Source organism: Amborella trichopoda, chromosome 8 (assembly GCF_054954075.1).
Source record: "Amborella trichopoda isolate Santa Cruz 75 chromosome 8, AtrichopodaSantaCruz75HAP2 v2.0, whole genome shotgun sequence".
NCBI lineage: Eukaryota > Viridiplantae > Streptophyta > Magnoliopsida > Amborellales > Amborellaceae > Amborella > Amborella trichopoda.
Genome location: NC_142343.1, coordinates 43,018,953 through 43,081,403, shown reverse-complemented (window position 1 = coordinate 43,081,403; position 62,451 = coordinate 43,018,953). Strand labels below are relative to the sequence as shown.

Here is a 62,451-nt window from a genome sequence, read left to right as displayed (position 1 = left end):
TTTACTATGATTTAATGTACATCATGTGTGATTTAACATCACTCACATATCTACTGTTGATCATTATTAATTATCGATCATTTGCTTGTAACATTTAAAAGATTTTAATAATTTTAAGGGAAAAAGAGAAATCCCCCCAACTCTCTCTAAAATTACAATCCCAAATAACCCTAATGCACATTGCAAGCTCATGGACCTCTTTTTAGTTAAAAGAAAAAGACATTTAACCTTCTTTATACTATTTTTGTCTAAATTATATATTTATCTCTTTTATTTTTTTAATAACCTTTTCATCTCTCTCTTTCTAACCTATGAACCTATTCCTCTCTTTCTTTCTAGCAACCTCTCATGAATCTTCATATATCGCTCATCTCGTGAACTTCATAAGTAGGCTAAGAGAGGCATCTCAAGTTCAATTTATATTATTTGAGTTTTTTTTTTAAAAAAAAACATAAAATATTGTAATCTGGACAATAAACAAAAAAAAAAAAAAGGGTATTAAGTGTCATTTTCTTCTTAACTTAAAAGGTGTTTTTTGATAATGATTTTGAAAATGGGGTATACATTTTTTAACTTAATTTTAAGAGGGGATTGACTACCATGCTATGTTACTTTTTGGTACAAACAAGTGTCAATTCAAAAGCCATTCTAAGCCTCTAAATGTGAAATTTGATAAGTTGAGTATGTACAAAGCCAAGAAATGTTTTTCAAACTTTGGATGCAGTCAATGACAAACAGGTTTATCCGGCAGCTTAGAATGTCAACTCCTTTCAAACTCAAAAGATTTCATGATCTCAAGGGAGCATAGTATCTATTTACTCCCTTGGACAAAACTCGATCTAGGAGAATTTTTAGGACCCCAAATTTTGGGGTTGTAACCTCTACAACCCATATGCTATATACAAAAAATATAAAATTTCCAAATTGGAATATCTATAGGCTTGAAAAAAATAACGCCTCAAAATTGAATAGCCTCAAGGAACGCTCTCTTGTGCAATACTGACTTCTCCTCTTCTAATACCCATTGGTCTGCTGTGTCTGTGACAAATATTGTATCTAAGTCTATCGGCCCATAGTCTTCAAGCTTCATTCTTATTTGTCGCTCTCGGAAGTTTAAGTTATAATGAACGTAGACTAGTTTATGAAGCTTCTCCGAAGCGAGTCGATTCCTCCTAGTAGTGTTCAACCATTGAAATGTACTCCAGTTGCGCTCACAGCCAGTAGCAGAACATGTATGGGAGAGCACCTTGATTGCTATCCTCTTTAGGTGAGGTGCATCAGTACCATATATCTCCCACCATTCAGCTGGATTAAAATGCAAAAAGCATTGTAAGGGCAAGAACAATTCATAAGATTAAATATATGAATGAACAAAATATTAGCGAGGGGATAACCTGGATCCATTTTAGTTCGAGAATTCCTGGCAAGTCTAGTTTCGAAAGATCCTATAGCATCCCTATACATAGCAAGCTAAAACAAATATATTTCGTTTTTCACAAATATAACAACTCAATGAAGTTTTTACCCAAACATTAAATAATACCTCTTGTGTTGCTGCGACTGGGTTTTGATGGCTTCTCTCCAACCTTGCAATAATGTATCTGACCCCTTCCATAATCTTGTGGGGATGTTCAGGTGTCAAATAGAAAAATTTTGGGTTGAAATAGTAACCTAGAAAATATATAGATCGAAAAATGTCATTTACAATTTCATAAAAAAATGATTTAAAATGAAACATTCTATTGTTATAAATATATATTTACCAGCATAATGAATTGGACGTCCAAATTTAGTGTTCCACCTCCTTTCTATAATCTCGATCACTTTGCTAGCAAAACTACACTTCTCCCCAATAGCTGATTTCGCCCTCTTGATACCTTCATAAAGGATGCCCATGGTAGCTTTCTTGTCAGCATCAACCATTCTTAACACCGTGACCAAAGGGGCAGTGGCCTCTACAACACTGGAACATCGAGACTAGAACCTCCTATTTGAGACTTTGCCGTCTACTTTTCTACCGGTACTGGACTTCGAGAGGCGGTCATTTAACCACTCTTCACAGGTAAACAATATCTTTAATGCACCTTTAGATTCTCGAATGGAGTCCACAGCTAAGTAATCGGTTGCAAAGCGGGTTATGGCAGGCTTGATTATCTCTTTTTTCTTAGAGTTTTCTCTAAACAGAAATAAAATTTTAGAGTGGTTGTATATAAATCTCGACACCAACCTTGCTTCCTCTAGAGTCTCCTTCATAATTTTGATCTCACCGATCTCCTCTAACATAAGATCGATGCTGTGTGCAGCACACGGGGTCCATACTAGATGCTTCCTCTTATCCATCAACTTGCTGCCTGCAGAAACACATGCACGTGCATTGTCCGTAATAAACAGGGCTTTATGCTTATCTCCCACCTCCTTCACTATCTGATCATATAGTTGTACGTAGAAGTTTTCATCCTTTTTCGTCTTTGATACGTCTTTGCTAGACAAAAAAGCTATACCTTTTGGGGAATAGGCCAAGAAGTTTAAAAACTTTTTTTTACTAACTTTATTCAACCAACCTTCACTCATGAGAGTAATGCCTCTCCTTGGCCAACTCTGTTTATATTCTTCAATCCACTTTGTAACTTCCTCCACCTCTTCATCTAATATTGGCCCACTGAGCTCATATGCCGTCGGGGGTTTTAACTTGAGCCCGGCTCTCTGGATTGCACTGACCATAGGTGGAAAATATGGGCTATTGGCTGCATCAAAGGGAATCCCTTTATCGTAGAACCATTTACCAACATATCTCCCCAACATGTATCTTGTACCTTTAACCATGCCTTTTAGGGTCATCTGTTGTGACTTAGGCTTTGAGAGAAATGGGTCTATACGACCATGATCTGCAATACTGACACTCCTAGGTAACTTAGAATCAATTTCTTCAACATCTGATTCTTCTTGATACATATTGCCACCAACCATTCCATATATATTTGAGCTGGGCCCGCCATGCATGTCTGAGCTAGGCCCACCATGCATGCCCATGTCAGAACCACCAGGAATTCTAAACCCGCGTTCCCTCTGATATGTTTCATGTAAACTCATTCTTGTGGCCATCTCTAAGTCATTATTATATTGCTCTTCTAGATCATTCCCACTTGATGACGTATATAAACTTGCTATCTCCTCATCAATTATCTGCCTTGCAATTTTTTTTTCCTTTGGTAGCCTTGAGAAATGCCGTCATCTGCTTTCTTACATTATTAGGAACACTATTGGACGCAGAAACATCTCCCTTAACCTCTGCCAAGTGTTGCTTGAACCTATGTACCCTACTACTTATCACTCTTTGGCAGTAATTACAAATAATTTTGTCTTTTTTGTTGGGATGAAGTCTGACCCCATGTTGCCATGCAGGGTCTTCTGCAGATCTTGCCATGGTTCAACTTTAAAATGTAAAAGATTAAACATTAACCTGACAGTTGAACATGAAAAATAATCACCATGTGTAGTGATAATATGTAAGGGTAGTTCATGAAGTTATATTTGTTAATTAATGCAAAATACTTCTATTGACAAAAACATTTTAATTCTTATTGGGAAAAATAATTTATTTATGCAACATTATAGATAAAAATAGCCTATATCAGCCACTACATAAAGAACAATAAATTTACATTGATATAGTATCAATAAAAAATATATTTACAATGGTATAGTAATTCACAATGCCAATACATATGGACTTGTCACAAATCTTCATTTCGACAAATATGAATTAGTTCTTACTGAGAAAAAAACTATATTTATGCAACATTATAGATAAGAAAAAGTCTGTATAAGTCACACATGCCAAATATTCATACATCTCAATTACAAATATGCAAGATAATATAATAAAAAATGCAAGCTCCAAACATGCCTACAACTCAATTATCAAGAACATATATTTTTTGTATTAAAAATGTAATAATAAACTTGATAATTGCAAGCTAATATAATTATCATACATGATATTTTACAATGATATTCACTTTAATTCCTCATGATAATACAGTTTAAGAACATGTATTTTTTGCATTAAAAATTTAAAAATACTTTTTTAATGCAAAACTGCATTAAAAATATAATACAGTTAAACAACATGTATTTGTTAATTTATTTTTTTGCATTAACAACAAATTAAAAATACAGTTTTGCATTAAAAATATAATAACATGCCACGATTTTTTTACAATGATATTCACTTTAATTCCTCATGATAATACCGTTTAACAACATGTATTTTTTGTATTAAAAAATTAAAAATACTTTTTTAATGCAAAACTGCATTAAAAATATAATACAGTTTAACAACATGTATTTGGTAATATATTTTTTTGCATTAAAAACAAATTAAAAAATATAGTTTTGCATTAAAAATATAATGACATGTATTTTTTTGCATAAATAATCTATCAACATGCAATTTTTTGAACTAGAAATTTAACAATAAAAATTAAAACTATTGTTTAATTCCTCATGATAATAAGAATCGATTTTTCAAAAAATCACGATTTTTGAAAAAAATTGATCATGAATAAAAAAAAAGAAAAACCCAGTTCTTTACAGACTAACGTAACATCAGTCATTCCAACTCAAAACTCCACCTCAAATCGAATAAATTACATCAAATTTAATATATGTTTTGATAAATAACACTATAAGGAATCAAAGCCCTATAATATTAACACATTATTATCAAAATATTAAATAAAATCTATTGAATTGAGGAAAAAAAAAAAAAAACGCAGTTCTTCACAGACATCAATCATTCAATCTCAAAAATCAATCTCAAATTGAATAAATCAGATAAAATTGAATACATGAGATGATAAACAACACTATAACGAATCAAAACCCTATAAATTTAACACATTCTTTGCAAAATATTTACTAAAATTGTGAAAATGGCGGGAAAAAAAAAAAAAAAAACAGTCCACTTTTTTTTTTTAACAGACATCACTCTTATTTTTTATAAAATCCAACTCAAATTGAATAAATATAATCAAATTGAATAAATATAATCAAATTGAATATATCTAATGATAAACAATACTACAAAGAATCAAAACCCTATAAATTTAATACATGATTTGTAAAATATTGATTGGATTTGATCCCATGGGGAAAAAAAAAAAGAAAATGAGTTTTTACCTGCTCTTTGTGCATCCGTGCCTTCAAACTCAAAATTGATATATATTCCTCCAAGATAATCACAAATTATGAACATAAAATTCTGACCAACACTCTTACAATCACTCAGCCTGAAATTTTACAAAAAATGAAGCTTTATTTCGATTGAAATCGTGAAAATGGCGGAAAAAAAAAAAAAAAAACAGTCCACTTTATTTTTAACAGACATCACTCTTATTTCTATAAAATCCAACTTAAATTGAATAAATATAATCAAATTGAATATATCTAATGATAAACAACACTACAAAGAATCAAAACCCTATAAATTTAATACATGATTTGTAAAATATTGACTGGATTTGATCGCATGGAGGAAAAAAATAAAAATAAAAATGAGTTTTTACTTGTTCTTTGTGCATCCGTGCCTTCAAACTCAAAATTGATATGTATTCCTCCAAGATAATCACAAATTATGAACACAAAATTCTGACCAACACTCTTACAATCACTCAACCTGAAATTTTACAAAAAATGAAGCTTTATTTCGATTGAAATAATGAAAATGGTGGGAAAAAAAAAAAAAAACAGTCCACTTTTTTTTAACAGATATCACTCTTATTTTCTATAAAATCCAACTCAGATTGAATAAATATAATCAAATTGAATATATCTAATGATAAACAACACTACAAAGAATCAAAACCCTATAAATTTAATACATGATTTGCAAAATATTGACTGGATTTGATCGCATGGCGGAAAAAAAAAAAAAAACTGAGTTTTTACCTGTTCTTCGTGCATCCGTGCCTTCAAACTCAAAATTGATATGTATTCCTCCAAGATAATCACAAATTATGAACACAAAATTCTGACCAACACTCTTACAATCACTCAGCTTGAAATTTTACAAAAAATGAAGCTTTATTTCGATTGAAATAATTGAAATGGCGGAAACCCTAAAACTCACTATGCGAACCAAATTTGTTGATTAAAAACGGTGGTTTTTAATTCGTTTTATTGAGTGAAAATGATTCGAAATTTGAATTAAAGCTTGTAATATTCATTCATAAGGCTGAAAATGTTGAAAATCGATAAAAAAACGACAAAAAAAATCAAAAACCCGTGAAGAACACTGTGCAGCCCGTGTTCTTCTGGGTGACTCGCGATTCTACTATTGGGACTCGGACAGAATCGCGAGTCTATTATTGGGAATCGCCTGGTTCTCTCAGGCGATTCCCGTTTTTTGTGTGGAATTGGTGCGTCTTGTAGCGATTCCCGAGTCGAACCGGGCGAGTCCGGCTTGACTCGGCGATTTTTTAAACCCTGATCTTAACACATTATTTGTTTTATTTTTTCAAACACATATAAAATGTATGCAAATTTTTCTCTCTTTTCCTCAGGTTGGTCCCTAAGTTGAGGAAGTTACAGCCCTAAAACTTTGCTTCATACCATACGGGTTTCATCTGAGGGAAAAGAATAGAAGATATGCTCCCGCAGGAGTATATATTGGCATATTTTGTATCTTTTATTATATTTGTTAAAGAATGAGTTTGTACTTAAAAAATTCACAAACTAACGTTTGAACGAAGGTGACAAGGCACTAGGCATCAGACAACATTGTTTTTGCCGTCCATTAGAATCTGAATCTTTGGTGGCTTCATACTTTGGATATTACCAAGCATATAAAACGATGAGATATATTTTATAAGGTATGATAGAGTTTTTACAATATTTTTTTGAATGTTATTTTTTTCTTGTTTATTCATACTTTTTATATTAACCTTGCATATCAAAGGATGAGATATATTTTATAAGGTAGGATAGAGCTTTTACAACGTTTTCTTGAAAGAAAAGTTTTATATAAGGGTGAGGCCTTGAACAATCAAATTAAGGCGCACCCCAAAAATTCACTAGAAGAAGTTATTTTGATGCCCAAAAATCGTCAAATGGATCAACTCGATCTCAAGATGTGTGGACATGAGAAAAAATGGATTTCAATTATTGAAAATAGTGCATTTTGTAATACATTTTGTAGACCGTCAATTTTCAAGATTATCAAGTATTTATAGATTTATTCGATCTACACTATTTTTGAAGCTTTAGATTTTATAATTAGATATGAAAATAAATGTTGAGACTATCACAAAAATTTTCAGTACTGAATTAACATCTTTCGACACTATTTGAAGCTGTGCCTTAGATTGTTTAGGGCCTCAGCCTTACAAATCACATCCTTTTTTGAATGTTTTACTTTTCCTTTTTTTTTTTTAATTTTTTATTTTAATTTGTGTTGTTTTATACATGTTTTTCTCTATTGTCTATTTTTGACAATGCATGAGCTGAGCTTCCTGGCAATTGATGTGCACTATAGAAGCAGCCTCAGGAAGGCGTCCTTAATTGCCACGTGACAATTACAGAATTTCTTGAGAAATTGGGGCCACGTTTGACAAGTGCACACGATGTTAAGAATGAAATTCATGATTTGAAGATGCTAAAATGGATACAGATTTTTACGAGTCCTAGGACACATATGCAGATATACATCCCCTTTTAGTGATCCATTTTTTAGATAGATTTTGTATTTAATTTTTTAGGCGTATATACTCTCTAACATAGAGATCGTGAATGTGTAAAAATAAATAAATTTTAAAAACTAAAAATGATAATTTTACAATTTTTTTTTAAATTGTTGATTTTACCCTTTTCTTTTGTTTTTAAGAGATACTATAATTCCATGATGTGTGAAGCCTCAGGAGATGCAAATGTAGTTATGCGTCTCTCCCAACAAATAAATCACTTTTCCTTCTAAAAATTACTTGATGACACGTGCAATGCATGTAAATACGAGTGAAAACTTTCTCGGGGGAGAGAAGAAAACATGAGAATGACATCTTCAAAAAATTAATGAGGTGGGTACATGGACGATTTATAAACAAAGGGGGTACCTTTCAAAATTTATTTCATCTTGATACTTCCTCAAGGGTGTTGAAAACTATCTTAATTAACTTTGTTCTAAGTTTTTTACCGTAAAAAAATTACGATTTGATAATTTGACTGATTTAAATCGCTTAAGTCAATGACCTAAATACCCTTGCTTATTTTGGGTTATAAACTCCGAACATATTTTTAAAATAAAATATTATCCCTAATTACGAATCTAGAACAATTTAAGATAATTTAGAAATTAGCCCATCTCAATCACTCGAGCCAAAAGATTTAAGAATCATTGTTCCAAGTTCCACACTTGAATCATGATTTTTTTAATAAAAAAATAGGTATGAATCTCTGAACCCGAAAACATAAAGGAATTTAGGTCATTTGCCTTGAATAAATTGAATCATCAAATTATCCAAATACCCTCAATTATTTAAGATTCATTTTCTAAAAAAAAGAAATTAAGAGATATCTAAGCGAAAGCCTGAGTTTTTTTTTTTTGTGAGAATGTACTTGAAGACATTTCTTATTTTTTTGAAACTTAACATTTCCTTTTCATTAATATTGTCAAAAGTGATGTATATTGTACAAATGGGAAAATGTGGAATGAGACTATTTATCCTTGACACAAGGTGATCACAATTAATATTTACCATTGGATGTGAAATTAGATGGTTACATTTATTTTATTGATCATGCACAAACTTCAAATTTTTTTTTTTTGAACTTTGTAATGCACCCAAACTATCATATTTCAGATCCGATGGTCTCATTGTATACAATCGGACGGTCTCATGTATACAATTCATTTAAGAATTAAGTGCTATAGTTATCTTTTGTCAATAATTTTGTCTCTTGCCTTTGCCTTCATCGTCCAAAGAATTTACCATTGTTTCTCCCCAAGAAGATAGGACTCATGTGACAACATTTCACTCTTGTTTCTCCCATTAAGATAGGACTCATTTTAATAATATAGTATTTTAAAATTCATAATTTAACGCATCATTGATTTCTATAAATCATTTCCTTTCCTCAAAAACTTTAGTGAACCGGATCTCCTAAATTTGCTTTAGCATCTAAGCTTAAAGCAATGGAGGTTTTTTTCACACTCCTTGCCATGGTCTTTGTGGCCATGGCTATGTTTTTCGGAGGTAATTTCAGTCAAACATTTCGAAAGAAGAAGCTCCCTCCAGGAAATCTAGGGTTACCATTGATCGGTGAGTCCATCGGTTTCCTGAAAGCCCACAAGGGCGACAAGGCGGCTGCTTGGATCGAGCAAAGGATTGCGAAGTTTGGGCCCGTCTTCAAGACATCTCTAATGGGCTCAAAAACGATCGTCTTGATTGGCCCCTCTGCAAACCGTTTCATGTTCAATGATGCAGCAATAGGGAGCCATCAACCGGTAGGGGTAACCCAAATACTGGGACCTAACAATATCTTTGAGCTCAATGGAGAGAGACATAAGATTGTCAAGTCTTCTTTTATGGGCCTACTGAAGCCCGATGGGCTCCGAACCCATGTCCCGACGATGAGTAGCATCATTTGCAGCCAGATTGAACGCGAGTTCGAAGGCAAGGACTCGGTGCATGCCGTGCCAATAATGAAACGACTCGCCCTTCGCCTAACGTGTGCGTTGCTCTTTGGGATTGCTGATGAGGAGTGGGATGAGGATGCAATGGTTCAAGAATTTACGGACGCCATTAGAGCAGCATGGACGGTCCCGATCGATTTTCCTGGGACGACATTTAGGCGCGGGCTAAAAGCGAGGGCTAAGATTGGAGAGTTCTTCTCAGGCTTGTTGCAGAGGAGGAGGGAGAAGATGGAGGGTGGGGAGGTGGGAGAAGACGTGGTTTGCTCTATGTTAGGAGTTAGAGATGGAGAGGGGAAGGGTTTGAGTGAGAGTGAGATTATAGATAATCTTGTAACGCTCATGTTTGCTAGTCATGATACTACTGCTGTTGTCTTGATTTTGACGCTCAGGCAAATGGCAAGGGATGAAAAAGTACATGACAAAATCCTTCAAGGTCAATACCCTACCCTACCCTACCCTAGAGAGAGAGAGAGAGAGAGTACCCTACCCTATAGAGTGAGAGAGAGATGGATATCTAATGTCTTGTGTTTTGACAGAGCAAAAGAAGATTGGTAGGGAAATGGACGGGTCAGATGGGAGGCTCACTTGGAATGAGTTGCAAAAGATGAAGTATACATGGACGGTCGTCCAGGAGTTGATGAGGATGACACCACCCGTTTTTGGCAACTTCAAAAAGGCACTTAAGGACACCACTTTTGGTGGCTTTGATATCCCTAAAGGATGGCAGGTATACCGATGCATATCTCTCTCTCTCCCTCTCTCTCGGGCGGTAAATGAGTCAGGTTGGGTTCGGGTCGACCCGGATCCAGACTTGATCACGCTCGTTAAGCTCTATATTAGGCCTGGACCTGACCTAGATCTCGTCCAAGTCAATTGGATTTAGACATAACGCACTAGTTCGAGTCGGGTCTAAGTCTAGAAATAAAAAACTATGAAGGTTTCTTATATATATTGTTATAATACATAGTTAATATATGATTACATATATTGCGTCAGGTCAGCTTGACCCAAATCCCACTCGACCTAGGTCAGGTCAAGGTCAAGGTCATGTGAAGTTCAATATCTATTGGACCTGGGTCTGACCTGTTGTTGTGCATAGGAGCTCTACACCTTACGAGGATTTTTGTCAAATACATAGCGATAAAAAGCACCATAAGTAACATGTAAGAAAAATAAAGTAGAAAAGAAAAAATACAAAATGACCACCAAATTTTTATATGGTTCACACTAAAGGGTTACATCCACATGCATGGTAAAGTAAAATCCACTATATAGATGCTAATACGTCATAAATTTTGGGATAGAACTAACCATTGACAATACCCAATCGAACAACTCTTGAAACCACTTCCCCCTTTCCCCCACAGACATCACCTATCATTCTTTATTCTCTTTACTTCTGACAACTATTACCATCAAATGAGATAGAGATACGAGAACAATGCTAAACTGACTCTTTACAAAGGGTAAACAACCTAAAATCTACATGAAAACTGTTTCTCTTCAAGAAACAAACATCTCTCTCCCTACAAGGCTCGTGCAAATTGTATTTCATACTAGAAGTTCACTTTTCTCTTTAGAGGCTCCTTCAAATGCTGCTCCTTTATCTGTAGGAGGCCCTTGCCTCTCTAGAGGGAAGTCCGCCTTTCTTATGAGGTAGCCCAAATAGGGCACAAAGATTCATTTCTCCCTCACTATATATACAAATAGAAACCCTTATCTCTTTAGGAAATATATTTATTAATTATATGGAAGATACTACGAAACGCCTATAGGCGAAAATGAACAGTGATTTCGTCTACTTTCATCACCATCCAAACAATTTTTATTTTTATTTACTAATTCGAATGAACTAAAATTTGCAGCGTGTGTACATTTCAGTAAAACGCTCTAATAAAAATATAAAAAAAAATAATTCGTAAAATACAAATTGATCAAAATACCCCGATAAAGTTTCAGCGGTATTTTGATCAATTTCTATTTTTTGAAATATTTTTTCATATTTTTATTAGGTGTACCTCACGAAGATGTACACATGCTCCAAATTTCAAGTAATTTTGATTTGTATAAAAAAAATGAAAAATAAAATTATACATAACAATTGTGACCATGCGATGAAGTTTGGATGGTGATGAGGGTAGACAAAATCACTGTTCATTTTCACCTATAGACGTCGAATAGTTTTCCTTTATATATATATTGTTTCTAAAACCGAGATTTCACATCCTAAATAAAAGACAACCAATAAATACGGAAACTCTTCAATATCAATATCAATATCACTCCCAATAAAATAAGATTTCCTTATGGAGGTAATTTTGGTTATCATCATATCCATCAATCTTTACCTTGACATCAAAATTACGTGCTCACCATGCCAATATTCGCCGAGACAGCTTTATGGACTATTCCTTTTGTGAAATAAATTCCTATAGTATTCTTGCTAAAAAAAATTGTGCTTGCCATCAATCTCTCCATCTCGAATTTTGCATTTGAAGCATTTACTGCTACACCTACAACCCTAAACGAGGCTCTATTACTACTTGTTATGCATGAAAATGCTCTAAAAGCTAACAAGTTGATTTTTGAGAAATAAAAAAAGCGAGAAAAAACACAACTGACAATAAATAAAAAAATAAAGCAAGAAAGAAATAATTTAAAAAGTGTTTACGTTTCGATCTCTAGGATGAGATCTGTTCAAATTTTAGCAAAAATTGAGTTATGTTTTGAAAAAGCTAGAGAAATTAAATTATAGGCTCAAAAAAATCCCAAATCTATACAGATCTGGTCTTTTTCTGAGTCTACTGGTAATGCCAAATCCAAATCCATATTTTGACTAAATAAAATACTTCTAAATTTAATTAAATATAATAATAAATTAATTTCTAGAAAAAATATAATAAGGCAAAGAATTAAATGAAAAAGAAAAAACTAAATTAAGCAAAAAAAAGAAAAGATACGTACCTGTAAAGACCCCAAACCCGGAGTTTTGAGCTTGAATCAAGCCGCTCTTTTGATTTGCGTCACTGTTTCTTTTTTTTGAATGCCTTTCCTTGCTGGAATTGGTAGGAATTGGTAGATATATGGTTCTTAGACCTAGATCTAAACCCATTATCTCTTTAAAAACCGAATCTCTCATTCTCTCTAGAAACCCATTCTCTCTCTAAAAACCCAATCTCTCTTTCTCTATCTAAAAACCCTCTCTCTCAAAAAACCCAATTTCTCTTTCTCTATGTATAAATCCAAGCTCTCTTTATCTCTCTAGAAATCCAAGCTCATTTTCTCTCTAGAAATCAATCTCTTTCTCTCACTAAAAACTCAATCTCCCATCTCTTTAAAAACTCATTATCTCTCTAGAAACGAATATTTCTTTTTCTCTAAAATCCCAATCTCTCTTTTTCTCTCTAAGAACTCAATATCTCTTTCTCTCTCTAGAAACCCGACAGTTTTTTAAATTTTTAAAAACTATTTTTGGCTTATTACAAACAAAATAAATTTGAAGAGTGAAATAAAAAACTAAATAAAAGGGGGGGACTTCTTAATGGGCCGGGCTGGTCCCATGCCCAATATATTATTTTCGGGTTGGGCTGGGTCGGGCTTTGATAGTACATATTCGGGGGTGGGGTGGGATTTTCGATACACTTTTGGGGCTGGGCCATGCGGGGCTTGGCCAAATTATATTTGGGCTTTGTCAAGCCTCAGACTTGCCTGGCTCGATGGCAGCCTTACTTACACCCCTGCTCCCAATTATTTTGAAAGAAATTGGAATCATACATACATATGTATGATTTCAATTTCTAGATTTTGGACACTTTTTATGGAAATTAATTTCATAGGTAAAAAGATTTCTTACTCTTGTGAAAAACCAAACGTGAGAAATTAGTTATGTTGTAAGAAATTATTTTCATATCAACCAAACGTGCCCTTAAAGTTTTTTCTTATCTAATTAAAGAAAAAGTATTTACTGCACCAACAGGCTGTGCTTGGGCCTTTTAGACCATATCACGGCCGTCCCCATAGCCCGATACTTAGGTCTTACACGGATTAAATTGTCATTTATTGAATCTTTTTATCCGTAGGTCGGATTTAGGTGATTCTTAGACCGTTAGAAAGCTCTCGGGGTATACTTTAAGCTAGGATAGTTTTGGATAGTTTTGAGGCAATTATATTGGGTTTATATTACTTATGGTCTACTAGATTTTTGTGATCATTTAGGCTCAGAATCGAAATTTTTAAGAGTTCCCTTAACCAGAATTTCGAGTGGGTATCTACAAAAAGAATACCAAGATAGTATATGGTTCCCCCCAAACGGTTATATCCATGGGTATGGTTAACTAAAATCCACTATATAGATGAGAGTACATCAAGATTGTGGGATACAAAAGATATCTTACTAACTATCAACAATGCCCAATCGAACAACCCTTGAAACAACTCATCCAATCGATTGTATCTGTTGCTCTTCATTCTTTTTACTTTTGAAAACTATTACTAAAAACACCAAATAAACATGCGAGAACAACAAAAAACCTACTATCTAAAAAAAGAATACCATCCAAAATCTCTATAAAAACCACTTGTCTACAAGAAACATGACTATTTCACCACGTGAGGATTTGCAAACCGTTTCTCTTACTAGAAGCTACTTATCTCTCTAGATGCTCATCTTTCTATGTACATGAGGTCCTTGCCTCTCTCCATAGAGATATCTATCTTTCTTATGAGATGACCAAAATAGGGCACACAAATTCCTTTTTTCCTCATTCAATGTATATGACATTGTGAATCTTATACCAAATAGAAACCACTAATCCCACTAGAAAATATATTTATTTATTAGGAAAAATTATATAAACATTCGTTATATTTCCCGTTATTATGAAAATACTTGAAATTTTCTATTATTACCTAGATGTCCGTTTTTCAACTTCATAACATTTTTTTTATTTTAAAAAAGACGAAACTACCTATATATATATATATATATATATATATATATATATATATATATATATATATATATATATATATATATACATACCTAATATTATTATTATTAACATTTTGAGATACAAGCAGTAAAATTGGTTTTTCAAAACTGAAATTTTTTAAAATAAGATTTTTGAAAAAACCAAAAATTTTTTAAAAAATGGGCACATTCATCTTTTTTTTTAGAAAAAGTGTTATGAAATTGAAAAAACTGATATCTGGATAATAATGAAAAGTTTTAGGTATTTTTATTCAACAGAAAAAATAATAGATATTTACGTAATTTTTCCTATTTATGATATAATTCAGTTTTTAAAACATAAGAGATTTCACATCTTATAATATAGGACTCACAATAAGCATGAAAACTCATTAACATTAATATCAATCCCAAGAATTTAATTATGAAAATGATTTTAGATATCACCATATCCAACCCCCATTTCCCTTCCCTACTCTGTCTCTCTAACTCATCTTTGTTATCTCTATATACCACTCTTCCATCTTTCTTATTTCTCTCACAGTCTCTCTCTCTCTCTCTCGCTCTCCCCCCTCTCACTGTTTGTCTCTCTCTCTCCCCCCTTTTGTGTCTCTCTCATCTTTATTATCTCAACTCTTCTTGCTTATTTCTCTCTTATCTCCTTCTCATCTCTCTATAACTCTTTTTCTTTTCTCTCTCATTTTTCTTATCTCTGTTTCTCAACTTTTTAAGTATTCATTCTTGATTTCTTATATTATATTTGTAGGTATTTTGGGTGTCAAGTGGCACACACTTGAACGAGAAGATCTTCCAGGAACCCCAAAAGTTCGAGCCCTCAAGATTTGAGGCCTCTTCAAAATCATTCCCCTCGTATACATACATCCCCTTTGGAGCTGGACCTCGTTCTTGCCCAGGCAATGAGTTTGCTAGAGTTGAGATTCTCTCAACCATCCATCACTTGGTCACCAAATATCGATGGTCAGAAATGGTCCCTAATGAGCCCTTGACCCACCAACCCCTCCCTTATCCAGCCTTCGGTCTCCCCATCAAGATTGAGACCATAAAAAATTCCCTACAATAAAAATTTCTACAATAAATGGAAAGTTTGGTTCCTTTGTTTTCTTCTTTACGTTGGTGCTACTTGGGGAAAAAAAGATATATAAATTCGTGCTTAAACATATAAATTCCACTTGTTTGATTGTATAAATAGTGTATATCGAAGAATGTGTGATTTGAGATATGTGGGTTTGTAAGGGGTGGTTCTTATTATATTAATCCTCAAAATTTGATCGAAACATCGATATGCATTTTCTCATTCAATTTTGGTAGTTGCAAAGTTATGGACAAAATAATCATGGAGTTTGGAAAGATGCATTATTGCATGATATTTTTTTCGTAAGTAATTCATCAATACTTGGTTGTTAATTTAAGGGCGCATTGGGTGCTATCTCAAACCAGGATTTGGGGGCATTTTGGTAATTAATTTATTTGTAGGAACTAATTAAAAATTAAAGAAAATTATCAGAAATATATTTTAATTTTGGCCTAATTAGAAAAAACCCTCAAAGTTTCATAAAGCTCGTCCATATTCTTTTTTCTCAATTTTAGTTTTTCTTTTTTTTTACAAAACTAACCTTTATGGTAGTTGTATTGCCGTGAAGCCTATACATCACGGTAAAACTTATATTTTAAGGAAGGTAATGTCTTGAGAAAATTACGATACTTTAAATACCATTATTCATAAGACATCTTATACAACACTTAAAATGCTGCGAGGAAACAAGACCAACATTATGAAGGGCCTGTGGGATTGACGGAGGCACCTCCCATGACATCCCCCAGCAATGTGAAAATAAAAAAAAAGATGATGAATAGAAATTTCTCTATAATTTTTTCATTTATTTTCACTTTCATGTCTATCTTACAAATTAGAAAGATATCTTTTTTTTTAATAAATAATTTTGAAATATATTCTTTATATATTTTATCTCTCATTGTACAACTCTTTTCTTTCTACCTCTTTTTGGATCATAGGGGGATATATCTTTATACTAATTTTCGTTTATCTTCTTTTTATCTTTTTCAATTTTAGAAGATATCTTATTAAATCTTTATTTCTCAAGATTTTAGGAGATTTTAAAAAAATGGAAACTCCATCTCGCTCACATAACTCTCTCCCTCACACCCTTACATATCTCTCACTATGTCTTAGGCATTATTTTTAAGAATCGTTCTCAATCCAATTTAAAAGGCACAAAATTTTTTAGGTGTTTTTTAAAAAGAAAGTCACTCTCCTTCTCTCTCATGTAACGCTCTTATATACCTTTACATATCTCTCCCTATCTCTGAGGCTTTTATGTTTAAGAATCTCCTCTTATCTTATTTAAACGGCAACAAAGAATTTATCTCCACCTCCAACGGAACTCTATCTTTATCTCCCTCACTCAATAAAAGAAATAAATATATAGAAAAGGAAAAATATCATGTACGTCTATGTGCGTATTGCTACAGTAAACCCCCGATGGTTTAGATTGAATTTGGGCCGATCTGACGGTCACAAACTCATTTTGTTTAAATTTTAATTTGTTTTCTACAAATCCAAATCACTTGAAATTTTAGGTGTGCATTATTCAAAAATAGTTAAATCTAATAAAAATATAAAAAAATATTTTACATGAAATATATTGACCAAAATACCTTCGAGGGTATTTTGGTTAATTTATTTTTTATGAATTTTTTTTGTAATATTTTTATTAGGTGTGCCTTGATGAGAAGAACACACGATTGAAATTTCAAGTGATTTGAATTTGTAGAAAAAAAATTAAAATTTAAACACAAAATGAGATCGTGGTCGTCAGATTGACCTAGATTCAATCTGGGCTGTTGGGCATATTCTTACAGGTACACCCGTCGGCATACCGTAGCATCTTCCAATAAAAAAAATCCACTAGCGGTTCTTTTTCTCTAGGTGTAGAGATGAAGATGAGGAAGGGATGTTGTGATTCTAAATAGGGAAATTTACGTGCGAACACATTTTTAATAGTGCTATAATGAAATGACCAAAAAATGTGCCGTTATTTCTCAGAAGGATGGGAATCCCAAATTTTTTAATTTTTGCCAAGTTTACCCCTAGTCTGATTTTTGAAACGTTGGGCTTGGTAACATTTCAAAGTGGTTGGATGTTTCAAAATCAGAAGGTATTTTCAATAAGAAAAAGAAGAAAAGAGTTAATGACCAAAAAATGTGCCGTTATTACTCGGAAGGACGGGAATCTCAAATTTTTTAATTTTTGCCAAGTTTGCTCCTAGTCCGATTTTTGAAACCTCGGAGCGCTTGGTAATATTACAAAGCGGTCCGATGTTTTCAAAATCGGATGGTATTTTCAATAAGAAAAAGAAGAAAAGAGTTAGTGGTCGAATGTTTTTAACATCAAATTGTATTTTTAATATTAAAAAAAAAAATAGTTAGCGGTCTAATGCTTTTTAACATGGGACCATATTTTAAAATAAACCTTATGGTAGTTGGAAACTATTAAAGGGAAATAACTATTGAGAGGAAATGGCAGGAGACATGGCTAAAGATCATACCTAAGTTGCCTTCTAATTTGGCAGCCTGCTCCTACTGCAAAAGATTGTTGAGAGAGAGTTAGCTCGATGCGTCCTCTCTCTCTCTCTCTCGATTGTAGAGAGAAAAAGAGATTCAGTGACCTTTCCTCAATCTACTGGTCTCGTACCTCACACATTCCCATGTGATTGGTCCAACGCCTGATCACAGGACAAACATCAATATACTCCAAGGTATAAACAACAAACATCAATATACTCCAAGGTATAAACACTTACGCAACGCATTAATGGAAATCTTTAGCCATGGCTCCTGCCAGTTCTCCTCAATAGTTGGAGGCAACAAAAGTTTTGTTTAAAAATACGGTTCGGCTATTTTTTAAAAAAATTTTACCAAGTGGTCCGAGGTTTTAAAAATCGGACCGGCTCAAACTTGTTAAAAAAAGAAAAATTTAAGGATAAAAGCGGTCCGAGATTTAAAAATCAAACCGGGACAAAACTTGGCAAAAAATAAAAAATTGGGGGTTCCCGTCCTTCTGGATAATAATGGCCTACTTTTGGGGTTTCACCACGTATCGACGCTCAAAAAAATTCATGATCACTACGATCCATGTTACATGGTCATGTAACCATCATCACCTACATTTGTTCTAGCAACCACCAAGCAATTACCGAGGCGACCACTAAACAACATCATATTTACTGTGTGAGCGTCGATACATCAAAGACACAATACTCATTTTTGACACTTAATTAATTTTTGAAAGTTTTTGCTCTTTTACCATAGTTGCCATTGGATTTTATGCTACGGCATGGACTTTTGGTCTAACCGCAGTTAGGAGGGGTAAACATTAACATGTCACTTGGCAATTAGAAAATTCCGCGCCATAAAATGAAATTTCTTGAATAGTGAATCTAGAATTAGCTACGGCCAACATTTCCCAAAAATGAGAAATGTGATCTTCCACACCACCCTAGTGCAGAAATTTCTCAAATAATGAGATATTTTTGGTCATTTTGAATATGTTTGATCAATTTTCATCTATTTTTAGTTTTTTCAAAATCATATCGAGATGAAATTTGAAGCTTACATGCACCTCACTGGGCCATGTGTATAAAAATAGAGAAAAATTAATTCAAATAAAATAAAGTAACCAAAACACCCCTCAAAATTTAATGGTATTTTGGTTATTTTACTCTTTACAAAATATTTTTGTGTAATTTTGAAGGTATGGATTCTCAAAGTTTAAGCTCAATTTGATGTATATGAAAGTAAATAAAATTGAAATATTAAGGTATATCTCAACCATATGATCATGTTCAACATCGTTTTAGGTGAGAACTAATTTGGAGTTTTAGTGGCATTTTATTTATTTTATTTTAAAATGCTTTATGTATCTTTTATAGATGCATGAGGGTGAGAAATATAGACGTCCAAAATTTTAACTAAATCAAAAGTATTGAAAAAAATAAAATTGAAATACTCAGACATCTTTGATCAAAAATCGTTTTAAGTGAATTGTGATGCAGTGAACCATAACCTCACTATTTGATCTTTTCTATGATTTAGTCCATCCCAGTAGATCTACCAAGGATGTGCTATGATTTTGAAACCTTATTCATTTAACAAACGTTACCATCTCATAAGTGAATACTTCGATGAACGGTAGAAATTGAATAATTTATAGATCACCAATTTTACAAAATTCTAGGTTAAACAAACCACAATTTCTCAGAATCCCCGTATAATATATTAACCAAACACAATTATTTTCCATTACATGATACTCATTTTAAGTTCCACCTTCCATATCCTAGAATTGGAAATTCCTAACTTTGCATTTTGGCTTCCAATTGATTAGAGTATATGGAAAGAGCACGTATACTATGTTCCCTTAGGAGAATAGTTGAAATAAACTTTGTCAGTCCGATGACCTACTTGAGAGAATTTTTCAATCTGAAATTTTGGAAACCACCTTAGAAGCACTAGATAATTATTCTCAAAAAAAAAAAAAAAAAATTGAAATTTGAGTTTTCTAACACTTAGATCTCTCCCTCTAAAAGTTGGAAGGTTTTATTCAATCTTGAGATGTTATGTTTTCCAAGTTTTTATAGAATGCAATTAGGAAAATTTTTTATTAAAATTAATCTATGTGTTAAAGAGATTGTCTCCCCAAAATTTGGGGTTCTAAAACTAATCCTAGGTGGGGTTTTATCTGAGGTAATAAATGGACAATATACTCCCTAGCGAGTAGAACATCTTTTAGCATAGGGAAAAGATGGCATATGAGAGTAGATCCTACATCGTAAGGCGTCTTCGATGCAGATCAAGGTATGAATTGAAGGTTTCTTTTCTCAAGTTGGTGGTAAAGGTTGAGCAAAATCACATCTCCAAAACTTAGTCCTAAAAATACTCTCATGGCTTCACTTGATGGAGCAAATATACATTTTGCTTCCATGGGTGCATGTAGTCTTTGGAGTTTTCTCATTGAAAGTAAGGGAAAATCAAAGATAAGTTATTGGGGAAAAGTTCATAGAGAGGTGAAGCTCTAAACAATGAAATTTGAGCCTCTCTCAAAAATTTCACTATATGAGGTTTTTTCGATTTTCAAATATATTCAAATCGATCATCTCGACATCAAGATGCATAGACAGGAGAAAAAAATAGATTACAAGTTTTGGAAATAATGTATTTTGTAACGCATTTTTGGACCATCAAGTTTCAAAATTTTCAAGTTTTCATAGATATGTCAATCTACACTATTTTTGAAGCTTTAAACTTTATAAATAAATATAAAAATATATTTTAAGGCTATCACAAAGATTTTCAATATTAAAACTGCATTTCTCAACACTTTTTGAAAGTAGGCTCTAATTTGATTGTTTAGAGCCTAGGCTCTATGCAAACTGCACCCTTTTTATTATAATAGAAAAAATTCTAAAAAGAAAATAAAAAAAGGGGACATAATTCTCCTAGTTGGAAGTATAATTATCAAGATCGGACCAAACAGGTAGTCCAATTTGGTTGGAACACTGGCCAAAGCCTTAATCATTCTGGTTGAAGGTAAAAATCGAGTTTGTTGGAAAAGTAATCAAAACAAATGTTCGACGGGTTTTGGTTGATCAGACCTATTGGTTTTATTGATTCGTCCAATGAAATGAACTTTGATATATTTTTAATATGTATTATATTTTTAAACTATCATATCGATTTTTTTTTTTTTTTTTTAAAGATTTGGTCTAATCGTTTTATGAGTGGTTGGATCAGTTTTGATTAGACGAAACCCCTCATCATGATATCACTAGTTGCAAGAGAGAGAACTACAATTCCAATTATAATGAATTAAGAAAATGATTGTAATAACAAAATAATTTGAGTTTGTGTGACTTCTTGGTTTGGAATTATTGAAAACGTCGAAGGGATAAACATTAATGGCCAAGAATTAAGAATATGATTGTAATAACAAAATAATTTGAGTTTGTGAGTTCTTGGTTTGGAATTATTGAAAGCATCGAAGGGATAAACACTAATGGCCAAGCAAGATTTCAAATATGAGCTTATCACATTCGACAAACAACTAAAATAAAATAAAATATAATATTATTGAACATTTAAAGAAAATGTAACAGCCAGTGTACATAGGATGCAACGAGTTTAGGAGGACAGACAAGAGGATAGGGAGAAAATGTCCTCAGGTCTATTTTTTAATCTACTAAGAAAAAGGGCTACAGATGTCACATAGAAAGAGAAACATGATATAATACATGTTGCATGGAAAGAGAAACATGATATAATATATGGTGGATCTGCGGGACCAAAATTAAGCTTTTGTCCTAAGCAAAGGATCGCGTAGGGGTATTTCTTTTCTCCTTTGCCATAATTTATTTGAATAATCTTTTAGTTAACTTGCGATCGCTTTCAAAATAAAAATAAAACGAATTTTGAGCTCTCATAGATCTGATGATTGAATTGGTCCAAGTCCATCCCTGAGGTGGAATTAATTTTGAGTATTTCCTGAGCTCCTTATCAAATTATGGATCTTAGACATGGATTAAGATAAACATGAAATTAATTTAAGTACACTTATTAGATCTACAATGAAATATTTTCCTTATTTTTTGATTTAATATTAAAAATATATCGAAATACCCATGATCATCAATTGAAATGTTTAAAATAAGTAAAATAGTAGATAGACTAGGTGTATTTCAACAAATGTTCCAAAGGAAAAAGAAGAAGAAGAGAGTTTTGAGATTGGAAAAGCGCCCCTAATATTGCGTCCCTAACATTGTGTTTCAGACATGGAACTATATGTACTATTTGGTCGCATGGGACTCCAAAGATATTGTGTTTTGGATATGGTATTGAATGTACAGTTTGGTCCCATGGGGTCAACAAACTTTCTTTAAAGCGGATTAGGTCAACTTGAGGATATAAAAACAAGCGTGGGTTTTCGTAAAAAGATTAGTATCCTCTTTCTTTCTCTCTACAGACTGGTGTCCCCTCTCTCTCTCTCTCTCTAAAGAATGGTGTCCTCTCTCTCTCTTCTCTCTAGTGTTTGCCGGCCCTTTTGGACACTTCCAACTACTTAGGACTCCTTGTAACTAACTAACTCCCTCTCCCCCTAATCAAACCCTAACACTCTTGAAATTCACTACATATTTGATCCTTCAAATCTCTCTCCCCCTAAACCATGTCACTCCTCATCTCCTTCCCTCTCTCTCTACCCAACCCCCTGACCTCTCCAACCTTCACCACCACCTTGTTATGTTCCATATTCCTCTTCTACTTTTTTTTTCCGGTATAAAAAATGCCCAAAAAATCTCCCTCCGGGTAATCTCGGCCTCCCATTCATTGACGAGACATTGAGCTTCTTAACCACTCTAAAAAAATTGCTCATCTGAGCGATGGCTAGTAGAAAGAAAAGAAAAATTTGGTCCAATTTTTAAGACCTCTCTCTTAGGCGCACCCACCATAGTCATGACCGGACCGGCATCAAACAAACTGATGTTTTCGTCCGATGATGAAACCGTATCGACCACCCAACCGGAGAGTGTCCGTAGAATCGTAGGAAAACATACGATTTTTGAACTTGTTGGACTGAAATCCAAGCAAATGCGGTTGGTCTACATGGGCTTCTTGAAGGCAGACAGAGTGAGGGCCTGCATAAAAGACATGGATAGGATCGTGAAACTTCGGCTAGCCAAGGGATTTTCTGATAAGGGCAATGAATTTTCAGGCAAGCAATTTTCTGACAGCAACAAAGAATTCTCCGGTGATGGCAAAATCTATGTGGTCCCAGCTATGAAACACATAACTTTTGATGTAGCTTTTAAACTAATCTTCGGATTACCGGAGGGGGAAGTTGAGGAAGAGTTGTTTAGGGACTTCACAACGGTATTTAAGCCTATACTGTCTGTTCCAGTCAATTTTCTGGCGACCAATTTCCGGCGAGGCTTAAGGGCAAGAGAGAGAATAATCAAGGCATTAGTGCCTATGATTAGAGAGGCTAAGGCTAAGATGGGAGATGAATTAGTGAGAAATAAGATTGATTTTATCACTTCTCTTTTGAGATTTAAAGATGAAGAGGGGAAAGGAAATAATTGACCATATAATTGCTCTTATGATAGCTAGCCATGACACGTCTCCCATTCTCTTGAGCTTGATGGTCTGGAAAATGGGGATGTACAAGGAGGTGTGTGACAAAATCCTACAAGGTAATATGGCTCACCAAAATGTCTTCTTATTGTTTTCAGAGTGATTTACATACAGACCCTAAATGTTTTTTCTAAAACACGAAAAACTCCAATTTAAAAGGTCTTCTTCTATATAACTTTATTGAAAATTTTATTCTCTTCATCGATTTAATATATTTGAATTTTGGTTTAGAGACTTTCATAAAAAAAAAATCTTTAAAATATGTACTAAACAAGCATGAGCAATATATTCCTAAAAAAGTAATCGATCAACAATATATCTTAAATATAGATAGGCAACTAAGAATTCATGGTGAGATTTGAATATTTAGATTTGTTTAAGCATTTTGTTGTTTTCTTTCTACATATAGATGTTTGATTAATTTCACCTTTTGAAACTTTTTTATTATTTCATTAGTTATAAACAAAGCATTTTGAATGGATCACTATTTTACATTTTTGGGTTTTTATATTTTAGTTAACTGCAATCCTATACTAAAGATCTTTTCTGATTTTTTATTCAAACAATAATCCTATACATTAAGTTATAGTTCTTGTTGTTTGTTGATGCAGTTATTTTGTTTAGTATTGTTGTGTTGCGCATTAATGTATCCACAACGCAACTACAAATCATAGTATTAACCTGTGTCATCTTTGTTCATTTTCTCGACTCAAATCCAAACCAATTTATTACCTCCGTCTTTTTGCAACCATTGACCTAAGTTTTTACCTCCGTCTTTTTGCAACAAAACCCATTTATTACCGTTATTTTGGTTTGGCGCTGAAGACCATGTATTTTCATGACTGTGTATGTTTGGGTAGACCCACGTGTGCAAACCTTAGTCCTTTTGTTCATATGCACATACATGCGCCACACATCTCTCTCTCTCTCTCTATTTAATTTTTCCGTAAATTTCTCTCTTTTCGATCCACAGGTTGGATTTCTAAAATATTAATTGCAGTTATGTGATTAGTTAAATAAATAATATTTGACAAGAAAAGATTTGGCAAATAAATAACATAAGCGCTACGATCTCAATCATCAGTCCCAACATATTTGATCCCTTGGGAGCACAGTTTATATTTACTTCCTCAGTCAGTTAGAAAACCTACTTGGGAAGATTTTTTCAATTTGAAAATTTGTGAACCACTTCAGAATCACTAGATGATTATTCTCAAAAGAAAAAAAATTGAAATTTAATTTTTCTAATGCTTCATCTAAAAATTAGTTGGTCTATATTCAATCTTGAGATACATATTTTGTTAAGTGTATAGAGGGTGCAATTACTATAATTTTTTATTATTTATTTATTGTGGTTAATCTATGGGTTGAAGAGGTTATATCCCTAAAATTTGAGATCCTACATTTAATCTTAGGTGAGGTTTTACCCGAAGGAGTAAATGGACAATATGTTCCCAAGATAGCATAATATATTTTGGCTATAAACATTAACATTAATATTTTTAGTTATAGGACTTTCAGCAATCACTTCTTTAATTTTGCTGGCAGAGCAAATAGGCATCTTAAAGGAAAGGGAAGAGATGGATTCTCATGTGACATTGGATGAAGTACAAAAAATGAAGTACACAGGAGAGTTGCCCAAGAGCTAATGAGGATTATCCCTCTAGTTTTTTGGCAACTTCAAGAAAGCAGCTAAAGATATCAGTTTTGGAGGTTACAATATCCCCAAGGAATGGCAGGTATGTAGAACAACCACTTCTCTTTCTATTTAGAAAATAATATAAAGAAAGGAAAACAAAAAGGAGAATATAATAATTTTAGGGGTTGGGGGAACCTTTTTTCAAGATTGATTTATTTAAACACGATATATCCATACATTACTTAAGTATATGGGAAGGCGGGATTCTGAGTCACATTCAAGAACTTTTATAATGAAATTTCAACGAGTAGTTTATTAAGAAGTGTCTAAATTTTTAAAACATCAACTATAGGGTTTATATTTTTGATGTGTGAGCCAAAAGTCTTAAACATGTTGTCCATATTACATAGCTTACACCTCCGACTTTCATTCTCAACCGAATATTCACAATTGATATAAATTTGCATGAATGGTGATGCGATCATTATGTTGAAACGAACGGAGAGAACCGAAAATTCCACTTCTCAAAACCTTCACATGAAAAAGAAAAACACAAAACCAGAAAAAGAAGAAAAAGAAAAGAAAGAGACCACGATCTACAATCAAAATTTTCATCTTTCAAACATTTCCGTGCCATATTTCTACATAATTGAAAAAACAGCTATTCTTAATATATAATTCTCTTGAAATGTTTTGCTTGCTCTTTAGTCAGGTAATTGATATCATTGTTAATATTACACAATGTTTACAAAAGTAGGCGGTTCTACTCCGGACCACCCGACTCGAACTTGGGCTGGCAAGTAACCGGTTTAATTTTCTCCCCAACTCGGCTCGGCCTAGTACACCTAGAAATTAAATTAAAAAAGCCTTTTTACTGTAAAACTACTGTTTAAAATTTATAAGAAGTTTTTAAAAAAACCATTTTGTATATTTCAACACCAAACAACCATGTTGTCCGGTGTTTCTATTACAAGACAATTAAACTTGTCCCATATTTGAAACATTGAACAACCTATTGTTCTGTGTTTCTGATGTCGGATAGCTCAACTTCTTAACTTGTATGGTATTTCAAAATATCAGACTCAATTATAATTTTTCTTTAAATTCTTACTATAAAATTAGTACAGTAGAATTTACGTAAATGTAATTAATTTTATTTATTTCTTATACTATTTATTGTTATTTTTATTTGAATGTATTATATGTTACACTAATCAAATAATAAGAATTTGAAGAACAACAACAACAACAATAACAACAACAACAATAAAGAAGAAAAGTTTGAAGAATGAAGATTTTTTAAAAAATAAAATAATAATAATAATAATAATAAAAGCATTCTAAATGGGCCGGGGTGGGCTTTTATTTGGGCTAGGGCTTATTGGGCTGGGCCACAATATTTTTTGGACTTTCTGGGCTAGCCCTACCCGTTGGGCACATTTTCAGGCTTTTTCGGCCCGGCTCGGCAAAGGCCCCACCCGTTAAAGAGTAATGTGCATGGTGGCCCGACCCGAAGCCTGAAATCAAGCACAACATAGAGGGAAGGCCCTGCTTGGCCCGGACCATTAACAGCCCTACGCAACATACTTTCCCTTCCTAAGAAGAGAAATGTCAAGGGCTCATCCATTTTATTAAAAAACAAGGGATTGTATACAATGGGACCTTTTACTTTAGATATAAAGAGGTCACAATTACTTATAACCATCCGATGTGAAATCTAATAGCTTAGATGTATCACAAAGTTCAAAAAAAAAATTCTTTTGAAATTTAAGCTTAGCCAATAAAATTAATGGTGCCACACAATTTCACATGCTCAACATTAATTGCAACCATCTTTGTACCGCAGGTAAATCTCATTGTATACTATGCGTAAAAACAATAAGAGGACATTTTGGTGAGCCATAGTACCATGTAGAATTTTGTCATACACCTCCTTGTCCATCCCCATTTTCCAGACCATCAGGCTCAAGAGAATGGCAGATGCGTCACGGCTAGCTATCATAAGAGCAATTATATGGTCAATTATTTCCTCCTCTCTAAGTTCCTTCCCCTCTTCATCTCTAAAACTCAAAAGAGAAGTGATATAATCAGTCTTACTTCTCACTAATTCATCTCCCATCTTAGCCTTAGCCTCTAATCATAGGCACTAATGCCTTGATTATTCTCTCTCTTGCTCTTAGGCCTCGCCGGAAAATTGACCGGAACAGACATTATAGCCTTAAATGCCATTGTGAAGTCCCTAAACTACTCTTCCTTAACTTTCCCGTCTGGTAACCCCTCTGGTAATACAAAGATTAGTAGAAAAGCTACATCAAAAGTCATGTGTTTCATAGGTGGGACGCCGGCGGAAAATTGCTTGCCTGAACATTCATTACCCTTATCAAAAAATTCCTTGGCTAGCTGAAGTTTCACGATCCTATCCATGTCTTCTATGCAGGCTCTCACTCTGTCTGGCTTTAAGAAGCCCATGTAGACCAACCGCATTTGCTTGAGTTTCAGTACATTAAGTTCAAAAATGGTGTATTTTCCTGCAATTTTCCGTGCACTCTCCAGTTGACTGGCCATTACAGTTTTATCATCGGACGTAAACAACAGTTTGTTTGATGCTGGTCCGGTCATGACTATGGAGGATGAACCTAAGAGAACCATCTTGAAAATTGGGCCAAATTTGGTTGCTTTTTTCGCTACCCATTGCTCGGATGTGCCATTTCTTAGGGTGGTTAAGAAGCCCAATGTCTCGCCGATGATTGGAAGACCGATATTGTCCGGAGGGAGATTATTTGGGCGATTTTTATGCAGAAAGAGAAAGTAGAAAAGGAATATGGAGCATGGCAAGGTGGTGGTGAGGTCAGGGGGTCGGGTAGAGAGAGGAAAGGAGATGAGGAGTAGGGGAAAGAAGAGTATAAGGATCGAGAAGATGAAACATGTAGTGGCTTTTAATTGTGTTATGGTTTTGTTAGCGGAGAGGGAGTTAGTTCCAAGGAGGCCGGGGTTGTTGGATGTGTCCAATAGGGCCAGCAAATAAGAGGCAGAAAGAGGACGGCATTCTTTTTAGAGTAATTTAATACAAAATAAATAATTAAAATATAAAATGGGTTGATGAGAAAGGTAGTTTATTATAGAGTTTTTTTAAATTTTTCCATAATGCCCCATGTCTTATGTTTTTTTTATTTTTTGGGCCATGTCTTATGTTTAGGATAGTTAGTGATCGATTCAAGGTCCCCCATCCTCGAATCACCCAAATTATGTTGTTATACCACTTTATAGGTAATTCGGGAATGAAGATATCGAACTGCTTCAATTTAGTTAACAATCCGAGGCCCCCATCCTCGTACCGCCGATACTGTGGTGTTTGGCCACTTTATAGGCTGTCCAAGATCTCGGACCGACTGTAATGTGGTGTAACATGACAATCTGGGCAGTCCAATGATAGGGCCTCAAACTGCCTATAATGTGTTATAACACTACAATTTGGGTGGTCTGAGGATGGGAACCTTGAACTAGTCGCTATCAGTCCCAAAACATAGCATACGGTCTAGACAATTGAAAAAAATTAAAAAATAAATAAATTAAGCCGCTCCACGAATACATCCCTAGACCAAGGGCCATTATGGAAAAATTAAAAAACTCTACACGTGACAACCTTTCTTGTAATTTTTGGCCAAAATTGACCTATAGTGATGACCTTTCTTGTAATTTTTGGCCAAAATTGACCTCAGTTTAACCTCATTCGTTTTAAGGAAAGTTCGTTGACCCCATGAGATCTAATTGTACATTGAATACCATATCCAAATTACCGTATCTTTGTAATCCCATGCGTCCAGATAGTGTATATGTGATTGTCTATAAAGAGACAATTTATCTTTTATACATGGAGATCGCAGACATTCCTACTCGTTAGATTTCAAATTGGATGGCTTGGAGTGAGCCACGAAGTCTGAGAATTTTTTTTTTTGGAAGTTTGAGTTAATTGCATGATATTCTTACAACCACCCATTTTGAAATTTAAAGGACAAGAGTGATTGTGACCTCCACATACAAAAAGTAAATGATTTTTTTGTTGACAATCCCATAACATATTTAGTTTCATCTCTAAGACACAATGTTAGGGGCACTTTTCCAATCTCAAAACTCCCATTTTTATCTTTGGAACATTTATGGAAATACACCTAGTTTATCGACTATTTAACATTATACCTATTTTTAAACACTTTAATTAATTATCATGGGCATTTTTATAGTTTTTTAAAAGTAAATAAAAGAATAAGTAAAATATTTTATAGCAGATCTCATAAGTGCAGTTTAATTAATTTCGTGTTTATCTCTATTCATGTCTAAGACACATTTAACAGATAATTTGATGAAGAGATCCGAAAATTCTCGAAATTAATTCCACCACAAAGATGGATTTGGACCAATCCGACCATAAGGTCTATAAGAGCTTAAAATTCTTTTTCTTTAAATAATAATAAAAAAAAAACAAAAGGTAACCAAAATATTAATAAAAAAAAATTATGGCAAAAGAAAATAAAAATCCCCCAACTTGATCCTTTGCGTAGGACAAAATCTGAATTTTGGTCCCGCAGAACGACCATAATATTATGTTTCTCTTTCACTGTAACGTGTATTATATCATGATTCTCTTTCAATGTGACATCTGATTCCTTTTTCATGTAGATTTAAAAATAGACCTCATGCCATTTTCTCCCTTTCCTCCTAATCTCGATGCATTCTATGTACACTGGCCTTTAGTGATGTTACATTTTCTTTAAATGTTTAAAGGGTATTTTCTCCCTTTCCTCCTAATCTCGATGCATTCTATGTACACTGGCCTTTAGTGATGTTACATTTTCTTTAAATGTTTAAAGGGTGTGGTTTCAATTTTAAACAATTCAATTAGGACACACCTCCAAATTTTATCATAACATGTAATTTTGTTGTAAAAAATCTTATTAGTATCTTAAAATCTATTTTCATACTTAATTAGAAAATTTTAAATTTCAAAAATGGTAAAAATCAAGTAGATCTATAAATATATGAAAATCTTGAAAATAGACGGTCTAAATAATGTGTTGCAACATGCACTATTTCCGATACTCAAAAACCTTTTTCTTTTTCATATTCATAGATCTCGATGTTGAGATGATTGATTAGAGGGCTTTTTCAATATTAAAACAATATTTCCAATAGATTTTTGAGGTGCATTTGTGATTCTACATTTTAAGGTTGCAACCTTATATAAACTTTTCCATGTTTAAAGGTGTTATATTTTATTTTAGTTTTTCTTGAATGTGGTAAGATGATATTTGAGATGTTGGCCTTTCAATAATTCCAAACCAAGAAGTCACATAAACTCAAATTATTTTGTTATTACAATCATATTCTTAATTTATTATAATTGGAATTGTAGCTCTCTTTCTTTCAATGAGTGATATCAAGATCTATCATATCACTAAAACAGTGAGGCGTTTGATCTAGTTACCATTGGTCCAACTATTCGTAGAACGGTTGGAATGGATTTTAGAGAAAAAGAAAAAAAATTGATATGATGATTTAAAAATATAAAACAAACTTAAAAAAATGCCAAAGTGCATTTCACTGGTCGAACCAATGAAGCTATAGGGTATGATCAGCTGAAACACATCAAATATTGATTTTGATTAGTTTTTCACGAAAGTTGATTTGTACCTTAGAGCAGATCAAATAAGGCACGTGTCAGTGGTCCGACTAAATTAGACTACCGATTTGGTCCGGTCTTGATAACTATGATTTCAATTAGGAGAATTATGTCCCTTCTTAATATTTTTTTCTTAGAATTTCTTGTAATTACAATAAAGTATACAACATGTGCTTATATGTGATTTTTCGTTAAAGAGAAAACTCCAGAGACTGCATACACTCCTGGGAGCGAAATGTACATTTGCTCCATCAAGTGAAACCATGGGAGGATTTTTAGGACTGAGTTTTGGAGATGTGACTTTGCCCAACCTTTGCCATCAACCTGAGAAAAGAAAACTTCAATTCATACCTTGATCAGCATCAAAGACAATCACGCCTTACGATAACATATCGTCCATCCATCCTATTCTTTGATGGTAGGATCTACATCTGTAGGCATTAAAAATTCTTCTCTTATTCGAATACTCATCTACTGATCACAAAGTGGACCCCAAAGTTTAAGATGAAAAAATCCCCCTAGGCCTGAGGAACTAGATAGATTGTTTGCTCGAGCTGGACAATGGTACTTTAATATGTATCTTTTCATATGCTAAAAGATATTCTACTCCCTAGGGAGTATATTATCCATTTACTCCCTCGGATGAAGCCCCACCCAAGATTAGTTTTGGGACCCTAAATTTTTAGGGAGATAACCCCTTTATCACGTAGACTAACCTCAATAAAAAAAAGGGGAAAATATCGTATAAACTTTTAATTCCCCATTTTATTTCACGGTATACCCTTCTATTTTTCTTTCAAGCTGCATAAAAAAACCTTAAGTATTTCACCGTCTGCTTGAAAAAAAAAAAGGAGGGTCTACCGTAAAATACGATGGGGAATTAGGGATCTGTACGAAATTTCCCAAAAAAAATTCCACTTGCACCCTCTAAGCACTTCAAAAAAGTAATGTCTCAAAATTGAATAGAAACCGTCAAATTTTTAGAAAGTGAGGTGTATAAAAACTAAAATTTTAATTTATATATATATATATATATATATATATATATATATATATATATATATATATATATATATAGATATATATATATACTTTATTTATTTATTCGAAAAATATTTATCAAGTACTTCTTAAGTGGTTACCAAAATTTTAGATTGAAAAAATCCTCCCAAATAGGCTTAATCTAGAATTTTGTAAAATTGGTTATCTATAAATTATCCAGTTTTGACCGTTCATCGAAGTATTGAAGGTGATGTTTGTTAAATGAATAAGATTTCAAAATCATAGCATATCAGCAGTAGATCTAATTGGATGGACTAAATCACAAAAAGAAAAAATAATGAGGTTATGGTTCACCGCATCATAGTGTACTTAAAGGATGACGTTTCTATAAGGTCTAGGCTTTATGAAGGCAAAATAAAGCATCACCTAAAATCCTCATCCCGAAAGCACTTTCTATAGCGAAAAACTCCATGATGGTTTTAAAATCACTTTCTGTAATGAAAAAATTCATGATGATTCTAAAATCAATTTCCAACATTCATAATGAAATTTGAAACTAAAAAAATAGTATAGATTTTGTGGGTCTATGAACAACTTTTTTAGGACAAAATAAACAGTCTAGATAACTTGTTACAATGTAACACTAGTTTTAGAGCTTGAAATCGTAATTGTTTTCAAAATCATAATGTTTAAGCTGAGACGATTGATGTAAAGTTTTTTCAATATTTGAATTGCAATTTTTGATGATTTATGAGGTAAGGCTTTGCTTATATTGATAGAGCTCTGGCCCTATCAAACCATTTCCCTTTACTGGATCCCATTAGATGAATTTTTTTTTTTAACCCACCGTAAGTTGCATAAAGATGGCCCTTGTGATCATCTTTCTAAAAGTATGAGCGCACTGGATATCCACATCCGTGTTATAAGAACTAGATTGGCATTGAATCAATGAAGGGTTTGGTCCACTCGAAATTAATTCAACTACCAGTTGAATTGATTGAACTAGATTTTTGAAAAATAAGAATCACACCATTAATGTCAGCAAGTCACCGAATAATAATATATTAGCAAACCAAAAGGCCTGTGATAAATTGGTTTTGTTTTAAAACTTCGGAGGCAAAAAAGTCAGTTGAAAACTACTAATTTCCAAATTTTAGATAGGTTAGAGATTTGTGAATATTTCATATTTTGCTAAAAAATATGGAGTGAAAAAATCAGATATGTAAAGAAGACAAAAGATAAAAATTTACTTTACAATTATTATACGTATATATAATGTTATTAAACAATTAACTTATGTCCATAACAAGTATCATTAGGATAGTTATTGACAAATTTTTATTTAACGTTTTTTCTTAAATACATCAATGATGCTTACTCTATTGTCTTGACACAAAACATAACATATATAGAGTTACTGAGAACATACAATGAAATAAGAACGACATTACCAAACATAAAGCTAACTTCGGTAAATAACAAGAACTACAACCCAAGATATGGGATTGCGGGGCCCGGGGCCCACTATAGGATTGAAAATAACTACACCACAGAAACCCAAAAAAGTTAAACACTAGTCCATCTAAAATATTGTGTAGTCTAAACCAATAAAAAGTAAAAACTTTGAAATGAAGAAATTCAAAAACTTTGAAATGAAGAAATTCATCAAACTTCTATATGAATAAAGAAAGTAATTAAATGTTTAAACAAATCCAAATATTCGAACCTCACCCTAAAATTTTAGCTGCCAAAATCTTTAGTTGTGACTAAAGATTTCTCTTGCTCTTTATAATTATGCTTTGGAATTAGAGAAAAAGAAGATTTTACATTGGGGTATTCGTCCTCCAACTTTACCTATTATTTTAAAATATACGATTATTTTGATAGATTATTTCTCTTAGGAAATATTGCTTTTGTTCTTTTAAGGGAATATCTAGGTAAACGTTTTTTAAGAAATTTTTTGTTAAATCGTGCTTTCGTCCTACTTTTAATGTGGTTATCTCTAAACCAATATGAAAGATATCAAATCAATGAAGAGAATGAAAGTCTCAATAAAGATACAAGAAAAAAGTTCTTTTAAAAAGATATTATTAAAAAATGATAAAATAAAGATTTATATCTATTCCAAAAAAAAGAAGCGATTTGTTGAAAATCTTTTGAAAAACTCGAAGTTTTTAGCAGAATTGGGAAAATAATAGAATTTTTTAAGAAAAATGTGTTTTAATCAGAGTATTGTTATGTACTATCCTAAGTTGTTGGTAAATGGAAGGATCTTATCAATGTCCATGAATGATAAATCATGGATTGTACTGACAAATTGGAAAAATATAATAATAATTTAGATATATGAAATATATTTAAGAGGCTGCTCAACATTGTGTAACCAGCCTAATGAGTCAAAGCTTGACTAGCCAAAATCAATCAAATATTTGTTTTTGACTCATTCTCAATCAAATTTTATATTTTGCTTTGAACTAGATCGATCAAAGCACTAGTTAATAGCCTGATCAGACCGGTTGGTTCAGTCTGATCTTGATAATTATGATCCTAATCCCATCAAGAATTGAAGTTAGATAGGGAAGCCTATGTGATCCCCTCAACTTGGGGAAAAAAATTTCATTTTTTTTACTTTCTCTTTCTGAACACCCTGCTGTAAGTTGAAGCCTTGTAACACTTAGCTGACCCCCACCTCATTGGTTATACATTATAGGAGCCTTAGTGGTTCCACAAATCTTCCTAAGTGGTCCTTGATCGTTTCTACCTGTTGGACTACGGATTTTTTATGAGCTATTATAAAAATTAAATTTGGAGATTGTATGTTATGAGATTACAATTAGATGTGAAATCCCATAGTTTAGAGTGCAATGTAAGGTTCAAAACTATTTTTTTTAATATATTTGAATTTTGAGTATAGTCAATAACACACATCTAGCATAACAGTTTCACATCCAATGAATAAAGTTAACTGGCATCTTTTTTTCTTTTTTCTTTTTTCTTTTTTTTTTTTCCTTTTGAGTAATTCATCGAGAAAGACAAGCCCTTACTTGGTTTTTCATATATATTGCACCATTTTTTAAAGTGTCAGTGATGTCAGCAGGATTGAAAACTACAATGTGGTAATTAGGTATAATGGTGGTAACACCATTGCCCAAACCCTTTCCTAACTGTGACATGTTTTACCAAAGGTAAATGCTTTTGCCTAAGACAAGTGTTTTAAAACTTGAGATATGGTTTTGAATTGCCTAACTGCTTTACCAATCCAGCGTATTTCGATCGACAATCCACATCAGCTGAATTGTTAAAAAATTGATGAAATTATATTAAAGGTAATTCCAAAGCACAAAGGAAATTCAAATCAGTCACCTACCAAGTCTAAACCGAATTATCTGATCCGGATCATCAGGTTTCAGAAACGTGCCTCATACAGTCAAGATCTTTCTCGCCGGCACATGCACACATGAGCGTCAACGACTTGCAAACTATTCTTGAAATATTGATGCCATCGACAATTCTCCTAACTCCGTTTCTATTCTCACATTCACTTCGACTACAATTTGTCTAGAAACATTTCAAACAAAATTTTTTAAAAATTTTAAAAATTTTTACGTATACGGGCTTGGCCGCATAAAAACCGGGTTTTTCAATAATAGAAAGAGGTAATACCTTTCTCCAATACCTTTCTCTCTAGGAGATGAATTTTGTGGCAATACTTGGGAACCTTGTATTCCCCTTAACACTCTGTCTGACTCAATCCCATAATGCGAATTATGAGCCGTTCATTTTCATGTTCCTTGGCATCTTCTTTTGTCGCATGTTCACGTACTTTAGGACCCCTTAAACGTGGTTCGTGGAATATCCGGCTGATGTCACCTACAGTGCAATCTAGTCAATGGACGGTGCCGATTATCTGTGCTGTGGTAGTGGCTTTTGGTCGGGAATCACAATTGTTCCACAATGCTTGTTAGGATGAGAATGAATGTCTATTGTTTGATTTTTATTTCTATTTTTTTTTTAACGGTCCAGTGATTGCTAATCAGTATTAGTAAAATCAAATCGAAATGGTTAACCTGACGTGGGCCCCGAAGCGATTTAACCGGCCTAATAAGTAAACAAGCCGATTCAACCGTTCTAACTGAACAAGTCCCGGGCAGTAAAAAATGCGTTGAAAAAATAAAAAAGATACAAAAATAAAGAAACTACTATAGTATGAAAAGCACATCATGAATGGTTGAAACAAAACACATTCAAATGAAATTGAAAATTAATGAAAAAATGAATTTTCACGGATTGATTTTTGATATTAAGTGAGTATTATTGACCAAAACAATTTTCAATCTTTACAATAATATAAAGAATATTAAAAAAAAGAAGGCTTTTAAAAATCAAATTCATTATTTTTTAGAATTTTTATACATTTTTTTATTTTTATTTTTTATTTACCGATCGATCACCAAAACCATGCCGGTTTCGATCTTATCGAGTGTTAGTGGTTAGATCGCCCGGTTATTCCAACAATGTTGCTAATACATTACTTGACCGGTAAACTTTCAATGAGAATGGGGTTGGTCGTGTTGGGAGCACTACTTGTGTCCTAGCTAATGTCTAGCTTCCAATCTCACCTAACGCTTTTAAAAAACCATTAACGATTTAGAAAATGGATAGGGACTCATCATCCACATTGAATTACCCAAAAAAAAAAAAAATTCACTATACTACGTAATATTGGCCATACGTTTCGGGATCGCAATCTGAGCATCGACCTGATCATGGCCAAGGTCGACCCGTCCATAACCAACCCAAACATATGCACACACACACACATATATGTAAATACGCATTTCAGGACAGACATATCCATCGAGGATCCTCAAGAACCCCTATCTTGCATAATTAAGAATCTCAAATACCAGGATCCCATCCAAAATCGTATACGAGATTGACTAAATATGAAATAGATAAATACAACTATAAATCAAGTACAAGATAAAGTAAAAATAAAATTACAATGCAAAGACATGAGATTTACATGGTTCATTTCCTAAAAGCTACGTCCATGACCTTGGCAATAAAAAATCAACTATCTTAATGAATATTAGAATTTTGAGTTACAAAAGATAATACTTTTCGAAACATCGGTAAACACCGACCATCCATTCTAAGCCCGCTCTCCTGACCAAACAACTCCATCGATCAACATCTTCTTTCTAACTACTATACCGCTATCGAAAAGAGCACATTGCGTGCATATGAGAGACGTTCTCTATCTAGAAGTGGAAACTTGACCAACCTAAAATCCCATGAGTATATCACCTCTCTCTACAAGGTCATCTCTATCTCTTAGAGACCCATTGCATTCTTGGAGATCATTTTCCATGAACCTTAAAAACGTGGCCTTCAAAAGATGAGTATTATGTCTTCATTGACTCTCTTATATAAATATCACATTTTTGCTTCTAAAAAAACAACTCTTTTTAACTATAATACCTTCAATGTAGTTGTGATGATTTTAACTATCACCAAAACCTAACAATTCAGACACAGTGAGCCCCCAAAGCAAGTTCGACTTAACATCATCTCTCTCTCTCAAGTTTTGAGTGAGTATCACATGGCTCTTTGGAGCTATATCCCTCTCTCTCTAAGTTCAAGTGAGCTTCAAATGACTGATTGGAATAACTCTCTCTCTACCTACCCCCAATCCCCAAAATAAATCGACTTTGGACCCTGTTTTTATGCAGCCAAGCCCGCTTATGTAGAAATGCGGGCCTATTAATAAATTTATTTTTGAGATGAATTTTTGGACTTAATTTTTAAAGGCATGCAATCTCTAACGTGGAGATCATGAATATAAAAAAATAAATAAATTTTAAAAATTAAAAATAACAATTCTAATAAAAAAACATTTGAACTATTAATTTCCATTATTTTTAGACAGAACAGTTGCTTGTATCCATCTTTAAGATGGGTGCTCACTTTTTGGACCACATATGTAGTGATGCAGCCAGCCCTCATGAAAACGTTTTTGAACTATACTATTCGGTGTTTCTCTCTGTCTCTCTCTCCATCCATCAAATGACTATTTGCCTTTATAACTACATTAGTCCCCTCTGTCTCTCTCCATCAAATGACTCTTTGGAACTATACTTCTCTCTTTCTCTCTCTCTGCATCAAATGGCTCTTTTTAACTCTCTTGAGTGCGCTCTGTGTCTCTCGCAGATTACCATGTCCCATCATATGGCCTCGTGTTTTGATTCTATGACAGCCTCCTAATATGTATATTCTTTTATTTTCATTTAAAACGGTAGAACACTTGAGTAAACTTTAATCTAAAGAAATGGATATTGCGCATGACTTTGGGAAATTGACCTTTCACCGTAAAATTAGTCTAGCACATCTTGCATTTGCTCCCTTGGGTAAAAGAGTTACTCGGAAGACTTTTTTTTTTTTATTTACAATTTTGAAATCCTTTTTAGAATCCCGATACAACTAAATATAATGGAAAAACATCACGAGAGCATTTACTTTGTTATAATGAGGTTACCATCTTTTTGTTGTGTCAAATTTCAAATCGAGTTGTTGTAAGAGAATCATTGACTAAACTCAAAGTTCAAAAATAATTTCTCGAACTTCATAACGCATCTCAAGTTCTCCAATTTGACATCTAATAATTAGAAATAATTGTGATCTCCTTATAACAAATATAAATGGTATCGTAGTATATAGGGCGTGGTTTGGATAGAGCCGACGCTCTAAATAATCAAATTAGTGCCTACGTTCAAATAGTGTTGAGAAGTATAGTTTGAATACTGGATAGTTTGTGATAGCCTTAAATTAGAATTTTATCTTTAGTTATAAAATTTAAAGCTTTAAAAATAGTGTAGAACGACCAGATCTATGAAAATCTTGAAATTGACGGTCCAAAAATGCATTACAAGATGCACTATTTCCAAAACTTGATATCTATTTTTTTTCATGTCCATGTATCTTGATGTCGAGATGATCAATTTGATGATATTTGGGCATCAAAACAATCTCTTTTAATAAAAGTTTTGATGTAGGCTCTAATTTGATTGGTTTTGAGCTTAGGCTCTGTATAAACTTTTCCCAGTATATAATCCCATTTTCAATAGCTAAAAATTAGATTTTTGGAGTTCCTAAATACATGGAATTGACATCTTTTTAATATTGAGATGTTAGTTGCACACAATCTTTTAACTTTAGGAGGTTCCATCCAAAGAATATGGAAATGTATACCATGTGGGGTCATTTATCTTTGTTACTCTGAGGTTATATATAAGGAGGTACACCATGTGGGGTCATTTATCTTTGTTACTATAAGGTCATTTATAAGGAGGTGGCAATTATTTCTAGCTATTAGATTGCAAATTAAAAAGTTGGGGTGTCATATCGTCTTGTCAAAATTAAATAGTTGTGGATGTGTCATAAAGTTTGATGAATATTTTTTGAACTTTAGGTCTAGTCAACGACAATCTTACAATCATTTCATCAAGAATTACAATTCAAGCATTGGAAAACCTTTACATCCATCATCTTGGTTTGAACATTACGGTTGTAAAAAAAAAGTAGGATATCAAGTTATAAAAACAATGTATATTGTTAAAAATTATCTAGACCGTATATTTCGCCTTAAAAATAAATGTTCATAGATCTATATCATTTATATTGTTTGGGTTTCAAATTTCATAGTCGGTGTTGGAAATTGATTTTAGAGCAACCATAAAGATTTCTATGACCAAAAGTGCTTTCAAGACGAGGATTTCAAGTGAGGCTCTATTTTGTTTTCATTAAGTCTAGGTCTTATAAACACCTCATCCAATCAAATATGCGAAGATAAGCCTCGTTTCAAATCAATTGGTGCACGGTGATGAAGAGAGAGTGGGGCTGTGAAACATGACTAATAAGGATGGGAAGGATCCAAATCACCATGTGTTTGATTTGATAATATGGATCATAATATACGTTCATAGTAGGGCTGGTTACGGGCTTCACTTGGGTTGGACCAGCCTAGCGCTAGCCCAACTAGGGTCCTATTGGGTCACGCAAACACTAGCTCTAGCTCTAACCTAGGTCCACGTAGGCCTGGTTCAAGCAAGATAGGCTTAATAGATTCGAAGAAAAGAAATGGAAAATAAGAGAAACGTATGGCAGGTTGAACTGACTCGGCAGGCCTTGGCCAAGCCCGGTACAGTCCTACCCTTAGACTGTGGTGGCCCGAATTTTTTTGTGGTCCAAATCCTAATTTTTTAGGATTGGCTACCCAACCCATTCCCGACCCTATTGCCATTGAATATTATTTTTTTAGGCACCAAAATGAAAGCCTTTCTCAAACAATACAACGGTATTTTTGGAATTTAAAATTTGTGGGCCAATATTGTCCTTTCTTACTAAATAAGGTTGATTTCGTTAGTTTTGTGGAGTTGATTATTGAAGAGGAGCACATGGAGGAGCATCTTAAGGATCCGACCGTGCATGTGCCTCCCCATAAATGAACTTGTATCATGACCGTAGATCACGGGCAGTGACATAAGGTGTAAGCTGCCCATTTGTTTTATCTTTCCTCTTTCATTTTCCATTTCCCATTGTTTAGGGCTTTTTGCCCTTTTCTAGACCAAAATATTTGGAGAAAGCAAAAAGATTTTGTGCTCGCGCATGTGTATACTCCTCAACCTAGTGACCAACCAATATTTAAAAAATAAAAATAAAATTAATGCATGTTCTGTATCTAACTAAAAGAAATAGTGCCCTACAACTGAATGAAGACCATCCAATTTTTGGATAGTTACATCTAAGGGCTTAGAAATTCACAATCTACTTTCCTTATGGTCGTCCAGTGATAAAGTGGATCCCAAAGTAGGTCTTTCACCTGAGGGAGTAAGTATACCTTGTGCTCCGTGGGGAGCATGCCGTGCTCTTCAAGAAAATACTCCAAAATTAGATTTTCCCGCATTCATCATTTTTTTTTTGTAATTTTGGATAGTGATTTTATTGAAAATATTGAATCGATTGTTAATTGTGATAATTTTCTTAGACAAACTTCGAGGCCAACTAAGCTTGTCTTTCATTTTTTCACTATCTAATGACATCTTACTAGAAGACAAACAATATACAATGAATTTCTTGTTGATTAAATCATTTTAAATTAATTCAACTTTAGCAATTATTTGCAATAATATTTGAAAACTAATCTAATCAACTCAAAAGGACTTAATCCCTTCATTATGGAAGCTCTTGGCCTACGTTTCCATACAAAATCTGTGGTTTCCCTTGGGTTTAGTGTTAATAAACAAAGAAAAATGGTACGGAACAAATGTCAAAAGGTTGTGAAGAGGAGGTGGATTGTGCAGTCGTGTGTTGCATCCGTACAAGATTTACGTGAAGTGATTAGTAGACAAAAAGCACCTCCCATGAGACTAATCATCCATGTTTATTGCTAATTACCAATATGAGCTCTGTCCGATTCCTGTAATATGTCGATGTCGTAAGTTTAGTGATTTATTCATTTCTCTCTCATACACACATTATTATTTTCTCTCTCTCAAACGCGCATCATTGTTCCCTTTCGTTTTGTTTCGATTTATTTCTCTCACACATACATACACACATTATTTTTCCATTTCTTTCTCATGTATCCAGCATTGTCCCATTTGAAATGGTATATAAGTTGTTTATGTCCTTTAACACTGTGAAAGTCATGTTCAAAAAAAAAAAAAAACTCTGTAAAAGTCTTCTTGTACATGGAGGGAGCCATGTAGAATTCTTTTGTACATGGATTGTCGGTAAAGAAACCATTTATTTTTTATACAAGGAGGTCACAATCATTTTTATTCATTATATATCAAATTGGATGACTTGGGATGAGTCACGAAATCTGAGAATTATTTTATTTAGAACTTTATATCTATTCAATGTCACTCTCACAACCACTCATTTTGAAATTTAAGGGACAAGAATGATTGTGGTTTACATGTCAAAAGATAAATAGTCTCTTTATAGACAATCTCATTTCAAATTCTAACTTAACTTCAAAAAAAAAAAAACAAAAAATCCATGTGCTAAAAACAGCCCATAAGACTGGAGCAAGAGGGCCCAAAGTCGAAACTTGATAGATAATAAGTTATATATTAAAATTTAGGGAAATTTATCAAAATACTTGCGAGAAATGAAATATTTAACGTCACACCCATTTAGTTCGATTTAATTTCAAAATACCAAACAAAAGACATATAATCATGAGTTGGAATAGCGCCAAATGTGTAAAATATTAAATAGTTTCCTCTCTCACATAAACTTAGAAAAACAAAAGTTTATATAAGGTTGCAACATTAAAATGTCGAATTAAGGTGCACTTCAAAAATCCTTCATAAAAAGGTTATTTTGATGTTGGAAACCATCTAATAGATCATCTCGATATTGAGATATATGAATATGAAAAAAAAAAAAAAAGATTTTGGGTCCTAAAAATAATGTATCTTGCAATAAATTATCTGAACCGTCAATTTTCTAGATTTTCAAGTGTTTATAGATTTACTTGATATGAACTATTTTTGTCATAGTATATTTTATAATTAGAGATGAAAATTAGTTCTCAAGCCATCCTATAAATTTTTTTATATTAAAATTATATTTATGATAAAATTAGGAGGTAAACCTTAATTTGATTGTTTAAGGTTGCAACCTTATACAAACCACACCATTTAGACAAATTTCACAAAAAATTAAGTCATAGTGATTTAGGGAGAAAAGTAATAATCCAGAAAAATAAAATAAAATTAAAATAAGGATTTGAGAGATCTTTTCACAAGATCAAACTTTTTCAATGTTTTCTAATCCTCCTCTTTCAAATAACGGACATCTTCCATTTAAATACAACTTGGAAGAAATAATAAATAATAAAAAACCCAACAAAAAAAAAATCTCTCCCTTTGTCTCTCTCTATCGATCTTGCCCTTCATATGATTTTCTCTCTCCATCTACCACTCTAAACCTCATGTCAAACCTTACAATATTAGGAAGCCCCCACCCATCTCAATGCACTTCGTAATCCCGTTCGCTTCTCTTTTTTTCTTTTCATAAGAGCCCACTCCCAGATCTTTTCATAAGATAAAACTCTTTCTTTGCTCTCAAATTCATATCTTTCAAATAAAGAACGTCCTCCCTTTAAATACAACTTAAAAGAAATAATAAATAAATAAAAAACCAACAAAAAAATAAACTCTCCCTACAATTTTCTCTCTCTATCTACCACTTTAAACCTCATGTGAAACCCCATAATATTAAAAAGCCCCCACATATCTCATCGCACTTCTTAATTTCTTTCACATCTTTTTTTTTTGTTTCATGATCCTTATTAACTCGAGAAAACAACCTCAACTCCCACAAAAATAAAAACTATATCATACATAAAAATCTATCCTAATTAACTTCCATAGAGAATTTCTATTCTACCTCTTCAATCTCTATAATTAAAAAATACAACAATAACCTTAAAAAAAACTAGAAAACTCAAATAATACTCTTTTTTATAATTTAAAATTATAAAATAAAAAAAAATAAAAATCCCAATTTTTATTTACATCACATAACTACTTACAACAGTACTAGTGAATAGAACTGTGGTTCAAATCCCATGAGAGAGAGTATTTAAATGAGAAACACTTCGAGCCAAGTGTTGTGTAAGTCAAAAGATGATCTACTCTTGAGGGGTTTTATCACTCCTTGCAGGTGAAACCCAATTCCGAAGTATTTTAACACCTTAAATTTTGGGATGTAACCTCTTCAATCAAGCGATGAGCTTTTCAAAAAAAAAAAAAAGTTTTCAATAAAAATTAACATCCTAAGAAAAACTGCAGACAACCTAATTTTTGGACAATCATACGTAAGTGTTTGAGAACTCAAAAGTCCAATTTTTTATTTTTTCAACGTAATCATCCGCTCCTTCTAAGAAGGATCCTAAAAGGTCCCCAGAGGCCTAGCCCTAGCAGGTTCATATTGGGTCAAACCCAATGAAACGAAAAATAGGGACTCAACCCTGGCACTCGGACAGTGGTGGCTTGACAAATTTGCCCCACATATTTTATATAAAGCTAAAAGGATGACCCATGCGCCGCAACCTATTGTCAACTAGGGGTGGCAATAGACCTAGAACCGACATTGGATACGGGTTGGGGGTCTAGGTATGGGTTCGAAAAGTGGACTTGGCCGGTCGGATCCGGATCTAAATGTTAGACCCGATTATTATTTGGATCATGAGTCTGGATCTTGGTCCAGATCGTGTATCATATTCTCGAGCTTTACTGAGAGTATGACATTTAATAGAGCACACTGACGGACTGTGATTCGTATAGCCCACTTCAAATAATTACGAAAATACTATGATGATGATGCTATTTTTATTTTTAAATCCAATCCAAATCAGGGTCCTATATTATATTTTCGGGTCCGAGTTTGGATATGATGACTTCGGGTTCCAAGTCCCATAATATTTTTTAGGAACGGCTCCGACCCGTTGCCACCGCCGCAGACAGGCAAAGTCTACTCAAGACTCGCCTATGGAGTCGGTTTTACTCGTCCGGGTTTCCTAGAAATTGTCCGTACCTGTTCAGCAGATTACGGGTTCCGCTGTTTACTTTGTGCTTCTCCCAGCTTAAACAGTCACCCACAAATCTCGGATCTCATAGACCTCTTTATTCCTTCTTTCTTTTTCGTTTTTTTTTAACCAGAAAAACTATTTTTATTCCTTTTATAAAAGACTCAATCTATTATTATATTATTTTTCTATTTTAATGTTTTCTTGTGGAAAACAGGATCTTCGGTGTCAAAATGTTACACGCGGTTTCAACCGAAGGCGGTTTTCCTCATTTGTTAGAGAAAGGAGCACCATAAACTAGTGGTGTATGGTAGGTGGTGCTCCGGATTCTTCCACTGTTAAAGATAGACATTGATTGCGGGAAAAATGTTTGGTGCGTTGAGTCACATATCCAAATAGAGTTTTAAAACTTTGTATTCCGATTATCGGTAGACTAAAAATCGGTCCGGACCGAACCAGTTCCAAGAAATTATCGTAAACACGACCCCTGGGGCATCCCTACCGAGAATATAAAAAAACAGCAAGTTACAAACATAAGATAATAATCATAAACCACGTCCACCACCCATGCCATTTCAGTAATAAAAAAAAAAAAAACTCTCCATATAAACCCTCATTTTAATTTTTGCCACCATCACGATAAATGGACATTAATTCTAGGAAAAGCATTCGGATGTGTATCGTAGTTAGGCATCCACTTAGTGTTTTAAAACTCTATGATTCGGATTGGAATCATGGATCAGACAAGAATAGTCCGGGACCAAAAAAAAACCCATAACCCTATTTTAATTGTTTAATTTTTATTTTTAAAAATTTTCTAGACCGATGTTCCAGATAGATTTGGATTGAGATACCGGGTGGATGATCCACCCCACCTATCCAGATTTTGCAAAACTATATCCACATTTTGTTTTCAATTTTCGAGTGCCATCTGCACTATCTACTGTAAATAGACAATGGTTGTTTTGAAGGATACAATCCAACTGTTGTTTTCACTTATGCATAAAAAGTAGATGCATGGTTATAACTTGGTACCTACAACATTGACATTTTATGATTCAGTTCTATGAATGGAACTGGTAGGCTTGGATGATAGTCCGGGCCTGACTCAAGTTGGGTTTGGCCCACAAGTTCGGGCCTAGTCTAAGAAGATGGGCTGAATCATGATTGGGATGGGCCCAAGGAATGTGATTGGATGGGAGTCCCCTACGATGCCGAGCTGAGTATCCATGAGTTCTGTGCATAGCTGGGGGCATATAAAAAATTTAAAAAAATGTAAAATTTTGTGAAAATGTTATATGAACTTTTTTTATTATGATTTAGATGTATTTGAAAAAGATTGGTGAGTGTTTTTTTGACATAATCAATTTTTTTTATATTATATTTTTTGGGGAATTTTTAAATTGTCCCGCATTGTAAATCAGTTTTTTTTAATCTATTTTTTTATCTACTTTTTAAAGCTTGTTTTAACTTTTTAAATGCCTATCTGCATTGGCGACTTTCAATCTGGTTTGGCATTTTTTGAAACACTAGTTTCTACAGCTGAATAGGATACATATCCTACGATACATGATACATCATCAGTGTGTATTGTATGCTCCTCCTAAATGGATTAGTATACTCCATGTAATCTCAATTTGAGTTCCAACAATTCGCCCTCAAAGATTGTACCAATAGTATGCTCCATTCCTTGGAGTTCGCTAGTCGTAAACTCATTGTAGTCTCCAATTGAATCTCAACCATTTGTGCTTAAGAATAGGGGTGGCAATGGCCCGGTCCGACCGTGACCTGGTTGGGCCCAGCCTTATTGTGGCTTGGTACACGCTGGGCCGGACCATGTCGGTTGTAGGCCTGGCCTGACCCTCAGGTTGCATTTTGTGGTACGGATCCTAGCCTTTAAGGCGAGCTGCCTAGGCCATTACTGAACCTACTCAAATATGTGAAATTTGTTTGTGAATTTTTTGAGCAAATCGCAGTTGAACATAGCAACATTATATCTCAAGTTCGATTCGAACTACCAAAAAAAATAAAAAAAAATATAGAAAAGAAAGAGCGAAAGAGAGCTACAAATTAAGGAGAGAGAAACGAAGAGGCAGAAAAAAAAAAAAAAAAAAGTCTTAGAACTAAATAGTTCACCTCCCCCACATGTGTATCCTTACCAATCCCAAGAATGAGCCTTTTCCGAAAATACACTAGATCTTTCCACTCCATAGCAAAAGAAAAACATATTAAAATCTTATAAAGAATTCGACCGACCTTGAATCATTTCATTATAATTGTGAAGACAAAATGCACATGTTTCGTTAATATTTAAAGGCCTCATTCAAAGCTATATATATATATATTCAGTCATGCTACACCCCATCTACTGTGTGTGTGTGTATGTAGATGGAGTTGAGATGGTTGTTTGTAGTTGTTATAGGTGCATGTAGCATTGGGTTAGGCGAGGGTGGGCATGAACATGATGATTACAGAGAGGCTCTCACCAAAAGCATTATTTTCTTTGAGGGGCAGAGATCTGGACACATTCCCAACAACCAGAGGCTAACATGGAGGTCTCACTCTGCTTTAGAAGACGGTAAAGCCCAAGGGGTATGTCTCTCTCTCTCTCTAACTCTCTCTCTCACTCTTTGATTACTGGACTCTCCCATGTGGGTGGGTTAACTCCCAAATTTTAAGAAAAAATATAAAAAATCTATAAAAAAAAGTAATAAATTTATTTGTAATGTGTTTTTTATCATTTTGGTAAAGATTGAAATTTATTTTGGCTATTTTTAAGATACCACTTAAAAATTGACTTTTTCAAAATCTATTTTTTTAGCCTGGTTTAGATGTGTTTTGTTTATTGTTTCTTTTTTGTTATTTTTTTAGCACTTTTTAGCTTGGCCATGAGCTTGCCGGAATTACTGGGCACGGGCATGGGCCAAGTCTTCACTGCCGGAGATGTGGTTTTGGACATTGTTCTTTCTCTCTCTCTCTAAATCTTGGCTTTTTAGGGTAGCCCATTTGGTTGCTCTCTCTCTCTCTAAATCTCGACTTCCTGGGGAGTCAACAAGGTTGGTCTATATATATATATATATATATATATATATATATATATATATATATATATATATATATATATATATATATATATATATATATATATATATATATATATATATATATATATATATATATATATATATATATATATATATATATATATATATATATATATATATATATTTATTTATTTATTTATTGGTTGCTCTCTCTCTATCTAAATCTTGACTTCTTGGGGAGTCAACAAAGTTGGTCTATATATATATATATATATATAACTCAAATTTGAAGTCCCAAACAGGTAAATAGAGGACATGACAAAAAAAACAACTAAAATCCAATACCAAAATGAATTTGGAGCTTCCTTCCTTGCGAAAATAAGCACCTTTGTGTTGAGAAGGAGAGATTGAAAACTTGAGCGTGTGTGGCTTGGTGATTGAAGGATTTTTTTGGGACACACTTTTGCTTTAGTTTTGTTGTGCTACTCTTTTACTACAATTACTTAAATTTGTTACATGATGGAAAATACAACACGTTTAGCTCACCTATTTCACCTACTAAAAGTCTCAAACATTAGACTTATAGAATTATTTTATCCCTACAACTCTCTCTCTCTCTCTCTTTGAGAATTTAAACTCCAACATATGTAATATCTCTATCACCCCCCCCCCCAAAAAAAAAACACCCACCCAAGAACCAAACAAAGGAACTCCAATATATGTAATCTCTATATGCTCTATATGTTCACTCTTTAGGGCTGGCAACCGGCCGGGCCTTCCCTAGCCTAGTCCAGGTGCGGTCCTTATAGAACCGAAGGGTCTTTAACAACCCCTCTCGGGAACCAAGGCAATAACATAGAGATACAATAAAAAGAACGAAAAAACTTAATATAAGGTTGAGACCCTAAACAATCGAGTTAAGGCTCACCTAAATATTTCAGTAGAAGAATTTTTTTTTATGTTGAAAAATCTTCAAATCGATCATCTCGAATTGATGTATAGATACAAAAAAACATGGAATTCAAGTTTGGGAAATAGTGTATCTTGTAAGGCATTATCTGGGCTGTCAATTTTCAGTATTTGCAAGTATTTAAGATTTGCTTGATATACATTTTGAAGATTTAAATTTTATAATTAGTTATGAAAACATATTTTTAGGCCATCACAAAGATTTTTGCTGCTAAGAAACATCTTTCAACATTATTTTGAAGTACAGCTTATTTTGATTGTTTAGGGCCTCAACCTTATACAAATCACACCCTAAAAAGAATAGTTATCATTAATATATATATATATATATATATATATATATATATATATATATATATATATATATATATATATATATATATATATATATATGGGTAAAGTTTATATAAGGTTGCAACCTTAAAATGTAGAATTACATATGCACCTCAAAAATCTATTGAAAAGGTTGTTTTAATGTTGAAAAACCCTCTATTTGATCATCTCGACATCGAGATGTATGAATATAAAAAAAAAAAAGTTTTTTAGTGTCAGAAATAATACATCCAACACATTATCTAGGCCGTCCATTTTCAAGATTTTCATATGTTTATAGATCTTCTTGATTTTAGCTATTATTGGAGTTTAAAATTTTCTAATTAGATATGAAAATAGATTTTAAGATAATCTTAAGAAATTTTTACAACAAAATTACATGTTATGATAAAATTTGGAGGTGTGCCTCAATTAGATTGTTTAAGATTGCAACCTTATAAAAACCGCACCTATATATATATATATATATATATATATATATATATATATATATATATATATATATATATATATATATATAATTTGGGTCCTAGGGTACCATTTGCTTCTAGAAGTATGCATAAAGTTGGTTATAGGGTTGGGGCATTAGTGGTTAGGAGGTTGATGCTTAAACATAGCGTCTCACCCTCCATTCTCATATATATATATATATATAAATAAAAATAAAATGTTCCCTCCATTCCCACCATTAATATGTCAAAAAGAAAAGAAAAAAGAACTCTCGATTATATTGAACTCCTAATGTGTCTTAACAATTTATTATGATCATGGATGCTGAGCATTAATCTTATTTTGGCGTATGGCCCTCTGTCGATTGCTCTCCATAGTCTCCCATAAAAAAAATGGATGGTCGATGCCTATGGAGTACCATGTACCATACTTGGTTGGATTATAGCATATTCTTCCCTTGTACACAACGGTTACTTCCTAACTAGGAAGAAATAAAATTGCCTAAATGCCATTGACCTACCACAATTACAAACCATTGATTCAAAAATCGTGTGTCCGACTCAGAAACCATAGGAGTCACATTACATTGAGAGGTGATTCAAAGATCGCCTGTCCGACTCAGAAATCATAGGAGTCGCATCAGGTTGAGAGGCTGGCTCTTTAAGGCTGGAAAATCCCATAATCACCCGAATCTCATGATTTTATAATATATAAGGAATTCTTTTTCTCAAATATATTCCAGTTTTACTAGGGAATCACCTGAGTTCCATTGGTAAATTTGGGTCGGATAATTACGGACACAAATTCCATTGGTAAATTTGGGTCGGATAATTACAGACACAAATTGCTTAAAATTACAAAAATGCCCCGAACCCAAGCAAATTAGAGAAAACGAAAGCTTGTCCTTAACTTCTTCTTTGATGGCTTTTTTAACAGGTTGATCTAGTTGGAGGTTACTATGATGCTGGAGACCACGTGAAATTTGGTCTTCCCATGGCTTTCACTGTGACTATGCTCTCATGGAGCACGATAGAGTATGGTAAGCAAATGGAGGCAAATGGTGAGCTCTCCAATGCCATGGATGCCATACGATGGGGCACAGACTACTTTATTAAAGCTCATCCTGAGCCCAATGTCTTCTATGGAGAGGTAGGGTTTTTTTTGGGTTTATTACTTTATTTCACTAGTTCTTCACATAAATAATAGGGAATGTATTTAATAGGACCGTAGGCTTTTAATACAGAGAGATAGCCATTATTATAGATCGTTAGATGTGAAATCAGATGGTTCGAGATGTACCATTGATTGCGCACAAAGCCTAAATGAAATTTTTCGAACATTGTGTCACATTTAACTATGTCAGATTTTACATCCAATGGCTAAGAGTGTTTGTGAAGTGCTTGTAACAAAAGCAAACAGTCTCATAGGAAAAGAGCACGGCCTTAATTATTTAGCATTTGACGATTTGCAACGCTACTTCCTAGGCTCAATTCCAACAAAGGGTAGGGGCCCCCTCCCCCTGACTCACCCTAAAAAAAAGAAAAACAAACATTCTCATAGTCTGCCGTCCCTATATAATATTCCAAGAACTGAAATTTTTCAACTATTCCAACTCAAGATCACATGTCTTTTGATGGGATTTTTAAAATTAAATCAAAACTAAGGGAGAATATGTTAAATAGCTTATCTCCTAAATTATTTTGATAAATTTCCATAAAAAATCTTCACATACCATTTTACGAAGGAAAATTGTTTCATGCGGTCTGGACCACATTGCTAGAATATGCAGTCCAAAGATATAAAGCATCCATCTTTATACCTTAATATAATTATTATTCCTAGTTTTCAAAAAAAAAAAATTTATATTCATGATCTCCATGGATTATATATCCTCTAAAAATCAGGATCAAATTATATTTAAAAATATATTATTTTCCAAACCCACATTTCTCCAATATGTAGGCTGATCATATAAAGACGTGTCCTTTTGTGAGAAGGAAACTATGTAAGAGACCATTTATTTTTGGTATAAGGTGGTCACAATTAGACTTGACCATTGGATGTGAAATTCAATCGTTGTATTTATTTTATTGATCAAGTTCAAAATTCAAAAGAAATTTTTTCAAATTTTGTGACAGATCCAAGCTTTAGATTTTATATCAAATGGTTGTAAATAATTGTGACCTCCTTCAATCCTTTATAAAAAGGGCTTTATCAAAATTTTATTCATCGAAGATCGTGCGGGGCGATGATGTGATTTACATGTTTCTTCTAAGAGCAATGAGAGAAAACTACCTCACAAAAAGTAGGGCATTTTGGTAATTATACAAATGTAGTGACCCGATGCAACTTAACTACATGATCTACATGACTTTAGAGGACATATGGTCATGAGGTGGTCAATGATAGAGAGAGTGGAACCATGAAAAATCACTTACCCAAAAGAAAAAGTAGTGGGACCATGAAATATGCTCCTGGTAGGTCGACTCTCCCACGATCACCGTACATCCATTTAGTGGGCGATGATAACATTTATGACTATAAACATTTTATGGTCATATGGATGGAAAGTACGACTCCAAATAGTTAGAATAAGGTTCGAATGACGATGATGATGATAGATCTAAAGTACCTTTACAAACAAATTTTAAGAGCCATTGTCCATAGGACCGGAGCTGTCATTCCATATTATTTACATTTGGGATGTGTGAAAGTTTTATGATATCTACACTTAATTTTGTTTTTGTTCTTTAAGGTGGGTGAAGGAATTTCAGACCACTATTGTTGGCAAAGGCCCGAAGACATGACGACGTCGAGAGCAGCATATAGGATTGACACTGCTAACCCCGGTTCGGACCTTGCAGGAGAGACCGCGGCTGCAATGGCGGCAGCATCAATAGTTTTCCGACGATCTGATTCATCGTACTCTCTTACATTGCTCAATCATGCCAAACAGGTTGGTTCTCTCTCGCATGAATGAGAGGTCATGCATTATACTTAGGGGGCATTTTGGCTATTAGGTTAGGGTCCCTGTCTCTTACGAAAAATTGAACTTGGGCAAGATAGTTCTCAGGGACCAAATTGTACGCTGGTCCGGGCAACTTGGAATTTGTCAGATCATATCTTATTCACCTTTCATTTTTTCCAAGCAAACAAATGTTTCTGGCTCTTAAAACCCTAGATTTGATCTTCCAGTAAAACAATTATATGGAATAGTGTTTTAAAACTCAGCAATTCATGATCCGGTACCTCATTTGGATCAAGAATCGGCTAGGATTGAACTTGTTCTGAGATAGTATCATTCGGGGCCAGTTAAGCCCCAAAACCCATATATATATATATATATATATATATATATATATATATATATATATATATATATATATATATATATATATGCGATGATTTCAAGCAACGGTTGTATAGTAATATGATGCAAGAACTTTCAAAAACCATGTTATAGCCATTTGTTTTATCCAAATTTTGAAATATACACTCTTTTCATTTTAATGAACAATTACAAAAATAAATAAATAAATTGAAAACACAATTTAGAAAGTATTTTTTTAGCCTAATAAACATAGGCCGTTCATTTTGGTGAGATGCTTAGATCTAGGCCTTAGAATGATCTTTTTATTTCCAATTTTTTAGATAGTTTTATTATTATTAGATGAACAATATGGGGAAAAAAAATATGATTTTGAGTTTATAAAGGCTAAGATCTTGAAATTCACCAAATGAATGGTCTACATTCGTTTTTGGAGGGGACTTCAAATTGAACTTCTTCTTTTTTGGGATTGACTATTGAGATGAAAAGAGTGTGTGTGTAAAATTTTGAGTCATACAAATACCACAAACATGATTTTTTAGAAGTGTCATCACATCATACTAGGATACAACCGTTGCATGAAATATCCTCCTCATAATCCCCTATTTTAAATTTAATTTATTTTTCGTATTTTTAATATTTGCTGGATCTCCGATTGGTACGGATCCAATTTGCCAATCTAGCGGCATGGATGTGTTAGGTGAACAACCCACCCCACCGATCTAAGTTTTGAAACGCTCATCTCGAATCAACCTTAAGAGTAGGAAAAAAAAAGCATGGGGCAGTTTTTCATTTTAAACACTGACTATATTCATATGTGTACTTTAATTATTGAATCTCACTCTCACTCCATAGTGCAGCTTTTTGAATTTGCAGACACTTACAGAGGAAAGTATGACAGCAGCATCAAGCCTGCTCAAAAATATTACCAATCCACTAGTGGATACGCGGTAACTTTACTTCCACATACTCCATTTTTTTTAATTCGGTTTTGGTGCATCAAATTCGGAGCGGGCGATCCAATTCGGATTCTCCGAGTCTGACTAGTGTGATTCCCAAGTAAGATAAGGTCGCATTTAACATTTTAAAAAAAAGAAAAAAAAGAAAAAAGAATAGGAAATTGGGAGACAACGATTCTGAGGTTTTTCGGCCTAGAATCATAAATTTCCGGATCCGATCTTGTCTCAAACGATTGCTGAGTTGACCAGACGATTTATAAATCACTCATACACGTTACAATGCATTAAGTTTTCAATCTCTTAACTGCAAACTAAAATTCTTGTGCTTAATGGCAGGATGAATTGCTTTGGGCTGCAGCATGGCTTTACCAAGCAACTATGGATTCGTATTATTTGGATTATTTGGCGAAGAATGGGGATTCACTTGGAGGGACCACATGGTCAATTACCCAATTTAGTTGGGATGTTAAATATGCTGGAGTACAAGTGCTCGTCTCTAAAGTAAGTCTTTTTATTTATTTATCTGTTTATTATTGCTGGGTTTTTTTTTTTTTGGAGAATGTTAAACCATTTATCTACCCCAAAAAAAACGAATGGTAACCATTTGACCTCAAAAGTAGCTCCTTTATTTCACAGTTCCAAAATTATTGGGCAATGATTTCATGGAACGTTTGTATAGTTATACGATATAACAACTTCAAAAACCAAGTCAGGGCTATTTTTTTTATCGAAATTTTAAAACATACACTCTCTTCACTCTAATGAACATTTACATAAAAGAAAATTTTTAAAGCACAATCTCGAAAGTATTTTTTTATAGCCAAATTAACATAGTTCATTCATTTTGATAAGATGCTTAAATCTAGTCTTTATAATGATTTTTTTCTTTTCCATTTTTTTTAGATGGCTTTATTGTCGTTAGATGAACAATGCTTAAAAAGAAAAAAATGATTTTGAGCATGTAAAGGCTAAGATCTTGAAATTCACCAAATAAATGGTTTAGATTCATTGTTGGAAGCGATTCATTTTGACCATATCTAGGGTCCAAATCGAACATTTTTTTTTTGGGGATTGATTATTGAGATGAAGACGGTGTGTGCGCAACATTTTGGGTCATACAAATACCACAAACATAGTGCCCCAAATCTAGGACAGGCGAAATCACTGTTCATTCCGATTTGTTAAAAAAAGAAAAGAAAAATGAAACACTTCTGGATAATCATGGCCATGCGATGAACTTTAGATGGTGATGAGGGTAGGCAAAATCACTGTTCATTTCACTTATAGACGTTTTGTAGTATCTTTCATATATATATATATATATATATATATATATATATATATATATACTTGGCCTTTCCTCTTATTGAACTGAAGTGGGCTACCTTGAGTTGTGTGTACAACTCATCGTACGTAAAAAAATTTATAAAAATATCCAAAAAATTATAAAATATAGGGGTATATTGCATAAATTTATTATATGTGATTTTGGATGTTTTTGGCATAGATGGGTGAAGTTTTTTTTTTATCATTTTTTTTTTGCAACAATCCATATTTTTTTATTTACCTTTTTTTGTTTTTCTAAAAGTCCCCAACTATAAATTAATTTTTTAAATCATTTTTTTTAAAAAAAATTTAAAGCATATTTGGATTTTTCAATATTGCTTTGGGTTTTATTTTACTTTTAATATATTTAATTTATTTTTTATATTTTAAATTTTTCTGGGGCTTTAACTTGAGTTTCTTGTACCCTTTGCGGTAATATAATAAAGGGTTACGTTACAGTACTCATACATTATAAGAATTTACTTAATGTATTTCAACAGGTTTTGACATTTAATACCCTTATTCCACCATATAATAACCATTTTACCTAGCGGTATTTTAGGTAATTAAACATGAGTAAAATTGAAAATTTTGATAGAAAAAATATCATTTATTATTTATAGTGGAAGATTATATCATTGTGATATCACCTACCTAGAGCAATGGTTGATTCTTAACTACTAATAAATGCTGTTACTTTCTTATAAATATATTTATCATACTCCTCTTAATTATGAAAAGTGTTTTTTATAAAATTAATTTTATATTAAGTGTCTAAAAAAGTTGAGTACATTAAAAATATATTCATATATACCAATACCTCACAACATAATACTTTAATAAATTAGTGAGGGATCCAAATTTTGTGGGTCTGTCAATTAGACCACTGTGGTCATGAATCTTAAAAAAATGAATTTGGGGCCTCAAAAATAGTTTATATACTATTAGATCTGCGGTGTCTCTAGAGATCAAATTCATGGATCCAAAGCGGAAATGGATTTACAATGATTTGTGATGCGTTTTGGATCTAAATCCTTTGAAAACTACAGTGACGCATGAGTCGGCGACTCACCTATCACCTAACTTCTTTTCGTAATTATATTATTCGTGGTTTGGGACCCTTAGCGCTGATAGAACGTACAGATAGTATATGTGCAGTTTCTAATAGATCAAAGTTATATTATACACTTGACCACCATTTTCTTGTGATCTTTTTTCCATGGTGTAGTTTCTAATCCAAGGAGTGCCACCTGCATACACGTCAACTTTTGAGAAATACAAAAGTCAAGCAGAATTCTTCATGTGTTCTTGCATTGGGAAAGGCTCAAAAAATGTGAGGAGAACACCAGGAGGGTTGCTCTTCAGGCAAACTTGGAACAACTTGCAGTTTGTCACCACTGCTTCATTCTTATTAACTGTTTACTCTGACAACTTGACATCTGCTCGGAAAGCAGTCACTTGTCCTCAAGGAAATGCGGCACCTTCGGAGCTTCTTGTCTTCGCTAAGTCTCAGGTATATGCATACATGGATTGTGTACTATGAAGTATAGCTCAATGGAAGGGTGTAGGCTTGAACCAAGCATATCTCTTGTATAAAGAAAAGAATCAGTAAAACTTTGAAAACAAAGATTTTAATAATGAGGTCATAAAGTCAATCTTAGAGAGGCATCTTCTTGTTTTATGAATTTCCCTTTAGTCCAAACTCTAAAAGTAAAAACAGAAAATGAACCTATGTGTTTAGTTATTTATCAATGTTGAGAATTTTTTTATATTTCCTGATATTTTGTCCAAAATTATCTTAAAATTATCTTATTTTGCCAAACATATTGTTCATTTGATTCTACATTTCTTACTTTTGTTGGGGTTGGTGGGAAATTAGGTGGATTACATATTGGGGAACAACCCTAGGGGGACAAGTTACATGGTGGGGTATGGAAACAACTACCCAAAGAGGATACACCACAGGGGATCCTCCATTGTGTCCATCAAGGTGGACCCCACATTTGTCAGCTGCAGAGGAGGCTACGACACGTGGTTCTCCAGCAAAGGCCAAGATCCCAACCTTCTAGTAGGGGCTGTGGTTGGTGGGCCCGGTCCTTACGACGACTTTGCTGATGTTCGCAACAACTATGAGCAAACTGAGCCCGCCACTTACAACAACGCACCAATGCTCGGTGTCCTAGCACGATTGAGTGGTGGCTATGGGAATTTGAACCAGCTTCTTCCAGGTACTCATTGTTGTCTATATGCTTCAAGATAGGTACACTAGGATCCAAGTCATGAACATTTTACAGTTATTCATATGTTTACATGCATATATACATATATACGTATATTGATGCGTGCTAGTATGCAACAACTACATAGATATCTACACAGATATATACATAAGAAATAATCAGATTGGAACTAGCTTTATCTCAGTCATTTCCGACCAAGTCTGAAATTGGATCATTCTTTTTTCTTTCATTGAGATCTGTCGTTGGATTCCAGTTGGATTTAATTAGCCCTAATTTAAGAGGAACCATCCAATATTATTAGGCCGGGATTCATAATAGTTGAGGTAGATCTAGGTCTTGCATATAAATCCATTTTCTTTTGTTTAAAGATATTATGACATTATATTAGAAATTATGACCTTGTATTTTAACTGTTGAGACATTGCGATTAACTATTAAACCTTGTGTTTGCCTTGCTGCCATAGGTGCTCTTCCAAGCCCTCCACCACCAAAAACAGCTCTTGCTCGGAGACAAGGTAAAATCGATTTTCTTAATTTCCCTACATTTGTAGTATAAAGACAGTTAAAATTCATCTCATAAATATGTTCTCTAATTTGACTATGGTTCTTGCAGCTCCATCACCTCTCCTGATCTCACAAACTGAGACTCATTCATGGCTCCTCAAGCAAAAGACTTACTTTAGATACACTGTCACTGTCACAAATCAGTCCCCAAAGACAGTCAAGAATTTGAAGCTATCCATAACGAACCTTTACGGACCCGTCTGGGGGTTATCAAAATCCGGCGAATTCTACATGTTTCCAACATGGGTGACATCTTTGGGACCCCAAGGAAGGTTAGAGTTTGTGTACATCCATGCAGCCCCTCTTGCTACCATAACCATCAGCAGATACGACTTGGTCTAATAGGAAGCCAAGATTATATCAGTGACAAAAATTGTGTCAATAAAATGTGGACTATAATGAGGACTAGCATTGTACAGGCTCATGAGGGAGAGACAGAGAGAAGAGTGGGTATTTGATTTTGCTCATCCCTGTTCTCCTTCTAAGGGGAATGCACAATTGAGGCTCCATATTTCCCTTGAGATTTCCTTTACTTTGAAGGATTTGAGGCTGCATAAAAAAAGTTGGGCAAAGATAAAGAGATGGCATTTTGACATGCCTAAGTTCATGTATAATGTTTGGGTAAATATAATTCATTAGTGAATCATGTTTCGAAATTCTGGTGCTTGTATTGATTAGTGAATCATGTTATGAAACACTGGTGTTTTTATTGTTTCTTACTATTATTTTTCCTTGATCTTCTTTTTTCTTTTGAGATTTTGGTTAGGAAGCATTTTTTGAAGTTCAAAACACAGTGAAAGAGACGATCAGACATATCTATATGATTACATAGCCATTGTAAATGGATAATAATATTCACAAGTACAATAATTTGCTAGAGGTAACAGAATCCTCCTCGGGAAAATTTCTATACTCCAACTGGCATAAAGCTACAGCATAAGCCAATCTCTAAGATACACTGAAGGAATTCTTTCGGGCAGAACTTCCGCAGAGATTTAATTTGAAAAATAAACAATTTTAAAAATATTGATTTTGACTTCTTGAAAACCTAGATCCACCGTCCACCAAATGAATAGCATGTGTTCACTAAAAATAGTGGACTCATATCTTCGTGAAGATTCTTTTTCCTTTTTCTTTTTTTTAAAAAATTACCTCTGACATTTACATGTGCACAAAACTTAGGATCCGAATAGAAGTTTAAGCTGAAAGAAAATAAACATATATGTCAACATATTTCCATACTAGCTAAGCAGTTAGGAGGAAAAAAAGCTTGGGTGATAGCAGTGATGCCTCTAAATATGCTTTGGAGAAATGAAAGCTTGATTAATATTCCTTGTGCAGACATACAATACCAGGTTATAGCTATGTGACAGTCTAGATCTCAATAGAATTTGGGTTGAGGGATGACATGCACTAAGAGAGTTTACTCCCAATTAGCATTTTAAGGAGTGTGAAAGTTGATGTTTGTTTACCGGACCGGACCCGGTGGATGTGTGAACTAATTCTCAAGAGCCCTGGACCAGATTCCCCCCTCTTTTTGTTTGTTATTTTTATGCTTTAGTTTCATTTATTAATTGACCCTCTCAAATTAGCCATCTCGATCAAAATTGCCAATCCAGATCGGTCCATTGACAAACTAGACTGATCCACTTTTTTACAAATCAGCCATATCGATCAGAATTGCCACTCAAGGTCGGTCCATCCACAAACTAGATTGATCCACTTTTTTACAAATCAGCCATCTCGATCAGAATTGTCAATCCAGATCGGTCCATCCACAAACCAGATTGATTCACTTTTTTAAACATCAGTGTGCGCCAATCGTAAAATATATTAAATGAAGGAGCATTTAGAAATAAATAAATAAATAAAACTAAGCTAGTCCCAAAAAAAATTGTATTTGACCCATATCAAAGGCTCTTTCATGGTATCACGGGCAAGGCTCTATGCACTCGTTAAATTCATTTTTCACCAACTCCTTCCACTAAATATAGGGCGAGGTTTGTATAAGGTATCAACCTTATACTATTGAAGTAAGATACGCCTCAAAATTATGCCGAAAATATAGTTTTGGTGCCACAAAGCCTTCCGATGATATGAAAATCTATATTTGCCCCCCATTATGAAATTTAAAGCTTTAAAAAGAGTAATGATCAGAAAAATCTATAAACACTTGAAAATTTTGAAAATAGACGGTCGAGATAATATATTAAAAAATAAACTATTTTTAGGACTCAAAATTCCTTTCTTTTTTTTTTGTGTCCGAGATGATTGATTTAAGAGCTTTCCATCGTAGGAACAACCTTCAATAGTGGGTTTATTAGGCGCACCTTACCCTTATTGTATAAGGATGAGACCTTAGTAACACGAAAGACATGCAGAGAAAAGTTCCCATGCATTATTAGCCCGTGAAATGATCACAAGAATCAGACTCCTAGAATTAGAACCACGACATGGTAAAAGGTCTGGTTCAGTGAAAATTGATCTGCTCGGAGTGAATGAACAATACTTTAAAAAAAAACAAAATCAAATTGATAAGGGTGCAGTTAGCGTACGGATGCATCCATAGCTGTAGAGGTAAGGTGCACCTTCGAATTTTATTATAGTAAATAATTTTGATGTAAAAAGTTATTAGGATTATTTCAAAATCTATTTTTATATCTAATTATAAAATTTTAAATTTCAAAAATAATTAAAATCAAATAGATCTATAAACATATGAAAATAGTGAAAATGAACAATGTAGATAATATGTTGTAAAATGCACTATTTCTAAGGCTTAAAATCGTTTTATTTTTCATGATCATACATCTCGATATCGAGATGATCAATCAAAGGCTTTTTTAACATTAAAACTACCTTTTCCGATGGATTTTTGAGGTGCATACCTAGCTCTACATATAAGGTTGCAACTTTATATAAACTTTTTCCAATTGATAATACAAAAATATAAAATATATTATAAAAAAATTGTCCAATTTCAAAAACTAAGATCAAAACTGATTCACCAATAGCTAAAATCAGTCAACGATTAATTTTCAAACCCTAATTTTGACCACTTTTCAAAATGCAAGAACCGAGTAAAATAAGGCATCCACATATATATAATACTGTTTTAATAGAAAAACTTACAAGCTTTCAACCCGGCATTCTCCCTCCTCCCTGTACAAACCAAAAGAGAAGCAAGGGAAAACTGATGAATCCATCAAAACTTGCATCTCTCTCTCCTCTCATATCTACACGCATCGCCCCCTGCGCCACACTCTCTCCTAAGCAAGGAGATCCCATGAAAATAAAACCCGAAAAAATCGATGACCCAAAAAAAAAAAATACAATTACAGGGCCAAAAGCCTCCTGTCCCGGGGCCTGCCCTCACCTCTTTCCGGCGAAATTGTCGATGAACAAGACCTTGGGGGCAAAGCTGAGTGCCTTCCCCTCATCCTTGAACTCGGTGAAACGGACCGGAAGCCTGCATTTTCCGGCGATATTGATCGGGGAACCCCATTTTCTGGTGAAACTGACCCAAAAACCCCGTTTTCCGGTGATCGGGATCGGAAAAACGGCATCACTGGGCCATTAAAGCTTGGTGATTTCACAATGGGGGGCCTGCCACCCAACGCAGGTGCCAGAATTGGCTCTTGCCGCCCTATACTGGAAGTGACACCTGGTTCTTGCAAGGGAAATCGACTCGAGTACTTCATTTCTTGAATGGATTTAAGAGTTTCAACTAAGGCTCGCATCGTTGGCCTCTCTGATGGATCCTTTTGGAGGCATTTTAGAGATAAAGAGGCGACTATGTCGGCTGCTTTCGAAGGGAACCGACCTTTGAGTTTTGGGTCCATTATGAGAGAGAGGCGGCATGAGTCAGCTAAGTAACGGCGAGCCCATTTGACGAGATTGCGTTCCTCTTTGGGATGGCGGGGGTCAAGGTTTTGGTGGCCGGTGAGGAGCTCAAGGAGAACGACCCCGAAGCTGTAGACGTTGCTCTTTGGGGTGAGGAGCCCACGCTCAACTGTCTCGGGGGAAAGGTTTGACATGGCCTGGACCTGCGTACAATGGGAGTGGGTTTAAAAAAGAAATGAATATCTCTGTGACTGCAAATTTGAAGCATCACTCTCCGCATTTAGTTTGTCCAAATTTCAACCCTCTGTCTCTCTCTCTATGTACGCACGGGTACATACGGGTACATACACATGTGCTAGATTCTCATACTACAACCGGAATCTAGTGAACAAAAAAGCCAGAGAGAAGAGTTTACCATGGAAGAGGCATTTGAGAACTCCACTTCAGGGTTATAACTTGCGCATCCATAACCTGAAAGCTTTGCACTGAAATCCTTGTCTATCTGTATGTTTGCCGTCTTGAATTCGGTGTACATAGCCTGTTCATGCCAAAGAAGGGGGAAAAGTTCTGTAAACCCCGATAACATACAAAATC

The 62,451-nt window shown here is 33.7% G+C and overlaps 4 protein-coding genes and 1 pseudogene across 5 annotated transcripts in view; 3 read left to right on the top strand and 2 right to left on the bottom strand.

The window, feature by feature from the left end:
- The first annotated feature begins 9,154 nt into the window (after positions 1-9,154).
- On the top strand, positions 9,155-15,952 carry LOC18432310 (taxane 9-alpha-hydroxylase 1). Its single transcript, XM_006842419.4, has 3 exons — positions 9,155-10,121; positions 10,225-10,415; positions 15,424-15,952. The coding sequence occupies exons 1-3, from the start codon at positions 9,188-9,190 to the stop codon at positions 15,736-15,738; spliced, it is 1,440 nt and encodes a 479-aa protein (XP_006842482.4). The 5' UTR covers positions 9,155-9,187; the 3' UTR covers positions 15,739-15,952.
- A 7,008-nt stretch (positions 15,953-22,960) lies between these two features.
- LOC18432309 (taxane 10-beta-hydroxylase-like) lies at positions 22,961-25,691 on the top strand (annotated as a pseudogene). The gene is made up of 3 exons (XR_016061482.1): positions 22,961-23,938; positions 25,428-25,516; positions 25,547-25,691. The product of XR_016061482.1 is annotated as a taxane 10-beta-hydroxylase-like (transcript).
- A 1,646-nt stretch (positions 25,692-27,337) lies between these two features.
- On the bottom strand, positions 27,338-29,334 carry LOC148781118 (taxane 14-beta-hydroxylase-like). The gene is made up of 3 exons (XM_088874727.1): positions 29,316-29,334; positions 27,778-28,565; positions 27,338-27,643 (listed from the first exon to the last, which is right to left on the bottom strand). Exons 1-3 carry the CDS (start codon positions 29,332-29,334, stop codon positions 27,338-27,340), a joined length of 1,113 nt encoding a protein of 370 aa, XP_088730853.1.
- Positions 29,335-47,054: 17,720 nt separating this feature from the next.
- Positions 47,055-58,730, top strand: LOC18432304 (endoglucanase 19). The gene is made up of 9 exons (XM_020666029.2): positions 47,055-47,393; positions 50,534-50,746; positions 52,353-52,553; positions 53,786-53,875; positions 54,221-54,385; positions 56,439-56,723; positions 57,090-57,438; positions 57,915-57,965; positions 58,064-58,730. The coding sequence occupies exons 1-9, from the start codon at positions 47,190-47,192 to the stop codon at positions 58,354-58,356; spliced, it is 1,851 nt and encodes a 616-aa protein (XP_020521688.2). The 5' UTR covers positions 47,055-47,189; the 3' UTR covers positions 58,357-58,730.
- A 2,365-nt stretch (positions 58,731-61,095) lies between these two features.
- Positions 61,096-62,451, bottom strand: part of ATSIK (Protein kinase superfamily protein) — a 5,339-nt gene continuing 3,983 nt past the window's right edge. The window contains exons 4-5 of the mRNA XM_006842412.4: positions 62,273-62,395; positions 61,096-62,060 (exon numbers count right to left, since the gene is read on the bottom strand). Of these exons, the coding sequence (XP_006842475.1) occupies positions 61,350-62,060; positions 62,273-62,395 (834 nt within the window). The 3' untranslated portion in view covers positions 61,096-61,349. The remainder of the gene's footprint in view (positions 62,061-62,272; positions 62,396-62,451) is intronic.

Coding starts and splice junctions, on each gene's coding strand:
- LOC18432304 (XM_020666029.2), top strand. CDS start 47,190: ATGGAGTTGAGATGGTTGTTTGTAGTTGTTATAGGTGCATGTAGCATT. Junction 52,554..53,785: donor TGCTCAATCATGCCAAACAG/GTTGGTTCTCTC, acceptor TCCATAGTGCAG/CTTTTTGAATTTGCAGACAC. Junction 54,386..56,438: donor TACAAGTGCTCGTCTCTAAA/GTAAGTCTTTTT, acceptor TCCATGGTGTAG/TTTCTAATCCAAGGAGTGCC.
- LOC148781118 (XM_088874727.1), bottom strand. Junction 27,644..27,777: donor AGGGGTTACCAGACGGGAAA/GTTAAGGAAGAG, acceptor TTAGAGGCTAAG/GCTAAGATGGGAGATGAATT.
- LOC18432310 (XM_006842419.4), top strand. CDS start 9,188: ATGGAGGTTTTTTTCACACTCCTTGCCATGGTCTTTGTGGCCATGGCT. Junction 10,122..10,224: donor ACATGACAAAATCCTTCAAG/GTCAATACCCTA, acceptor GTGTTTTGACAG/AGCAAAAGAAGATTGGTAGG. Junction 10,416..15,423: donor ATATCCCTAAAGGATGGCAG/GTATACCGATGC, acceptor TTATATTTGTAG/GTATTTTGGGTGTCAAGTGG.